The sequence below is a fragment of the Melanostigma gelatinosum genome (genome assembly GCF_949748355.1).
Source record: "Melanostigma gelatinosum genome assembly, chromosome: 3".
Lineage (NCBI taxonomy): Eukaryota > Metazoa > Chordata > Actinopteri > Perciformes > Zoarcidae > Melanostigma > Melanostigma gelatinosum.
The window spans coordinates 18454666-18515613 of NC_136636.1; the positions used below are offsets into that span (position 1 = coordinate 18454666).

Sequence of the window (60948 nt, forward strand, 5' to 3'; positions counted from 1 at the left end):
CAAATGTTTTCATCAACTGCTGACATCTCAGTTAATTACAGTGGAGCAAACATTTCGTGACAAACTGCGAGTGACGCTTTTTGATGAATGAAGATGCGCTGTGAATCAGAGCTGACTTATGCTTTGCTACAGCTTGCAGAATGGACGAGGGAGGGCGTTTCTCACCAAACTAAACTGAAAACCAAACTGAATAATACTTCGTTCTCACTTTTCCATTTCTGTCTGACTGTTTGCCTCACTTACATCCCTTCCTGCTACTCTTTTCTCTGCCTCTACAATCACATCTCTTCTGATCCCCATCTCTTTCAAACCTTCTCTCTGTCTTAAGTGTAACAAGGATCAACAGGTGTTAATGGCTGTTACATTTTCATTATTCTCATGCTTCCGCTTCCCATCACGATCTTTTCTTTTTGTCTCCTCTGCGCTCATGATGGCTGGCTGGCTCACGTGCTCACCCACTTGCTGCCTTTCCCTCTCCCGGATGTTCTCTCACTTCACTGGACCATTAGCTCTTTTTAACTCAATTGCAATCTTGTCTTCCTATGCTCCCTTGTCACACCCCCTGCATTTGCCTCTATTCCATGCTGTTAAATGCATTCAACTCCTGCTGTCAGAACAATACCACCTGCCTCTCCGTACCAGCACCTTAAAAACGAGCACACACAACCACAAACCGTATGAGAAACTGCAGTCTTCAGCGCAATGCTCTGAGATCTTTACATCCTCACATATTGTGTCACTGCTTGTTGAGTCTTTAATTAAGGAGAGTGCCAGTAAAGTTTGGTCTGCTGTAGCACAGTTACAGCTGCCTGTAAGAGATAGATGTTCATACAGCTCCTGCAGTCTCAGAACACCCTCCCTCCCCCCCCCCCCCCCCCCCACTCTCCAATCCACATCACAAAAGCCGAGCCGAGGTTGTGCAGTGATGTGTGTGTGTGTTTGTGTGGCACTGTGGAGGGAAGCCTGCTGTGAGTGTGCAGCTGGTCTGTCTGCACATGTGAGTGGGAGAGAGACCCAGATGTGAAGCTAGAGACAGGAAGGGGGGAGGGGGTTGAGGTGGGGATGGATGGAGGGGATTAGGGCGGATGTGATCAGAGAGCGCTGATCTGCCTGTCAGCAATGGTTGGCACGCACGTGCGCGCGCAGACACACACACACACACACAGACACAGATTTGCTCAGCTGTGTTGAGCACGGAGACAGCCTGATTGAACCACACACACTCTCAATGTTTAGCTGGAGGGACCTCATTTTAAAAGATGGCTGAGTGCAGGGGTATTCCAAAAGGTCCAGATCGAGAAAATCTCCTCGGGCAAAGGTCCGAAACATTACAATAATATCTAGCTCGCACTATTTACTGCCATATATATATAAATATATTCAAGAAGCCTAATAGCAGTAACAACGTCTGTGTAGTCAACAACTGTCAAATCAAATAAAGTACACATCAATTATATTTTAACAAACTGTTACTCAGTTTTCAAATTCAACTGGATGGATTATAAACACTACATAGAAATACATAAATAACTGTTCTTCTCATTTGAAGTGAAATAAGGTCTGGATTAATAAAGGATATGAATATGTGTTTGACTCCGTAAGTGTGTGTCGTTGTGTGAATGAATGGCTTCATGCATAGATGCATGCATGTACAGCACTGCAAACTTCAACGTCAATAATAAACACATAGTGGAATCAACACCTCTGTGAAAGTTTTTTACAAAAACTAAACATTCATATCTGAGCTGTTGTAGTGGATTGTATTAGATTATATAGTAGCTAACAAAGTGACCAAGGAGTTTAAACCAACAGTAAAATGACTGAGTTGCTTATTTTACTGGTGGACATCTGTAATATATGTAAACCATATGTAAAACATAATGTGCACCATTCAGTGAAATGGCTTCTGTCAAAAGCAAAATGACACTGTTTACAGTGTGGATTATATGCAAAACAGCAACATTTATAATGTTTTTGCCACTTTGGTGAAACACCACTGTCAGATTGATGTAGGCTACATGTGAAACGCAAAAAGAAAACTAAGTTACAGCAATAAACACTGCATAACTTTATGCTTGTATGACAATCACATGGTCTACACTTGTGTTTAACAAATAGGCCTACATGTTGCTGGTACAGTGCCCATCACTGAGAAATTATCATGGAGCTTCGCATCCAAGTGCATTAATGGATCAGGATATCAAATTAGCCATTTTATGAAATCCCTGTCGGGCTCCCATGTGATTCTGAGAGGGCAGCAGCCATGGGTGGCCTTTGCCTCCGAACGAATAAACAGGGCATCGCTGTCTCATTAGTCAATTTCTTCCTGGTGAAATGAATTACAGCCAAAGGCGGTTGTGTGTAATACTGGATGTTCATCATAGCAAGGAGGGAAGGTCACATTAGACAATTCACATTGGACTAAAGGGCTGTGGCCCTGCCCGCCTTCCATGCCAGTCTCTGCACCACGAGCCTCGGCCGACAATTATCTCACAGAGATTCTTTGATTTGTCTTTTTTGAAGAGCATTTAATATCATAATATTATTTATGTATTTGTATTTTTTAGCATGCATACAAATACAACATATCCCATGAGTGTTAGACACAGTCAAAACCTCGAGGAAGATGAAGTTGTTAAATGCTGTTCGGGAGAAATTTGAATTTATTAGACACCTAGCTAGCGCCAATACAGTTTAATAGAACAGTCCTGCAATACATCCTACCCTTATGTAGGTTTCATTGCTGTGGTTGTTTGTTTGGAGAGCTTCAATTCTATTGCTTTATATTGACGTGTGATTCAATATTTTGTCATATATTAATAAGGGAAGGCTAATTAAAAGAAACACCTCTCTATATGATGCAATACAATTCAGCAGCACTACATGCTACATCCCCCAAAATGACCACACAGTTGATTCAACACCTATTTAAAACAGTTTCAACGAAAACTGAACCATTTAACCTTCATGAAGGCAGGATTTATTGCTGTACTGTTGTATGACTGTTTTAGCTTTAGCTACCGGGCAGCTATGTGTACTATAATAACGGTCACAACAGGTGCTTAGTGCTTGACTGAGCTTATGTCCTACAAAACTTGTATCAATTTAGTTTTAATCAGTTTTCAAGTACAATTTAATCTGAAATTCCTAAATAGTAACCATTTAGCAAAATTTAAAAAAAAGTTTGTGAATGTTACACACACACACATACACATGAAGGTTCATCCTGAGTGTTGTGCTTCTCTTTAATTAGTTTGCAGTCTGGCTTTTGGACGTATGAGCTGCATTAGCGTTCAACGACTATACTTTCACGGCTGCTTTCAGAAAGAACATCTTGTTTATTCCACTAAGCCTCTCTGAAAACAAGTTAATTTACAACATCACATTAGATCCACTTCACCTTCATTAAAGTCAGGGCTGAATGACATTAGAGAAAAGTAGTGCAACAAAATAATGAACAATCTCACTGATTTCCAGTCAGTTATGATTATGGCTCCGCCCCTCTAAACATAAACAACAATGATCTGTGCTGGGCGGTAGTCAGCCTACTTGACACACTGGTAGTCGGGTCTTTAGCCATGCACTTGTCAGACACTGCCTTGTGACCATATCTGACTCTGTCCAGCATCGTCTTGTCTAAACCCAAATAAATACAACCGACTAAACTCCCTTTTGCTCTTTGGCGTTTGGTTCTGTCGAGGTCATTCTCACACGGTAGTAGATAGCATCAAAGCTTGAGTTGAAGTTGTGGCGTTTGTATTGTTTACTTCATCTACTCTCGTCGCATACGTCACATGCAGCGTAGGGCCCAGGTGTTTCTGACCCTTTGGTTGGTTGAATTGCGTAGCATTCATAAGAATGAACCCTCGCGTTTGAAAATTGCATTCTACTACATCGCAATGGTTTTAATTAGATTATTCGCTCAGCTTTAATTAGAGTATCTCTCTGAGTTTTAGTCCCTCTTTTTAAACTCGTAAGCCTTTGAATACTCTTTCTAGGGGAAGGAAAGGAACACATTTAGGGGAGCTGGTGACATTTTTCTCCTCTCTGCTTCCTCTCGGGCAACACGTGTCTGAGACTTGAGGCAGTTTATGAGAGATGAAAGGGCCTGTATTAATAATAAATTATGAATGGATAAATAACACATGAAAAGGAAAATCTAAGACGCTGGCACTTCCAGGTGCAGCTACTACCATTACTGTAACTGTGACGACTGGCAGATGACAACTCATAAAAGAGGATGAAAGTAATGTTATTGCCAGGAACAAACTCAGGTTAAAGTGTGTGTGTGTGTGTGCTTAAACTAACAGGGAATAAATAATAGAGCATTTTTTGAATAGTAGTTGTAGCAGTAAAGATATTGATTTGGTATTCGCAGAAAATTATAGTGTGTGAAGTCAAATACCGAAGCAGCATGTAGTATTATCGTTCTAATAATTCTAAACATGTATTTTTTATTTTGACACTGAACAAGAAGCTGTAATGGTAACAGCAAAATTAGTAACATGTTTAACATGCAACAGTCAACAAAATGAGATTTTGACATGTTCCCCTCCATCAGTCTAATCTAATCTTATCTAATATGTAGCCACTAGCCAACCTAATTGTTATAAGCAAGTAGCATTGCAGCTTTTGCAGAAACGTTTGTGTATAGATTCTGTTCTACATCGTGGAGCCTATTCATAGCTCTGTGTTTAGAATCTACTCAGCCATTGAAACGCTTTGCATGCACTTCATCCACATGTTGAAAAACTGCATCACCATGGTCATAGAAATGAATGAGACTTTTTTTTAATAGCTATTGCAATTGTCATTTTTGCAAAGTCAATCCAGAATATGCAAATATGAAATAATAGCATACTTATCGCTTATGTGTCTCGTCAAAACATGTGTTCTCTACAAGGTAAGCAGCCAAAAATAAACCAGTTAAACCATTTTGCACTTTGATCTTAATCAAGCAGATGTGAAGTGTCGTAGCTTCAGACAGCTGTATTTAAAAAAATAAAAATAAATAAGTTTTCCAAAGAAAGGGTTCAGTTTTACGAGAACAGTTGTTCTCAGAAGAAGAGAATACGTTTTAAGCATTGCATTAATCATTTCTCTCTCCCAGATCAAACTGCCCATTTTCTAATCACCCTTTGAGGCACATCTGTAATAACGGCTGTCGAGTGGAAAAGCTATTAAAGTCAATTTACAATCCTGTATCGCAGCAGCGAGAGAGAGAAAGGCACAGTCACACAGAGAAGAAGAAAAAGAGCCCCAAATGGTCCATGGATGGCATGAACAAAAGAGGTGCTGAAAGGAAATTAGTCAATGTGAAGGAGGTGTTAGAAGTAACCACCTTCTCATAGCTGATGCTGCTTTAACGCTTGCATGTACTTGGTCTCGGTAGAGAAATATCTGATGTCTTGTTGGACAAGTTTCTGAGGGAACATTTTCCTGAACCCATGTCACTTGGGTTTCACTCTTGCCCCGCCCCTTTAAGAGACCATCAGCAGGTCCTGAGGCTATTCACTCCAATGGGAGAAATGAACGATTGTGCAGATTCGGACCAATTCTTTCGCTCCAAAGGAAATATTGGACCCTATTTTCACAAGCCACATACATTTTGAACATTCTTAGACTAAAATGGCATTTTCTTTGTTCGACACACCAATATCTCTTCTCTCTTATGCTTGATATGGCTATAAATATTTAATGTTAGCAAAAGAAAATATAAATACATTAGGCCACGCCCACTTAGGAGACAGGAAGTGTCTACCGTTTCATACTATTGCCGTAACTTGTACTGTGTCATCTTTCATTAGGCAAATCATGACGCATCACATCTGTTATTTACTTGTCATACATCTTTGGTGGATCTTAACTTCTAGCAGTGCGATCAATATGAGGGAGGGTATGTGTGTGTGTGTGTGTGTGTGTGAGAGAGAGCATGAGACAGAGAGGACCTCTGCTGTGCCCTTGTTGATGTAAGTAACACTGTAGCAGTCAAAGCGGTCGAAATCCAAACCATTGGTTCCCCAGCCAGCCGGTGACACCCTGTCCCCTTTGTGTGTGTGAGTGTACCTGTGTGTGCGTGTGTGTGTGTGACATCTAACAAGGTCTTTTAATATTTAAACATCACTAATAGCTGCACTACTCTCTCATTTTCAGTTGGTTTCTAATCATTTATCTCCGAGGTTAAAATGTCATAATAATAATAATAATACCCCTGCTTCTCCCATTGTGTGTGTTTATTGATAATACATCAGCCTGAACTCTCACGACAGCAGCTTTGCATTTAGTCTGGAGACACCTGAAGTAAACCCACACTTAAAATATGAATACTAGGTTTCATGACATGTTCAAGCTTTTGTGATGTACGAACACTTTGTCAATGGACTGATTCACACAAGCAGTCAAACAAGGGTGTGGTGGAATCAGAGCAAGTAGAGACTCCTACTGATATTCTATGGAATTAGTCACGAAAATGGAGGCGACGCCGCCACAAAATGAGCTTTAGTGTCTGGAAGGCTTCCATCTGAATATTTTTTATAGTATAACTGACTTTGGCATTTATTGACTCATAATATCCAGAATGTCCAAGCCTTTTAGAAAATTAAATAAAAACAGTAACAGATAGTAGAGGTCGACATAGAGGCGATAGCGGGCGATATAATAACGATAGTTTGGAGCAGGAAAAAGCTGATAGCCCGAAAGACTCTACTACGGCACACATCACTGCAAGCCTCATTTCAACACTCTAATTCACAAGAGAAAATAACTGCAGTAATCACAGTGTTTGAAAATATTCATACTTCATTGCTACTGTTTTCATTTACCATGATCCAAAATGTACCTATTGCACAGTAAAATATCTCTATATTTTTTGAGGACATAAACTGAGCAGAGACTAATATTTCATAATCTCATGTGGTCAGAAAGATGGCAAAAAAACATCCTCCATGTCAAAGTGTAGATGCAGGAATAGGTGGCTGCTTCCTGCATTAGAGATATGAAAGTAGCTTTGGGCCACACTGCAGACTTCAAAGGAAGGATGTGCAGGGAGGAAATGAGCCAGCCGCACTGGCAGCATGAGAAACCGAGGGGCACCTGTGCATTTGCATGAATTTCTTTCTGTTCACTTTTTTTTTGCTAAATGCCACACATGCACGCAAATGTGTATGCACACTTGTTTCAATGGGTTAGTGTAGTGCGTGTACATGTGTGTGTGTGTGTATACCCTGTTGGTGAAACTATAAAATGACCCTGCTTTTACGGTACATATTTCTGAAGTCTTCATGAGCTTGAGCAACCCTCAGGAAAAAATGTATGTTTTAGTGGCACGCCAGGTAAACCTCTACGAATGTCGAAATCATTTCTATGTTGTCCATGGGCTTGAAATCAGAACGTTCCAGATGATCACATAGTGCTATAATCAACCTTAAACATTTTAAACCAGCAAAACTAACTGAAATATGAAGCGTGCTGGTGATTTAGTGGCTAAGATGGGGCGGCTGCGACTGAGGAGTTGAAGCGGGTCGTCCACTAATCGGAAGATGGGCTGTTTGATCCCCAGCTCCCAAAGACTGTCCGCATGTTGAAGTGTCCTTGAGCAAGATATTGAACCCCAAGTCACTCCCAAAGACTGTGCCTTGAGTGTGTGTAAATGATTAGACTAGAACCTGATGAGCAAGAAGCACCTTGTATGTCAGCCTCTCCAACAGGATGAAGGTTGACATGTAAAGCATGTCTATTCACACAAGTCCAGTCGGCAGGATGCGTACCAAATGACTGCAATAACATCCTCACTGTCAAAAGTATCCAATAAAACAGAAAATGCCAAAATAAATAGATGAGTAAAAATCTACTGAAACAATGCTGCCCGACAAAAGTCGAAGTCAGAAAAAAACTCATTTTGACATTAGTTAACAATCAAAAGCACATGACGTAGAGACTTCCTGATGAGGACACTAGGTACAGATGTATTAACTGAGGACATTCGTGCACATCAGGGTTAAGTGTGTTAGGGCAAGGAAAGGATATATGCTGTGTGTTTTGTGTCTTGGATAAAAAAATAAGTGCATAAAATGCCGGATATAATTGGGATATCCAAGTAGATTTGCTGTCGGCTTGCTGTGGTTGTCTCCAGCTGTCTGAACTCACCTCGCTGCGGAGAGCAGATGGATGTGAGTCAACGGAGGGCTGAGCCGTGGAGCTGGAAGTCGTTCCATGTTGCAGCCTGACACCGTCACTGCCTCCGGCACAGTCAAAGTTACTCTTCCACACCATTACCTGTTCATTCCACAATAATACACCAAAGTCAAATTACCAATAATCTAATGTACAAGGAATGAAAAAAAAGCTCTTTCACGAGTGTTGTTTCATAAACTGTAAACTAGATGATTTTATAAGCATGCAACTGGATGAAGGACTATTTAAACAGATTGTATTTGTCCTGGTACTGAATGACACGGCTAACTTGTAATGTGTTGTTTGATTAAGTCTGTTACTTGTTTCTTTTATGTGTAAAATTTGGATGCTGCTGTCTTGGCCAGGATGCCCTGAGAGAAGAGATATTAAATCCCAAGGGGCCATCTTGGATAAATAAAGGTTAAATAAAATAAAACATTAGATTAAACTGTCAATATACTCATCAATATCACTGTCAGTGGTCACATAATATAGCCAGTCAATGGAAAATATCAATTCAACATTTTAGGATCAGTTATCAGACCACATCCTCACCTGTTCATCAGAACCTCCAGAGGCAAAGTACTCTCCTGTCCCGGAGAAGGCAACACCGGTCACTGGACCCTGGAGCAGAGGCAAAGACATGGAGGTGACCATACGGTATAATCATATCATCATAGCCTTATGTTTATCACAAAGAGAAGCATCCTGAAACTATGAGCTGCAAACTGTTTATTCAAGTTGAAAAGAAAAGCAATGGTATTGTTGTTACGTAACTTTTTGCTCCAAAAAATTGAAATATACATAAAGCACGGGCAGATCTCTGCTGTAGTAATCTAGTGCAAATCTCACGAAGCGAGCTGAAACCATTGGTCAATCGAACAGAATCAATGAATCAGCTGCTAATGTGATGACTGCTTAATTATTCTTTGTTGTATGTGATCACAAACGGAATGTCTGTCGGTTTTGGACTCAAAACAATTACGAGATCAATAATACAAATAGTACAATTCATCAAATCAACAATATAAATATTTGTTAGTTGCAGCCGTAAACAAAAGAATGAAGCAATCCCTGTGAAAATTGTGTAGTCTGTGAATTTCATTCAGCTCATTCATTCATTTTCAAACCCTACATATAGTAACTTTGGAAAATATGAATAATTAAAAATGTTTCTTTTCTGCCAAGCAACATAGCTGCAGTGAAAGTGTAGTTGTTCATGTTAAATACGGGGGCAAGAAAACACGACAAAAACGAACAAAACACACACTTCTAAATATTACACACAGAGAGACGAGAAGAGAGCTGGAAAGGATTAAGCATTTCTGTTGAGGAAACCGTTCTCCTTTGTCTTTATGCTCAGTCAGAGCTGAAGCTCTTGCATGTGTGTGAGTTTGTGGAGGAGGGGGTGGGTGGGGGGGGGGTGGAGATGTGGCAGAGCAATTATAACAGGAAGCAGAGACCCAGGTGAGGTGAGGTCACACATGGTTGGAGCCAAAAAAGGATCACCTGCTGATGTCAGGACTTTGACATGACGTGTGTGTGTGTGCGTGTGTGTAGGTGTAGGTGTAGGTGTGTGTGTGTGTGTGTGTGTGTGTGTGTGTGTGTGTGTGTGTGTGTGTGTGTGTGTGTGTGTGTGTGTGTGTGTGTGTGTGTGTGTGTGTGTGTGAGAGAGAGCTTGTATGAACCTGGAGCGCAGACCGAATCCAGCTTGAAAAAGTCAGAAATCACGCTCTGGCTTTTTCTTTCTTTTCTCTAGCTCACAATTCAAAATGGGGTAAATGATGGCAGCCTGAGCCCTCTGACTGTGTTCAAAGAGAGGATGAAGGAGAGAACAAACAAAAGAAGGGGAAAGACACCGACAGGGAGGCTGCTGGGAAGAAAATGGGAGCTGTGTGTCCTGTGCCTGGCACCCAGACAGGCTGGTTTGGGTGAGGAATGGTTTCCCAGAAGCACCTGAGAGAAGCAGACAGTTGTCTCTATGGCAACGCGACAGTCTGACAGACAGCATGTTCTGCCTGTGCTCTCTGACTAATGCCTGCTGCCAGGCCGGCACATGCCATGTCCAGACACACAGACAGAGAGAGAGAGACAGAGAGAGAGAGACAGACAGACACAGGGAGAGAGAGACAGAGAGAGAGAGAGAGAGAGAGAGAGAGAGAGAGAGAGAGAGAGACAGAGCACATTCTGCCCTTTTCTGCCCCTACACACACATATTACTCTCAGTAGCATATTAAAGGTTCTATATTAAATATTCAGAGCACTAATATTGCAGCAAACAGCTATTTGCTGTGTAAAGATATACTGGAGTAATGTCTACGTTAGCAGAGAATGAAGTCACTCTCCCTCTATGTGTGTTGTAATCAGATGTTCTATGTGATTTGTTGACACAGCCAAGCGAGTAGTGCATGTTAGTGCATGTGAGCATGCTCCAGGTCACGACAGCGGCTCACGACAGCGGCTCTGCACTGCTTTCTTGCGGCGGTAATAGCCAATCACACTGTCAGGTAAACACTGTTAGCTCTGTCAGCACTGTTGTTGTTGTTTGCACTGCTAGCGCTGTTTGCTCCGTTAGCTTCTAGCCATGTTAAGAGCCGTTGAGAGGCAATAGATACGGTCAATTTTTGAGATTCTAACCACTAAAATCTGATCATAGATTATCTTTGCCATACTTACTTTCACCTGACATGTCCCACCCTATAACCAGCTTCAAGCAGGAGTACATATAAATATGTAAAAACTGAAGCATGTAATCTCTTTCAAAGCTAAAGTGTACCGGTAGTTGAGGACTTTTTACATGAAAAAGATTTGGATCATACTGTCAATTGTCAGACAGCGGAGCATAGAGAGAAATGAACCTAAATTAGGCTGATTCTACCCAGCCAGGTAAGCAGGTAACCCCTGAGGCAAGGTAAACAACACGTTTGACGGATGCAACAGAAAAAAACCCCACTCCCTCAGAGCCTCAGAGTGTTTTCACATACAGTTCACGCACATACACAGACAAGCACACATAAACACAACCTACACACCAACACCAAACAGATGGGGGTCTCTCCCATTTTCAAGCTTTGAGACTGGAGGGACCATCAACACCCTGAGAGCTCCCAGCACCAAAGGATTGGCGACGAACAACAACAGAAATGGAGACAAAGTGAAGGAGATGACAAATTTGGAGGTGTGAAGCGAGGAGGGGGGGAAAGTGCTTTTTTCATCTTGACAAAGAGAAGAGTCTTGGCAAGGGGTTGAAGAGAAGCATGAGTGAAACAGACCAAAAAAAAGAGACAGAGATGAGAGACAGGCAACCTGTACAGAGGGATAGATAAACAGACGGACCACATGTGGTATTGGCAAGCCACTGATTTCCACAACTAGCCAGCAAGCCAGTCCATCAGCTGTTCAGATACAGTCAGTGAGCCGTCCGGCCGACTAGCCCGGCCGGCCAACATGTGAGTACATGAGCGGTGGGGGCTAATAGAGGAGGACAAGGGAGGAAAATTAGGATCACAATGATGGCGGCTATACTAGAACATCGCCAGAACACACGGAGAGGAGTGTGTAAGTTAGAGAAACAGCATGGGACGGAAACAAGAGAGGAGGAGGAAGAGAAGAAGAGGAGGAGAGGATCCTGAGGAACGGAGGCAGGAACACAGTTCTGTTTCCTTCCAACAACCCTGAGATGAGTCATCATGAGTGGGCTGTGGGCTGCCCGCTCGCCTGGCAAGTACTAAAATACACCATCTACAAAAAAAAAGGCCTCACACACACTCTCACACACTTTACAGAATCCAACATGCACAAAGGAGAGGACAAACACACACACTGTCCACACCAAACACACACACACACACTGAGGAGCAGCAGAGCAGACTACAGACAAACTATCATGATCATGACTGGGTTTTAACTGCACAGTTTGATATCTGAGTATGATATCTGAACTGTGTGTGTGTGTGTGTGTGTGTGTGTGTGTGTGTGTGTGTGTGTGTCTACCTGGTGTCCGTGCAGTGTATACAGTAGCTTGCCCTCTACAAGGTCCAGTATCTTCATCGTGGAATCGCTGGACGCAGTTATGAGGAAATTACCAGCCGGGTGGAAAGACAAGCTGTTCACCACACCACTGTGGGCTGGAACACACACACAAACGTTATGACAGGACCAGAATAGACATTCTGTTACTCTGAACTAACTGCGTGTGCTTGTGTGCGATGTTCAACTGACTCTTAAATAGCATGGAATTATTCAACATTATGATTTAAATGATGATGACAATAACAATGACTTTGACGCAATTTAAAGAAATGTAACTTTTGAGAATGATCTATGTTATGAATATTAAATATCACCACAATCGAGTTAGTTAAAGTTAATCGTTTCCTTTCCCATACCCCTCGAAAATTAGATGCCACACGACAATGCCAGTAATATATCAGCACATATGCGGCGTTCAAGAGTTCAGAGTCTTGCTCAAGGGCACTTCAGCAGGCCAGATGCTTGCTGATAAGGTTGCCTGGACCCCACTGAAGTGCACTGCTGCTGTATATCACAGCGCCTCAGTTGCTGTGTAACTTGAGAATGGCTTAACATCAGGTTTAGATGAGTACGTATCAATACGACGAGTATAGCAGCCCATAGCAGCTAATCAAGACAGCCTCGGACCTGAAATGAATCGAGACAGGACAGCAAGACATTCAACGAGCCACGTGGTCCCTCTGCTGGCTGCAAGATGCTATGACATATATTATATGTTCCCATACCTCTAGCTGCAAAAGGTGTGCTGAGAGGCTGCATCAAACTATACTGGGAGCAGGGGGATGTACTATTTGGGTATGTCTTAGGTTCATACAAGGATAGTGAGGTAAACACCCTAATTAAATCAAACCAGCTCAATTAACCACCCAACAGCAAACAAAATGACTGAAATACACAACGATTCATGGGTATCCAACAGTAACCACACCACATTTTAACCACAATTCCACACTTTAGGCTGGCACAGTTGGTGATTTACATTACGTAAAGTGAAGCCCTGTGGAAAGTGGAAGACATGAGAGGAGAGGAAAAGCTTTTATCTTCATGCCCCGTCTCCTCAGACAGATGTGATTATCCATTATTAGATCTCACAACTCAAATCCATTTAAGAGAGCTGATTAGAACAATCAGACCGAGAGGCAGACTGACAAAAGGCATCAACATTGGGCTCATTGAATATGCAAAGTCTCTTGATTAACACTTTAATCGGGAGCTTTGGTGTTATTTCCATCAGTGTTTAAAGGTGAGGCTTTACTTTAGCTGGGTGGGAGTGGATGACAATACTCTGAATTTTTGCCATATAAGGTCAAGACATTTTTCTCCCAAACACAAACACTGGGCTGTCTTTTTTGAAGTGCTTTTACTGTGTTAGGGATCCAGTATATTATAAAAGTACGTAAAACTCACCTGTGTTGTAAAGCTTATATTAATATAATATCAATAAGGCATCAAAAGTGGCTAAACTGAGTGTTTTAAGCTTTTAAAAAAATGGAGTAAATGCTTCCATTAATGTTCATTAAATAAATGAATGACTTTGCATTAAAGATATGAATATACAGCGATTGAATTGAAATTGTGGTTTTGCTGTAGCAATTGACCATCATGTTCAAATGGCATCGTTATAAAGTAGACACTTCCTTTAACTGTCTTTACCTTGGTAGTGCTGCAGCATCTTATGTGATCTGATGTCCCACACCTTCACAGAGTTGTCGGTACTGGCTGCAGCGATGCATGTTCCACTGGGATGGAAGTCCACATGGTTCGCATAACTTGGGAGAAAGAAAACAAGACATTTAATGAAATTAGGCCTTTGGCCAAGCTTTAACAGTACATGCAATTAATTAATCCAGCAGGTTAACATTTGATCTAAAATATTACTTGGAAACACCCACCTGAGATGTTTGCTGCTTTTAAAATATTTCAAAACAATTCAAAAACACTTCAAACACAAGTCTGTGATGAATGAGTGGATGTTCAGTGCCTTGGTTTACAGTGATTTAGACACAATACATTGAACCTGCAGCCTTTTTCAGGTGTTGTTACTGACACAACAGTGTAAAAGTAAGCCAAAAAAAAAAATATATATATATATGTATATGCTTCGTAAATAATGCTCTAAAGCAGGGGTCTTCAACGTTTTTCAGGCCAAGGACCCCCAGCTGACAGAGAGATGGCGCAGGGACCCCCGACTATATATATTGTGTTTTATATTCAATGGGCCTAGTGCCGTGTATAAACATACCTCTTTATTGTGCATTCAATACTAAGCTATTCAAATAATACACAGGTTCATATATTCATGTTTTTATTTTAAACATGTGTAAGGTACAGTGAGTAGGGGGGGCCGTGCCACTGCCATTTATAAACACACCTTGTCAGCTGATACCAATGCCAATATCAACATTGTGTGTCAATTGCATGATAATCATGCAAACAAGCTATGCAAATTGATGTTTTCATTTTAAACGTGGACCACGGACCCCCTGTTGAAGACCTCTGCTCTAAAGTCTAAACATTCAACATTTAAAATAAAATACTTTTTTTTCGGTTTTAATTGCTCACCCAGCATGTTCACAGAACGAATGAATACACTCTCTGCTATTCTTGTCCCACAGCTTTATAGTCTTATCATCACTGGACGACACAATCAAACGATCATCTGGAGAAAATCTGCAAAAGATTTATTGAAAATTACAGATCAAAAACTGTCCATTGTCTACGTCTTCAGCTTCAGTTTTTACAAGTGACGTGTATTCATCAAAGTTGTGAAACAATGAAATGTATGGAATTTATCTATATGTACATACAACAATAGAAATAACTGCAGCAGCCAGTAATATCTAACAACTGTATGCTTGTGTGTGTGTGTGTCATACTTGGCACAGCGGACCCAGTTCATGTGCTGGTTGAGAGAGAAGAGGAACTTTTGCCTGTGGACGGTCCACACTTTGATGGTCTTGTCGTCAGAGGCTGTGACCAGATTCTGTCCATCACCAGAAAAGTTAACGCTGCGCACGGTGGCCGTGTGAGCTCTGAAAGCTGTTGACTCAGCCTTCCTGTACACACCCACAAACACCGAGACAACGTTTTAAACAAATTACCAGAAACAAGTGGGTGCTCTGAAATGTGTGCCTTCTTCTGTGTTGGCAAAAGCAGGAGATTCAGTACAACTGTCTAGTTTTGTTGTTTTTATGAGTCAGCGCCATTGTCCTTTGTGAAAGCTTTCCAGTGCAGAACAATAATAATGAGAAAGGATAGATATGTAATCAAAAACAATAAGGTTGAATACTTCCAAACTCACATGCTGGGCACCCAAAGACGAACAGTCTTGTCTCTGGAGGCAGAGGCCACCAGGTGGCCAGAGGGCGAGAACTGAACAGAAGTGACAGCGTCTTTGTGTCCATCAAAGCGATAGGCTCGCATCTGAGGTTTCATGTTCCAGATCATCACAGAGGAGTCCATCGAGCCTGTGGCTGGGAGAGGAAGGGAGCACAGGAGCGTGAACTGAGCACATTGTGTAGAAATCATACCATGCGGACAATAAAAAATGAAAACAGCAAGCAGGTGCAGCAAATGATCTGGGCACAGACAAAGAGTAAAATGAAGTAGCAGTTACCAATCTGTTTCATGTTGCAGCTCAAGTCCACACTCGTAACTTTGTCCCTGTGGCCCTTGAAATGTCTTTCTAGAGTTGGATCCGACTAGATGGAGAACAGAGAGACAGGTTGCAGCAGCCACGTATTAAAAACGTGTTTCACAGTATTTCTCAACAGCATTAGATAGTCAGGTCTAAATAAGCAACAATCAAAGTTGAATCTGTGTGGGTGGGTGACATGATTGGCAGTGGCCTGAAAACGTGAGCAAACAATCCCGTTATTGTCATCCATAGCTCAAAACCGATTACATTCTCTGCAATGTGTTTAGAGTTTGCACTGCCAAGTCTACTCTGTTTTCAATAGAGTTTGTAGGCAAGTCAAGCAGTAAAATAATGACAATCAAAACAATAAAAATGCTACTGAGAATTTAGCTCCATACATTATGTCGCCAAATGTATGAAAGTGTTTGTTCACTCAAACACAGGGCTTTTTCACTAAAGTATTTTAGCGTGTCACAGAAGGAAAAAGCAGAGCTTGAATGATGGCTGGAGCTCACTGTTAAACTGCCATGACATACTGGGACATGTGAAAAGCCTGCGTTATTGCAAATGGTATTAATACCAGTGCTTTTCATTTGATAGCAATGTGATGAAGGCCCATTACTTCCATATTTGATGTAAGATACAACTTTTTTCTTCCCGAGGGAAATTGTAATGCTTGATGAGTTTGATTGCCGCAGGAAGAAAGGCCTTCCGGTGCAGTTCTGTGGTTTGTCATATATTGCAAGGGTTCCACAACATTTTGAACTTATTGATGAAAAACAGTCCCAAAACAAAAAAATTGTGGAAACCACATATAGACGTACTACTGCCGTGGGGTGGCGCTGTTTCACGGCGTCACTTGTTTCTAGACTCCACCAACACCAACAAATTAACCCTCGTTTTGAGACTTGCTGTGAAGTTTAATTCAGTCGTCTTCACTGGTTTATTGTGATGAATTAACACGTAACGATGTCTTATTCTCTCCAATTCACATATGTTAGTTCATAAACGATGCCAAACTAGGAAGCACGGCAAACGTAATTTTTTACAACTTTACGCCCTCCGTTTGTCCTGCCAGGCAGCAGTTATCAACTGTGTGACGGCACAATAAATTAGCTATAGTAAAATTAGCTATATATCTGGTATATTGTTGCAAAAATTATACAATCTTTTTTGCAAATGTTGTACTTGATGTGTCTAAATGCCATTCAAGAATGCATGACATGTCGACATTGTAACAGGAAGTGCTGCCTGAAAAACCTCAATCAGGGCGAAACACCAAAGGGTTAAGGAGGCTCAGTTACCAGGGAGACGAGAGCTGTGGCGCTAGTCTCTGCTAACCATCAAGCTAGCGGTTAAACTCGGAGGACGACTAGAAAGGGCTCTCGTGCTGCATGTGTGTGTAAGGGGACATTGGTATCATGGCGGAGCTCCACATTATCGGCCAGATTGTTGGGGCCACTGGTTTCCCGCAGAACAGTCTATTTTGCAAATGGGGAGTCCACACGGGAGGAGCATGGCGTCTCCTGTCCGGGCTGAAGGAGGGTCAGACCCAGGTGGATGTCCCCCAAACAGGAGACACGGCGTACTGGAGTCACCCCATCGATCTGCACTACGCGACCAAGGGACTCCAGGGCTGGCCAAAGCTTCACCTCCAGGTGTGGCACCAGGACTCTTTCGGCCGCTGCGAGTTGTACGGTTACGGGTACTGCCACGTCCCGTCTAGCCCCGGACACCACCGGATAAACTGCGGGACCTGGAGGCCGCTCGGCTCCTGGCAAGAGCAGTTGGCGCAAAAGTTTGTCGGCGGAGGACCGCAGCTCCGCAGCCCGGACCTCATCTACAGCGGGGCGGACAGATACAGGCTGCACACCGAGGCCATGGGGACGGTGGAGCTGGAGCTAGGCATCGTCATGAGACACTTTGACAAATATGGCGTCGAGAGTTAACTCTGTGACATAAAACAAGACTTTGGGGAGTTGAGAGGGATTTAATATTTTATATTGGTTTTGTAGTTACGTTTTTTTACTTTTTCTAAATTGCGTTGGTGTTGTTTTTATGTTATACTAACGCTAGATATGTAAATAAATAAAATATTGTCTTAACGAAGTTGGTTCCTTGTTAATATGTCGTGATTATCCACTTTCTCCCAATGTTTGCTGAGATTAGCAGTGGTTGTTGTAGTAAATGGATGCAGATTAACCAGTTCATTCTTAATTATGGATCATATTTATCTTCATTATACATTGATACATAGAACGTTCTTAACACGTATTTAAAATGTAATACTCAAATTGTCTGGTCCAAAACAAAGAAGTCTCGGACCCCAGCAACACATCACACTACATAACTCATATTTAACTTTCTTTAATATTTGTGGATTTAAAAAAAGAAACTGACCTTGATTGATGAGAAAACCTATTGCTTATGATGCAGCCAAAGTGGGTGAATTATTACTATGATAGGCTACTAATCAACGCGTAAAATAGGAGCATCAGATGAGTTAAGTTGTGGCCAGCTATGAACATACAAGTCAGGCATGATCCAGGGTGTTATTAGAACTCAAGTGCACTATAGTTGTCAAAATATTTATGACAACTTGACTCAAGCTGCTGAATGTATTTACCAAGGTCTACAGATGCCATCTACATGGGCATGCTAAATAATGTGCTCAACATCTGTGCTCATAGTTTAGCAGGAATAGTTTATGTGCAGGTATTGGGAATGCTCCTATGTGCAGTCACCTAACACACTCTACAGAGAAGGAAGAACAAAAGCACTTCATGAACCCACGCTTTCAACATATACCATCTCCCACTTCACTGCTCTTTTCACGTTTTCATTCAATTCCCCCCATCCTACATCCCAAACTATGGGTGTTTGTCTGCTACAAAAGCAGAATTACTATCAAATCTGCAATTGCAACCTTAATATGACACCTATAAAAACTCTCAGTAGTATGATTGAACATACAGACTAGTTGAATGTCATGATTAACGTTACATGCTATGTTTATTACACTAGTGTGAAGGTGTAGGTTGCAATGAAAGCGTGGCAGACAGCACAGTAATTCACTTAAAACACAAAACTACAGACTTATCATTTGTCATAGTATTTTTTGTTGTTGTTGTTGTTGTTGCTAGAGTTGTGCTGTAGACCTGAACAGACTTGTAACGTCCTGAATATCCTGAAAAAATACATTTGCACATCTGTGACATAATTCACTTTCATTCATTGACATATTTGGACCACAAACACATTAATCACAGCGCCTCCTCTAACTCAAAACAGTGTCTGAAATAAGTTTACGAGACATTTCACCCAGGCCACATAACAACAGGGGTAACAGTACCCTCGTTTATGATCAACCTGTGTGAGAAAAAGTTCCCATATCATCTAATGTCTCTTTATCGCTTCTATCGACTTTTACTAGTATAACGTTACACAGCGACTGTGACGCTACAAATGAGAAACCAACTTCAGCCATACAGCTAGTTTAACGTACACTTACCGGTGAAGAAGTCATCTTTCCTAATCTAACGAGAACGTTAGGAGACACACGGCCGGTGGAAAGCCACCGTTGCAACCGAAATGTGACTGAAGTCTACTTCTCTGTTGCGGTGAATGAGACAAACTAAAATGTTTGGTTAGTCCAACGTTAGCTTACAACTGTATTAGCTGGTAGTTGCTGACAACAACAAAGTTCAGTTTACGCGCCGCGATTGGGCGCTGAGCCTCCGGTCAGATGCCTTAAAGGGAAAGTTGTACATTTACCGTTGATAACGTTTATGTGTAAAAGTAAAACGTCGATGTCAGAGAGATAATATTGCATAAGTATGACCAATCTGAGCAATTATGAGTTTATTATGACATTAATCCATGTAGATATTCGACTGAAAACTTTCATTTTTAATTGTAGTGACGCACCATTACCGCTAGGTGTCAGCAGTGTAGCGCCGTTAGAAATCTACCATTCAGGCTGTCGTGATTGCGTTAAGGAAGTGGAAAATGGAGTTATATCGCAAATTCATTTTTTAAGTCCTTAAATATATATGAACATTGTCTCGAATTGAAACAGAAGTTTGTTTCATGCAATAAGAGAATATGTGATGGGCTTTAGCTATCACCCAGGCTGGTATTGATACTAAATACTAATACTACATTTGTACAAGGACTGTTAAAAACACATTTGAAGCACTTCAACCCAATTTCATTCCACATTATACTTCCACACCACTAGAATATCTGAGGGAAATGTTGTAGTTTTTTACTCTATCACTGTTATCTGACAACCATTTAGTGTTATTATTTTTAACATATGATGCACATAAAGCAGTTAAAAATGTCTCGCCCTGGCCAGGCTACAACATTAAAATGCTTATGTGATAATGAGTCAACAACAATAATCTAACACTGAAAGTAGACATGCTTCATAATGTGTACTATTTTGATACTATTAGTACATGTTGCAAACTCTTCTGTGCTTTTACTTTGGCACAATTGTTAATGCAGGACTATTACTTGTAGTGGAGTATTGTAAGTAAAAATCTTTCCTCCACAACTGCTGTTAGAAAAATATATTCTGACAACAGTTCTCATGATAATAAAGCAAGACCCACTGTAAGGCCCTTATTGTGTCAGTTCATATTGTGGTGCATATTCCCATATGTATAATTGCACAAACCAGTTGGAACACATTTAAGCCTGGAGCTTTCGGGCTGCCTGGTTGGGAATAAAGCCTGGTGTAACACCTATGCGAAGGTATATCGTATTGTCACTATAGTTAACCTCGTTGAATAAAGGTCAAATCAGGTCACTTTATCTGAAGTGTAATCTTGTTTGTTTTATTAGATATGCCCGGCAATTAGATACGTCTAAATATGTCATCATTTAGAATGAAATCAGCACACTGTATGCAGGTTGAAACAGTAAGCAAAACTGCATAGTCAGACAAAAACTGATGTAAGTATTCTAGTGTGTTATTTCAAGGATAATTCCATCATTATATAGTGCACTCTGTTGACCTATTCTATCTCATAACAAGGCCTTTCATTAATCAAATCCCTTGCGGGTTGTTTCAAGTGGATGGTTGCCATGTCACATTGCCAACAATTCATACCACAAATACCTTTCATAAATTCCTTTCGTTACCTCATATGACTGTTTGTAATTATCTTGTTTTCGTATCGTTTACACACCATGTAGCCATGTTTCTGTTTTAGGATGTATTCACAAAAACTGGCTGCTTTTCACCTGGTAGCAGATGCTGTTATCAAAATGTGTTCTCAAAACCTACTGAACCTTTTCAGATGAGGCTTTTGTTAAGCTTCATTTCTCTCCTTTTTTAAAGATATTTACTTCCTTTTACGAACCATAGTGCGTGTGAGTCAAAGTCGAGCCTGTTTGTTGCACACTGAAGATGGAAATTCTTGTTCAACCCAATAGGAGCATCAATCATTTTCCAGAAGAGCTATGGAAACACATTTCACCTTCTGCCTGTTTTGACAGGCACACCCATGGGTTCATTCTCTTGTCAAGTTACAGTAATTCTAAACACGCTGCACCCTTTCTATGCACTGCAGAGTAAACCCATCAAGAACATCATCATTCTTATGTCTGATGATCGTTTCCAGTAGATGATCCGGAGAAGGAAAGAGGAAGTAAAACAGACTGATGAACAGGAATCCTTTTAACCACAGCTACATAGCTGTAAAATGAACTTTCACCTGGAGCCATGTGACCTTCTGTCGTTGTATATGTTTGTGTATATGTATATGCATATGTTTATCAAAACGCATAAAGAATACTCTGTATTGTTAGGTAAAGAGCAGAGGTGGTACCAAGTCACAATGAGGTCTCAAGTCTTTGCACTCAAGTACTACTGACTCAAGCCCCGTGTCTTAAACTTTGAGTTTCGAGTCATACAAGTCATAATGCGCTCTTCAGCAAATGTCATGCCAACAGGGTAATGATAAATTAAATTAGCAAAAATATGAAATATAGATAGATTTCAGGTAATCATCTGTGTAGGTGATCGTAGTGTTTGTCTGACCTGTGAGGGGAGACAAGTTTCAAAATGATCTGTGATACAGAGACGGTGTGCTGGTGTCATTTTAAAATGTAAGAGTCAGTTGAAATTGACCCTCTCACTACATATGATAAAACAAAATTAAAATGTGACTTAATTAAACAAATGTATTATTTGAATGTATAAAAAGTTCTTCTCTGTTGCTGGTATTTTGTGCTACTGTTTAAATCCCTACGAGGCTGAGGCATTGTGTCCGATAGTGACTTCACAACAACAACTGATCTCACTTTGAAATAATTTGTGTGAACCGTGTGCGTCATGTGAATGTCTACTGACAACAACATGTTCGGGATGAAGTATGAAACCAAAGACCAAAGAGTTTCTTGGTTGATACTCTTCCTGAATAGATTTTACATAATAAATAAACAGATTCATTTTCTGTAAGTGAGAGTGAGAATGATTATTATTCATAAAATACATAGTTATGTACAAAGTTAATAAAATGCTCAAAGAAGCTTGATGTTGGCATGGGGATATATGTAAAGCCTTCAGCAGATGCTGTTAATGAAACAAAAAAAACCGAAACTTGATGAGATATGGCCTCATAAATAATTTATTATTAAAAGCATGTTTAAATTCTTTTGGCTCTTATGTACCGGTAACTCACAATAGATTTTTGAACAATGGATTTGACTAAGAAAAATTCCAGTGTCACGCAAGGCTGACATCACAACAATGCCGAACTAGTGCTGGTCTATTTTTAGAGAAAACTGAAACAATGCTCATGAATTGCTCATGAATGAGGACATGTGTTAAACTCGTAGAGCCACTGAACAGTTTATGACTACATATACACAGAAGTTGGTATAAAAAGGTGATATTGTTATTTTATAAACATCAGTTATCATGCCAAGTATGAGAACGTGAGTCTCAAGCATTCCCCCGTGTATTTATTTTGATTCGTAATTTCTGCATGCACGTTGTTGCACTGGATTTTGGATAAAAAAGGATGTGAAGCCAGTGAAGATTCACATATGTCATGCTATTTAAACAGGATAGTATCCAATAATCAAGAGTCAACAACGCTGATTAACGTTACACAACTGAATATTGCACATATCCCTTGGCCTTGTATACACTAACCTTTTTTTTGCATGAATAAATAAGAAGAATTTGGAAATTGAACAATTTCAGTCAACTGCTAAAAACAACAACAAAACTATGACAAATTACCATAAAATAGGATTTATATTTCTCTAAAACATTTAAGCTGCACAGATTCACCATCATCCTGAATTTAAAATAAAATCCCAGTTGGACGATGATCGTTTCCAGTAGATGATCCGGAGAAGGAAAGAGGAAGTAAAACAGACTGATGAACAGGAATCCTTTTAACCACAGCTACATAGCTGTAAAATGACTGTAGGGTTGTAATTCAATAACACACCACACACGCACGCACACAAGGGGGAATCTCTTATTATCCAGGCAGAGCTTTACACACTTAAGCAGCAACAAAACATTCAAATCTCCCTGATTATCTTAAAAAGTCCAAAGTGTCTGTGCTCAGGGCCATTGTGCATTGTGTGTTTAAGGGAAGGAGGATATACTTACCTGAAAATAAATCTGGGCTTGGTCCACAGACACACCGTTCCCCTTCCAGTAAGAGGATGTTTTTCATGTTATTTCTTTTATCAGTAGGAGGATGTTTTTCATGTTATTTCTTTTATCAGTAGGAGTCTTTGAGAAATTTATGATGGCTGTTTAAACCTGCAAAGAGCTCTAATCTTGTCGCTCTTGCTGTCAACTTTCACCAGGAGCCATGTGACCTTCTGTCGTTGTATATGTTTGTCAAAACGCATAAAGAATACTCTGTATTGTTGGGTAAAGAGCAGAGGTGGTACCAAGTCACAATGAGGTCTCAAGTCTTTGCACTCAAGTACTACTGACTCAAGCCCCGTGTCTTAAACTTTGAGTTTCGAGTCATACAAGTCATAATGCGCTCTTCAGCAAATGTCATGCCAACAGGGTAATGATAAATTAAATTAGCAAAAATATGAAATATAGATAGATTTCAGGTAATCATCTGTGTAGGTGATCGTAGTGTTTGTCTGACCTGTGAGGGGAGCCAAGTTTCAAAATGATCTGTGATACAGAGACGGTGTGCTGGTGTCGTTTTAAAATGTAAGAGTCAGTTGAAATTGACCCTCTCACTACATATGATAAAACAAAATTAAAATGTGACTTAATTAAACAAATGTATTATTTGAATGTATAAAAAGTTCTTCTCTGTTGCTGGTATTTTTGTGGTACTGTTTAAATCCCTACGAGGCTGAGGCATTGTGTCCGATAGTGACTTCACAACAACAACTGATCTCACTTTGAAATAATTTGTGTGAACCGTGTGCGTCATGTGAATGTCTACTGACAACAACATGTTCGGGATGAAGTATGAAACCAAAGACCAAAGAGTTTCTTGGTTGATACTCTTCCTGAATAGATTTTACATAATAAATAAACAGATTCATTTTCTGTAAGTGAGAGTGAGAATGATTATTATTCATAAAATACATAGTTATGTACAAAGTTAATAAAATGCTCAAAGAAGCTTGATGTTGGCATGGGGATATATGTAAAGCCTTCAGCAGATGCTGTTAATGAAACAAAAAAAAACGAAACTTGATGAGATATGGCCTCATAAATAATTTATTATTAAAAGCATGTTTAAATTCTTTTGGCTCTTATGTACCGGTAACTCACAATAGATTTTTGAACAATGGATTTGACTAAGAAAAATTCCAGTGTCACGCAAGGCTGACATCACAACAATGCCGAACTAGTGCTGGTCTATTTTTATAGAAAACTGAAACAACCAGTTGCTCATGAATGAGGACATGTGTTAAACTCGTAGAGCCACTGAACAGTTTATGACTACATATACACAGAAGTTGGTATAAAAAGGTGATATTGTTATTTTATAAACATCAGTTATCATGCCAAGTATGAGAACGTGAGTCTCAAGCATTCCCCCGTGTATTTATTTTGATTCGTAATTTCTGCATGCACGTTGTTGCACTGGATTTTGGATAAAAAAGGATGTGAAGCCAGTGAAGATTCACATATGTCATGCTATTTAAACAGGATAGTATCCAATAATCAAGAGTCAACAACGCTGATTAACGTTACACAACTGAATATTGCACATATCCCTTGGCCTTGTATACACTAACCTTTTTTTTGCATGAATAAATAAGAAGAATTTGGAAATTGAACAATTTCAGTCAACTGCTAAAAACAACAACAAAACTATGACAAATTACCATAAAATAGGATTTATATTTCTCTAAAACATTTAAGCTGCACAGATTCACCATCATCCTGAATTTAAAATAAAATCCCAGTTGGACGATGATCGTTTCCAGTAGATGATCCGGAGAAGGAAAGAGGAAGTAAAACAGACTGATGAACAGGAATCCTTTTAACCACAGCTACATAGCTGTAAAATGACTGTAGGGTTGTAATTCAATAACACACCACACATGCACGCACACAAGGGGGAATCTCTTATTATCCAGGCAGAGCTTTACACACTTAAGCAGCAACAAAACATTCAAATCTCCCTGATTATCTTAAAAAGTCCAAAGTGTCTGTGCTCAGGGCCATTGTGCATTGTGTGTTTAAGGGAAGGAGGATATACTTACCTGAAAATAAATCTGGGCTTGGTCCACAGACACACCGTTCCCCTTCCAGTAAGAGGATGTTTTTCATGTTATTTCTTTTATCAGTAGGAGGATGTTTTTCATGTTATTTCTTTTATCAGTAGGAGTCTTTGAGAAATTTATGATGGCTGTTTAAACCTGCAAAGAGCTCTAATCTTGTCGCTCTTGCTGTCAACTTTCACCAGGAGCCATGTGACCTTCTGTCGTTGTATATGTTTGTCAAAACGCATAAAGAATACTCTGTATTGTTGGGTAAAGAGCAGAGGTGGTACCAAGTCACAATGAGGTCTCAAGTCTTTGCACTCAAGTACTACTGACTCAAGCCCCGTGTCTTAAACTTTGAGTTTCGAGTCATACAAGTCATAATGCGCTCTTCAGCAAATGTCATGCCAACAGGGTAATGATAAATTAAATTAGCAAAAATATGAAATATAGATAGATTTCAGGTAATCATCTGTGTAGGTGATCGTAGTGTTTGTCTGACCTGTGAGGGGAGCCAAGTTTCAAAATGATCTGTGATACAGAGACGGTGTGCTGGTGTCGTTTTAAAATGTAAGAGTCAGTTGAAATTGACCCTCTCACTACATATGATAAAACAAAATTAAAATGTGACTTAATTAAACAAATGTATTATTTGAATGTATGAAAAGTTCTTCTCTGTTGCTGGTATTTTGTGCTACTGTTTAAATCCCTACGAGGCTGAGGCATTGTGTCCGATAGTGACTTCACAACAACAACTGATCTCACTTTGAAATAATTTGTGTGAACCGTGTGCGTCATGTGAATGTCTACTGACAACAACATGTTCGGGATGAAGTATGAAACCAAAGACCAAAGAGTTTCTTGGTTGATACTCTTCCTGAATAGATTTTACATAATAAATAAACAGATTCATTTTCTGTAAGTGAGAGTGAGAATGATTATTATTCATAAAATACATAGTTATGTACAAAGTTAATAAAATGCTCAAAGAAGCTTGATGTTGGCATGGGGATATATGTAAAGCCTTCAGCAGATGCTGTTAATGAAACAAAAAAAACCGAAACTTGATGAGATATGGCCTCATAAATAATTTATTATTAAAAGCATGTTTAAATTCTTTTGGCTCTTATGTACCGGTAACTCACAATAGATTTTTGAACAATGGATTTGACTAAGAAAAATTCCAGTGTCACGCAAGGCTGACATCACAACAATGCCGAACTAGTGCTGGTCTATTTTTAGAGAAAACTGAAACAATGCTCATGAATTGCTCATGAATGAGGACATGTGTTAAACTCGTAGAGCCACTGAACAGTTTATGACTACATATACACAGAAGTTGGTATAAAAAGGTGATATTGTTATTTTATAAACATCAGTTATCATGCCAAGTATGAGAACGTGAGTCTCAAGCATTCCCCCGTGTATTTATTTTGATTCGTAATTTCTGCATGCACGTTGTTGCACTGGATTTTGGATAAAAAAGGATGTGAAGCCAGTGAAGATTCACATATGTCATGCTATTTAAACAGGATAGTATCCAATAATCAAGAGTCAACAACGCTGATTAACGTTACACAACTGAATATTGCACATATCCCTTGGCCTTGTATACACTAACCTTTTTTTTGCATGAATAAATAAGAAGAATTTGGAAATTGAACAATTTCAGTCAACTGCTAAAAACAACAACAAAACTATGACAAATTACCATAAAATAGGATTTATATTTCTCTAAAACATTTAAGCTGCACAGATTCACCATCATCCTGAATTTAAAATAAAATCCCAGTTGGACGATGATCGTTTCCAGTAGATGATCCGGAGAAGGAAAGAGGAAGTAAAACAGACTGATGAACAGGAATCCTTTTAACCACAGCTACATAGCTGTAAATTGACTGTAGGGTTGTAATTCAATAACACACCACACATGCACGCACACAAGGGGGAATCTCTTATTATCCAGGCAGAGCTTTACACACTTAAGCAGCAACAAAACATTCAAATCTCCCTGATTATCTTAAAAAGTCCAAAGTGTCTGTGCTCAGGGCCATTGTGCATTGTGTGTTTAAGGGAAGGAGGATATACTTACCTGAAAATAAATCTGGGCTTGGTCCACAGACACACCGTTCCCCTTCCAGTAAGAGGATGTTTTTCATGTTATTTCTTTTATCAGTAGGAGGATGTTTTTCATGTTATTTCTTTTATCAGTAGGAGTCTTTGAGAAATTTATGATGGCTGTTTAAACCTGCAAAGAGCTCTAATCTTGTCGCTCTTGCTGTCAACTTTCACCAGGAGCCATGTGACCTTCTGTCGTTGTATATGTTTGTCAAAACGCATAAAGAATACTCTGTATTGTTGGGTAAAGAGCAGAGGTGGTACCAAGTCACAATGAGGTCTCAAGTCTTTGCACTCAAGTACTACTGACTCAAGCCCCGTGTCTTAAACTTTGAGTTTCGAGTCATACAAGTCATAATGCGCTCTTCAGCAAATGTCATGCCAACAGGGTAATGATAAATTAAATTAGCAAAAATATGAAATATAGATAGATTTCAGGTAATCATCTGTGTAGGTGATCGTAGTGTTTGTCTGACCTGTGAGGGGAGACAAGTTTCAAAATGATCTGTGATACAGAGACGGTGTGCTGGTGTCGTTTTAAAATGTAAGAGTCAGTTGAAATTGACCCTCTCACTACATATGATAAAACAAAATTAAAATGTGACTTAATTAAACAAATGTATTATTTGAATGTATAAAAAGTTCTTCTCTGTTGCTGGTATTTTGTGGTACTGTTTAAATCCCTACGAGGCTGAGGCATTGTGTCCGATAGTGACTTCACAACAACAACTGATCTCACTTTGAAATAATTTGTGTGAACCGTGTGCGTCATGTGAATGTCTACTGACAACAACATGTTCGGGATGAAGTATGAAACCAAAGACCAAAGAGTTTCTTGGATGATACTCTTCCTGAATAGATTTTACATAATAAATAAACAGATTCATTTTCTGTAAGTGAGAGTGAGAATGATTATTATTCATAAAATACATAGTTATGTACAAAGTTAATAAAATGCTCAAAGAAGCTTGATGTTGGCATGGGGATATATGTAAAGCCTTCAGCAGATGCTGTTAATGAAACAAAAAAAACCGAAACTTGATGAGATATGGCCTCATAAATAATTTATTATTTAAAGCATGTTTAAATTCTTTTGGCTCTTATGTACCGGTAACTCACAATAGATTTTTGAACAATGGATTTGACTAAGAAAAATTCCAGTGTCACGCAAGGCTGACATCACAACTATGCCGAACTAGTGCTGGTCTATTTTTAGAGAAAACTGAAACAACCAGTTGCTCATGAATGAGGACATGTGTTAAACTCGTAGAGCCACTGAACAGTTTATGACTACATATACACAGAAGTTGGTATAAAAAGGTGATATTGTTATTTTATAAACATCAGTTATCATGCCAAGTATGAGAACGTGAGTCTCAAGCGTTCAATTCCCCCGTGTATTTATTTTGATTCGTAATTTCTGCATGCACGTTGTTGCACTGGATTTTGGATAAAAAAGGATGTGAAGCCAGTGAAGATTCACATATGTCATGCTATTTAAACAGGATAGTATCCAATAATCAAGAGTCAACAACGCTGATTAACGTTACACAACTGAATATTGCACATATCCCTTGGCCTTGTATACACTAACCTTTTTTTTTTGCATGAATAAATAAGAAGAATTTGGAAATTGAACAATTTCAGTCAAGTGCTAAAAACAACAACAAAACTATGACAAATTACCATAAAATAGGATTTATATTTCTCTAAAACATTTAAGCTGCACAGATTCACCATCATCCTGAATTTAAAATAAAATCCCAGTTGGACGGGTCCTTCGTCAGCATAAAGTACAATAATGTAAACAATACAACTCAACTTTGATTTCTTTGTGATTAGAAATGTCTGCATGTCAACGTAAAGCTAGTTGTCGGCTTTGATGGTACATGTATTTATTATTTTTATACATATTATCTTTTTTTAGTATGGGTATAAAAGAGGTCAATGGCAAATTTGGATTCTTAATTTAGTGCATGATAAAATCCAATAAATTATAATCAATTTGCAAAATACGAGTTAAGGCTCCCACATTCCCAGAGCTGGAGCTGATCAGAGTTCGTAGGTTGCACTTTTCTCTTCCTGCTGCAGGGAGGAAGAACGTAGTTGTGATGACTTGTACTTTGTGAAGGAATGGAGAATTCCCAGAGTTTCCAGCTGACATTCTTGTTTTTGTGACCGTACGCTGTGAAACAAAACAGCAAAGATAACCAACAGCTAAAGATAACTATAGCAAATTCATTAATTAACACTAAGAAAATGTAAAATTGGAAAATAAAGTGAACAATGGCAAAAAAAACAACAACAAGCATCCAACTGTTGCAATGCCATTGATTTACCAGGGTAAAGCTTCTCTGTCTTTTGATAAATGACACCCTTTACCTGCATGGCGTGGAAACAAGTTGGCAGCGTGCTTCTCACACTCAGTTATAAGGACAAAGTCATGACTGCAATCTGTGCAGCCTTCTCAGCCACATTGTTAACACAGAGAGTATAGTTCATCAAGTTTACCTCTCACACTATGACGAGTCTGTCAGGATCCAGGATCCCTGTCTGACCCGGTGTGTGTGTCCCCTGATCTCCTCTCCTCATGTGCTCTGTCATTCCCCTGTCTGTTATTGTGTGCCATGTGCTCTGTGTTTGTCCTCTGCCTCCAGACACCTCCCATGGCCGCACCCTTAATCGTGCACGGCTGAGGACACTCAAGCTGATCACCTCCTGCAGCCTGACACACCAGACTCAGGGCCCCTTAATGAGTATCCTGCCACTATATAAGCTCTGGCCCTGCAGTCTGGGAGTGTCAGGTCGTACCGTCTTTAACCGTCTTTAACCGGCTGAAACCCCGTGGCATCCTCTGCCCTCCTTGTGTCTGTGGATTACACTCCGCCGCTCTGCCCTCCTTGTGTCTGTGGATTACACTCCGCCGCTCTGCCCTCCTTGTGTTTGTGGATGCGCTCCGCCGCTCTGCTCTCGTTGTGGTCTACGGAGTACACTCTGTCGACTCCAGTATCGAGCCACGGGACTTCACGCCGTCAACTCACCAGCCCTCCAGTGTCGAGCCACGGGACTCACACCGTCGATCTGTCGCTCTACCCGCCTGGGGTTAAACGGACTACAATCGCCGTCAAGCTGCCAGGCCTCCGGTGTCGAGCCACGGGACTCACACCGTCGATCTGCCACTCGGGTGTCGGACCACGGGCTCCACACCTGCACCCACCTGTCTATAAATAAAACCTGTTGAACATTCACTTCTGTCTCCTGTGGTCTTGCTTTTGGGTCCTATCTGTGAACTCCCGTGACAGAGTCTGAGCAAAATCAAATTAAAGCAGCTACCCTATCATAGTGCTTTGGTGCGTGACAGATTTGTTTATTGAAAGTTCTCTGTCACTCGACTTACTTACTACAAATAAAGAAGAAAAAAAGAAGAATGGCGTGTTGCTTGGCCTGTAAGGAGGAAAAGGAACTGACCTCATCCAAGACTCTGTGGATGTTATCCTTTCATCAGGTTCTGGTCTCACGCACTTATACTGTAAATACAACCGTGCTCTTTCTCTCTCTCACTGAAAACGTCCAATCAAACACACGACACATTATGTCATTACTTTATTACTCATGTGTAACTGATGAAAACATGACTCTTTACAGAAACACAGATGAAATAGGCAGCTGCTGTTAGTTTACTGCTGTTCTGAATTGAGCGATTGAAATGCCTCCACTTTAAGAATGACCCACTTTGTGTTGTGAAGTACGAGCGTAGGCGGGTAGTGAAAAGCTGAACGTCTTTTTCCTGGAACTCCAAATTCCATTGAATTTTTATAGATTTTAGAGTTGGAACACTTTTTTTTCCTTTTACAATTATCTTTTGTTCGTCAAGGTCTAAATACTGTAAAGTGACAGGTGACCTGATACGACAGCCGCTGTGTCAGACAGAGTGATATTTCCCGACGCTATGTTTGTTACCTTTACACATCCTTGTTCCTGGTGTTGCTTCAGGCCGTCGTGGGCAAAGTCTAGGTTTTACTAGAGTGAAGGTTGCAACAGGCAGCACACGTACAAACAAATCTGGACGATACGGATTATCTTGACTGGAATACGACTTTGTTATCACTGTTACCATGAGAAAGAATAACAAGGACTCTTTAACATTTCCTTGACTTATGAGGATCACTATTCTACTATATAAATGTAGGGTTTCTTTTGAAAAGTAGAGAACTCAGTTCAAATACAAGAAATAGAAAGTTTCTTTCCCTTTCAGTGTTGATACTGTTTTGCACTGATCTGTAACCTTGTAGGTGTTCCAAACCAGGGTCGGGGAGAGGCCACAAAGGGAGAGGAATGTCCAGCTTGGTGAGCCTGGACATCGGCCAGACACGTCCATCAGCATGCACCAAGGCCAATGTGATCCAAAACTTCAAACTCCTCGTGCACTGCTTAAGCACTGTAAAGCAGGTCAGCTGAACATGACAACAATGTTAATTGGTTGACATGGAAGCATAAGAATCAACATAAACAGAGATTTAGGGTTCTAACACCAAATGCATAGTGATTATTAAGCTGTTCTTATAGAGAAATTAGTATAATTATACTCATACTTCCTAGGAAATGTGTGGCTCTGTTAAATTTGACATTATCAAATCTGTTTTCTTTCAAATGAATGACCCCAAAGACGACAGTGCTGTATTTGTCCTACTTCATACTGCGGATTGCTCTCAAAACAGAGTACCGGTACTTATTTTAACAAACTGGGGAGTGAGAGCGTGTGTGAGACATATATTTGTGCCTCATTCTTTCAACCATCCGGTCAGGGTGGGGATTGTTTTGGAGCCCCCAGAGTTTCATTCCTGTCTGATTTCATTGCTCCAGAAAGCCAAAGAGGAAACTTCTACAGTCATAGAAAGACTCACAGTAAACAATCAAAGCTTGTGAATATAGTTTCCTGTGAATGTAGTACCCAATGAAGACGGCAAGTAATTACTCGGTAATACTGATTTATTAAGAAGGATCAACTGTGCAATAGCAAACAGGATTAAAGATTAAAGATTAAAACAAGAAAATACAATGAGAAAAGGTTAGTTGGCATTTTTGTTACTTTCTTTTAAAACTTTGTGATAAAGCAATGAACCACATAACCATGAAAAGCCCGGTCAAAAACAAAACCCCAATATTTATATCGGCATATATTTTGTCCGAGGTTTTCAAATCATGTTACTCTTTGAGCTGTGAAACTGCCCACTGCACAATAAATCAGTTATCTATAAACACAAAAAAAACCTGCAGTATTTATCTTACTCGACCTAAATCAAACTCTGGAGGGATTTGTTTAGAAAGTCATTACACTTGTTTTTGAGATTACTTCAACGGATACAGGAAGTCTTGATTATGGTTCCCTGGGGATTCTTTTTTTTTTCTGCTGCAGAAAGAGAACAGACGTGTCTCTTGTGAACTTTTTCACCACAACTGTCGGAATTGTGTCATGCAGTGCAATAACCGCTTATCCTTGGTGGTCAACAGAGAGAGGAGTCATCTCGTCATGCAGTGCGACTCAAAGTAGCCGTTGTTAACCGTTGCTACTTAGAGGAGACAATGTGAATCTGCTAAAGTTACTGAGTTCACTTCCTTCTCATTTGTGATCCATCTTATTGGTGATTTGGTAAACCCACTGATACTCATAATTAGCCTATTCAGTTGATCTGTACATAACATTGAGAGTCTCTAATTATAAATGACGTTTTTATTGTATATTGTATGCTGAGTTATCGATGCAAAGGGACAGAATGGGCCTCCATAGTCTTTAATGCATCATATTACTCATGATAACTCTTAAACTGTGTATGTCACCATCATGAGCTCATGCGCAATGAATCAGTGAGCAATACTAAGTCTTTTGAAGTGTAGATAGATTTTTGTACTGTAAATAAATACAATGTGACAGACCTGGGCCTCCACAGATTTGAATGCGATATACAATACAATGACTGCTTCACACCCTTCACAGCAATTCATTTGTCCCAGCACAGGCCTGACACAGCCCTACGGTGCTTTCCTACGCATATGATTGCACGCAATTCATGCAGACTCATGCGCTCTTCACCTTTTAGACGAGACGACAAGACAGTGAAACAGTCACATGGTCACATTCCTGGAGGCCCCAAGGACATGCAGTTTTCTGGACCCTGATGGCAGCTGCAAGATAAAGAGCTCTGTGTCAACGACAACCAAAACATGAGAACGACAATGCAAGCTTTAAAACAGCAGCCACAGACATTTTGACAACGTCTCAGAAGTCTTTCTATGAATCACGGGAAGCAGAAATGATACCAAGTCTCAGCTTGTGCATCACTTTGTCTTTATTGGGGATTTTCTGCCTCTCTCACCAGCATGTATAGCCTTCCAAATCTTTGAACTCTATAGAGCAGAGGACCCTGACCGCAATAAAGCAAAACCTCTGTCTGTTCTGAAATGATCATGTCTCATTTCAAACTAAATGAATGTTGAAGGATGACGCTGCGATGCTAATAAGGGATGTATTGTTTTCAAAAACCCAGCTGCAACAAAGGGTGCTCCCTGAAATCACAGAGGAATGTTTGATAGTGTTTGAAATGTAATGCTGTTTTAATCAGCCATAGAGACCACAGAGACACGGGATGACAACGTTATAGACAGAGATTTCAGGAGAACAAAATATTGTGTTGTGTGTATATGTGTTGTGTGTGAGTGAGTGTTATAAGAACACATCTGCAGACTGTTTGTGGCGCCGGGTGTTTTGCTATAGGCGCCGTTATATCGATAGAGGACTAAGAGGAGCAACATGTTTCCAGGTTTGTGCAGCAGAAACTATTTGTAAATCCAAGTTTGTGTGTAGCTATAGCTATCAAACTGGTGATTGACAAAAGCGGACTAAAACTAAAGACCTGTAGATAGAGAGCAGCAGGAATGAGTCATACAACCTAGGAATGGTTGGGATTCCCTCGTCAATGGCTTTTTTGAATGGATTTTTGGTTAGACGCCTGAAGCTGAAGATATTAAATCGTGTGCAACTCTTTGTACAATTTGGCTGTGAGAACCTGATGACCCGCTTCTGTGCTGTGTGTGTGTGTGTGTGGACATAAAATGATTCATGTCCACACGAAAGACAAATGAATTAAAAGCTGAAAAAATGGGTGGAGAAACTTAATGAATGCGAGTGCTGCCATTACAGGTGATGAGGGTTCACTGAATGGTTTCATGTAGATGAAAATGAAATATTGGCTTCTACCATTCACAATCATTTCAACTCAACCCAACAATTGTCGAACAACGTGTTAGACAGCTCAATATTCTTATCCTGAAGAGTAAAGATCATCCCATTAGAAGAGTTTAGAGACTGAAGCACTGAAGCTGATCTGGTAGGTCATGGTGACGCTACATAGACATGTTGTTTTTGTTTGTTTTTGTCTTTCAATTATCACCCATTTGGGATATCAAAATGAACCTCTAAATACAACTGTAATATGTATGTATATCTTCATTTTCTATCTTCTGAAATATGTACATCTTATATTATTACAACATGAGACAATCATGCTTGTGCTTCTGCAGTGATGTAGTGAATCCCCCTCAACCTGCTCGTGTGTGTGTGTGTGTGTGTGATGACCTTGTTTGTGTGTCAAGTATAATGAGGAGTCAACTCAAAAGTGGAAGTGTCTTCATTTAGAAAAAGCAGTGGCAACATCAGTTCTGTGAAACAGCTGCAAATATTTCTCACTTCCATTTTCAGAGCAATCCGTCCTCTTGTGACACAACGGTAGCTTTTACAACACCTGACCACTGGGGAAGCAGTCAAATGAATAAACTGTCAATGCAAGATTGTGATCAGAATAATGTAGGCTCACATTTATCCAAACAAAAGAACTGCCGTGGGTTTGAGGGGTGCCGGAAATCACAAAATGTACAAATGAAGCTGTCAGCACTCACGAATAAGTGTGTCCATTTTGTATGATGTTCAGCAGCAGAAGCAACCTGAAGCGTCTCAGCCTGCCTCAGTGCTCACACTCAACCCATCAGGTTTCAGTTAGAGTACAGTTGATTAAGAGAGGAGCGATAAAAGACCGATCCAAATCATTTCAAAAGACCATAAGAACATGAGCCATCCATGACGGGCTCTGGGGCTTATGTGGATCTTGAGGACATATGCAGTTACGGTTTTGAACTATTGTGACTTGTTGAATTTTGTGAATCTGGGTCACCTCGAGTTTCACAACAACATCCCCGTCTGAATTTACAGGGATAGTGGGATAGGTCCCCCTCAGAGAGAGAGACACACACACACACACACACACACACACACACACACACACACACACACACACACACACACACACACACACACACACCATGCAGGACTCACCTAACACCTGAGCACTGAATGGTTTAGAGCCCGAATACATTTCTGATCTGCTGCTATTATGAATCATCCAGACCCTTCAGTTTATCTGGGACAGTTCTGCTTTCTTTCCCCGGAATAAAAACACGGAGGAGCAGCGTTCACTGTTCATGCACCACATATCTGGAAGAAACACACAGAAAACTCACAGGTGCGCTGTGACTTTAAAAATCAAGGCTGAAGACTTTTGTTCACCGCTGCCTTTTAATAAATAAAATAACTATGAATTTCATCCACTGTAATGTAACTTTCATTCTTGTCTTATTTATAGCTTGTTTTAATTTGTTGGTTCTTTAGTTTGTTTTAAATTGTATTTGAATGTCCTTTTGTGGTGGGTTACTTTTACAAATGGTCGCCATGTTTCTTATGTTTTAAGTTAAGCACTTTGAATACCCTTGTTGCTTTGAAGTGCTATATAAATAAACTTATCAAAATGATTTGCTGAGCCAGACCAATTGTTGTGACCCAGTTTCTCTGAGCGGCAGAAGCAGGTGACCAAATGTTACTTCAGGTGTCAGTTCACCCACTTTATCCAATGAACACAATCTGCTCATTAACCCATTTGAGATTGTGTCGTTATTATAGTCGTCAGCAGTACGACAATCTGAACACACATTATAATTACCCGTCCTGTAGGACAACTGTTGCAATACACAAAGAACCAGAAGTGCTGAATAAAATATAGTCCAAAGTGTTATATGTATGGAAGTGCATCTTCTTCTCCATTCAAGTATAAATCAAAAGAAAAAAAAGAAAAGCCACACAAACACACACTTTCTTTCCATCTCGTATTTTATTCGGAGCATATAGAACATCTGACCACAGAATATATTGAGCAATATGTGTCGGAGGACAAAGATAATATCAAAGATAATACACTCTATGACAGTGATAGGAGGAATGGGTGTTGAGTATGTATGTTCCATCTCCAGCCGGCGGTAGAGAGTAGTGTTATGCGCAGGCTGAGATGAGGTGGCTGAGGCCGGCGAAGTAAGACTTTTCACGATCGCTCATCACCTCAAAGTGCAGCGGCTGCTGGCAGAAGGTGCACTCTGCTGAAGAGTGGGGCTTCAGGTCCAGGCCCACCTCCTTCCATGTGTCCACCAGCTTCTCTGTGGAGGGAAAACAAGTCAGTGGTTAGTACAGAGAGAAAGCTAATGTCAGTTCCCACATGCATCCTGATCAAATGAGCATTTTGAGTGAAACCAATTATGCATTTAAGACAATCTGGTAACGCAAATGAGGCCAAGCATCATGTCCAACGGGGTGAATTTGCATTTTAACTGTAATACATTAACAAGATTACTGTATGCTCTTACCAACAAAGTATTTCATCATCTCGGGGGTGTGGTGAGGCGTTGGGGCGATACGCAGGAGCTCGTCTCCCCTGGCAACGGTGGGATAGTTGATGGCCTGGACGTAGATTTTGTGGCGACTCATCATGATGTCACACACCTCCGTGTTTTTCTCTGCGTCGGATACCTAAAAAAAGAACAAAGAGACACACGTGATGATTAGAATGGAGCTATATCTGAGACACACTGAGGACTACTTAGTGTGTTTTTTATTTTTAACGTGTCAAGCGTTTTAACACTAAATTACCCGGACTGGTATGATGTGGCTGGGGCAGTGCACCACCGGCAGCCCGGAATCCATCAGCATTTGTCTGAGCAGCTTGACGTTGCGCTGGTGTTTGCGTCTCAGAGTGCGGCCCTCCTCCCCTTTCAGGACCTGGATGGAGTTCTTGGCTCCGTGCAGCAGCATTGGCGGCAGAGAGGTGGTGAAGATGAAACCCGCCGCGTAGGAACGCACCGTGTCCACCAGTGCAGTGGTGCTCGCGATGTAGCCGCCCACACAGCCGAAAGCCTTGCCTGGAAGAGGACATGGCACACAGGGGGGGTTATTCGTTAGTCTAGGTCATTGCCACAGCTTTGGAGACATCATTTAGCATTCTTGAATAAAAAGTCTCAACATTATGCTCAGTGGTCTATGCGACCTCTTCCCACTGTAATCTCACAACGTAGAACACTCTGAAAGGGCAGCTGCAGCCGTACAGGGGCTGAAAAGCTCAGAGTTAGAAATAATTGTCTTCTCAGCTTGACAGCGACACACAGACGCAGGGAGTAATTCAATGAGAGCCCACAGTCTCCTAGCAACAACAGAGCTGCTCCGGCTCCTTTAAGCCCTCTGGCATATTGTGTGACACAGATGAGGCCCGAACGTCAGAATAACGACAAAACCGAGATTAAAAAAAAACAACAAAAAAAGATAGTGACACAACTCGCCATTCATTTACTGACCTAATGTCCCCGAGACGATATCGATCTTGTGCATGACCCCATCCCTGTCTCCGATGCCCCCTCCTCTGGCGCCGTACAGGCCCACAGCGTGAACCTCGTCTACGAAGGTGATGGCACCAAACTCGTGGGCCAAGTCGCACATCTCCTCCAGCGGACACACGCCACCTGTGTTACAGAAAGACAAGTTTAGCCATTTGCCAAACCACGGCCACAAAGTACCTCAACTACAGTCACGTTGTTCGACAACTTTTAAATGTTCTCGTGCGAGTATAGCCGTAATGAACATTCCTGCCAGCTTAGTGATCCCTGACATTTATACGACAATTAATGCGCAACCACATGATAAGCAAGTTTAAAAAAAGAATGAATCCCAAACTAACCATCCATGGAATGGACGGTCTCAAAGGCCACGATCTTGGGCTTTGTGGGGTCTCCCTCCTGAAGGACCTCTCGGAGATGGGCGACGTCGTTGTGGCGGAAAACAAACTTCTTAGCGCCACTGTTCCTGATACCCATGATCATTGAGGCGTGGTTGCCCGCATCAGAGTAGATCTCACAACCTGAAATAGTTCAGGAGAAAGTGAGAATGAGAGTTTGCATCACACATTTATTAATGACAAAACGTACATAAACGGTGGATTTATCGAAAAAAAAAATATATATTTTTAAAATTGTGTACCAGGTAGCAACTTGGCGAGGGTGAAGAGGGTGGAGTCATTGGCGACAAAGCAGGAGGTGAAGAGCAGTGCAGCGTTCTTCTTGTGAAGGTCAGCCAGTTCTTGTTCAAGTTCCACGTGGAACTTACTGGTCCCAGCGATGTTCCTGGTGCCTCCCGCCCCGGACCCATGCTTTTGCAAAGTTTCCCTACAAACAGAGAAAGACAGACAAAAACAACATTTGAACCTGTCCAGGTTTTTTAAGCTTTGCAGCAAAAATGTGACACATATATAAGCCAGGTGGACGCCTAAGGAAGGGTAAGACTACAAAAAATGGAAAGCTGTAAATCCTGAAGCAGAAGAGTGGCTGAGTAGTAAGTCACACCTTGTTTCAGGGTGTTACTGCTACACAGGGGATAAGTGAGCTAGTCAAGCTCAAACAAGCTGAAAAGGAAAACACTCTCTTTGGGGCCATGAGGTTCACGCGTAAACTATAGCCAACTAACACCTACACAAACAATGGACTAATAATTGAAATAAACACCTGACACATGGGCGTTGTCCCCATGTGTCAGGTGTTGATTTCAATTATTATGGGCCGTGTCTCACCTTTTGTACGTTTTTCTCTCCCTCTCCAACTTAAGTGTCCACATGAGACGTGAACAGCCAAGAAAAATATTTGTCCCATTACGTGTGAAACACATCTATACCCAATGGACTGAGTGTTTTGTTTTTCCAACACTACACACACAAACAAACAACTCCTCCAGTACTCACATAATGGACTGCACGACCCGTGGGTGGCGACTCATGCCCAGGTAGTCGTTGCTGCACCAAACGAACACATCCCTCTTTTCATCCAAAGAGCTCGTGAAGTCGTCGGCCATCGGGAACTCGTTGGCCAGACGATTCACAGTCTTGAACACACGATATGTGTGGTCACTCTTCTTCTCTTCGATCTTCCTCTCGAAAAACTCATCGTATTGGTAGCGGGACACTGCAACAGAACAGGAAGGCAACACTTGCTCAATGTGGCTTGCATTGTGACGGATGAAGCAATGCCCAACATGATGAAAGTCTACGCTCACCTTACTCAGAAACACACAGACTACAACATGCTAATTAGTAGGTAAACTACAATATGAGAGTCGCTAGCATGATAACAATGTGGGAGGATAATGTGGAGCTAAACAACTCTGCAGTTCTGTATCAGCACGTTTCCTGATAAATAGGTTGTCAGAGCACCCAAATAAAACTTACAACTGCCTGGCATGTTGTCCTGCAGCAAGTGGGAGACGCTTTTAGGTCTCTGTTTCAGGAGGTCCTTCATTAGATTCGTTTTCTCCAATCCGCTTCCCTTAATGGTGCTGGCCAGGGACGGCTTCAGCTGGGCAGGGGACACGTCTGCCAAGAAATGGTATCAACATGTGAACAAAAAGATGGGGCCCAATCAGGGCTCATCAAAAGCCTAATCGATTTCTTAACGCTTCTCACCTTTCTTGACCGTGCGGACTTCCTGAACATCCTCTTGGAACTCCATGCTGACCTGGCGGACCACACTGCTGTTCTTTTGGCCCATCTCAGCAGCCAGGAAAGGGCATTTGGAGGTCGCCGCCTGGCCTGAGGATATCATAGAGTGGCCACCCGGCAGCTTGGGCTGCCCTTCCTGTTTCGGGCCTACAGGTGGACAAAAGCGGTTTTAAAAACTTTAGATATATATCATTACTAAGCACCTTTAAACAACAACACACACCGCAATGATTCAGTCAGTCATCGCATCTACTGGTTCACTTGATATAATGTAATTACTGCATTAATTAGACAAAAAAATCTGCATTTACTCCTCCTTTGGCACCCTCACCTTCACTAGCAGACATGATGTCCTCAGTCTTCTGGTGGGAAGAGGAGGAGGAGGAGAAGAGGGCCCGAGCTATTGATGGAGCCATAGGTTTAGCGGCCAGCTCCATCATGATGGGGCAACGCTGGGCGTACACCACCATAGACTTTTTAGGCTGCTGGAAGAAGGCCTGAGGCACACGAGCCAGGAATGGACAGCGACGCACGATCACATCCATGTCAGCAGTGGTGATGATTGTCCAGAGGTCTGAAGGAGACAGTAGAAACTGAATTGAAACTTATGCTGTGGACAGTTCAGATACTCCTATGTGCTGCACAAACCTATTTAGCAAGGCATTAGCTGAAAGGCAGTACACACAAGTACACATACAAAAAACAAAGGATTTATTTTCACCACTTACACCACCTATAATTTGCATTTACCTGAAATGCAAATCAATCAATTCACACAGTTTCGGTGTAATTTACAGTAATGTACTCAATAATAAGCACACATTTAAGTTAGCGGTTTCTTCTCTCTGTGCAGGAAAGACAGCTGTTGGTAGTAAATAGTTCCCGATGAGGTCTGTGGGTTAGTAGAACTGTCATTTCATTGCTGAGGAGAGATGTTGCCGTTTTTTTTGGAGCGCAGAGCAAATGTCATTGGGCTCAAATGTTTTCACACCAAAACCAGTCGAAATGGAAAGATGTTGGTTGAAGGAGGGCAGTGAATAATCAACTTTCCGTGTCACTGCAACAGGTGTCCGATCATGGCATTAAAGAGGTTTTTTCCCATTGCGTAAAAGGGGAAAATATACGCGTCATGAGCGTTCCCGGAGTTGAAGTCAGGTCCACACATTCCTCGAGCTATCACCACTCCCAGACTTTCTCCGCCCACTTGAAGTTCGAGGGAAAATGATACGATCCGGTAAAAACGCGTATAATTAAGTGCAACTAATTTAACTTTAGAAAAGCAATAAACTACCAAAATAGCTCGTGTTGTTGATGATTTTTGATCACATTCCGTGTTTTTACAGGTCTGCACTGGTGTAACAGTGCGGACTGAATTCCGTCAGCCTCTGTAACCCGATTCCCGGTGTCCTTACTTGCACCGTATGCATTCACCAGTAAGATAACAGCATTGGCATTGACCCGAGCCTCTGGTCAAACTACTACTATTATTATTATGAGCGGGACAATTTTAGAAAACATTGAATCGTTTCCGAGTGTCCACAAGCCCTTTAAAGTGGTGTTACGTGTTGACTCCCAAGGCGTTATAACACATGAAGAGAGCTAGAGTCACGACTTGTCTGTCTATAACGTTACTATTACAATTATCAATTTCGGTTACAGCGTTCTTATAACCCGTAGCTAATGTTAGATAGACCAAGTCTTAACATTAGCCCGGGCGCTCGGGGTCCCTGCCGGTCTACAGTGATTTACGTTAGCATTACGTGCTAATATTAGCCAAGAGGCTACATCCAGAAGTCAAGATGGTGATTGGCAAATAAGAAACTTACCTCCTGAAAACTTTCCGCTTAATAGCGTAGTCCTGTTCAACGGTCGTGTAGTGGTCAGGATAACAGCAGCGGAGCCGATCTAAAGTTAGACTCTGACTAAAATGCCTGGTTTTAGGAGACAGTATAGAGAAGACAGCTTCGTTATCCTACACTGAGGACGAACGAAAAGGACGTGGTTGTGCAAGTGCTTATATGAGCTTACGCTAGGGCGGAAGTCTCGCGAGATCTAATTCGTTTACGTCAAATGTCATTCCAGTAACTCAGGTGTGTGACTCGTGCATCACACTGTCACCTCGCCAGGGTACTTTACATCTGTGGATGTTTGAAGTTATAAATACACTTGATATGATACAAATATATACTTGATATGGTTTTTACTACACACATTGTATCATTATTATTATCGACATCACTGCCAAGGACTGCAGATTCACAAAGACATTGATGCATGTCTGTTCACTTTTTGTCAACAGTGCCGTCTCAAACTGCTCCTTCCAGTGTTGTGTGTCTAACTTTTTTATTTTTTTTATTATTTTTATGATACTATATTCATACCGGTGAGGGGGAAATTTGTCTCCTCATTTGACCCATCCCTGTATATAGGGAGCAGTGGGCTGCCCATGACAGGCGCCCAGGGAAAACTAGTTCAATACACATTCACTTCATCAATTATATTCTTTTAAATAGAGAAAACAGAAGCAACATGAAAAACTTTGATACACGGAAGTGTTTTTGAATAAACATACATGACATGAATTATATATTTCAGCTCAAGATTTACATGGATTAGTTGATGTGGTGGTATTGAGCGCTTTTCTGTGCACAAGTGACCTCTGGTGTTCAAAAAGAGAACCTGGACTACGGGCTATTAAAGTCTACAGTGAACAGTTGAAGTTGTGTTGTTGATGAGACATGTTTGCTTGTGTGAGTTTGGCAGACAATAGAGGAATTAAACGTGAAGTTCACACCTACATTGTGTCTAAAACATTTCAACAACAAACGGAAGTTAAACTCAACATGCATAAACAGATTTTTATTTTCATACTTGTGGTCTACCCTTTTGATATAATTGGTGGGGGCAATACAAAACAAATATGAACAGAGACAATACCAATTGACCAATTTAAATCTCACTCCCTGAAAGAGTGTTTCCAAACTGTGTTTTTTTTTAATTCAAGAAGCAAATAACTTTGCCTGCAAACGTCATCTATAAAATGTATTTCTGTGGAATCTTAGTTTTAATGATTGCTCCTCAGCAAAGGCAGTCACGGTGTTTTGCTGCCCCCTGCTGATCAATTTAGAGGATGTAGAGGCCAATGCATAATATTATGTTCAGCAAAAAATATCCACTTGATGCATCAGGTCAGTGTTTAGAGAAAGGACACCTGCCTTGTAAACTCCTATGGGCCTGATTTGAACACAATAGGCAAAGGTTTTGCTCAAGCTGAATCTGCAATTGGGCGACTGCTCCCATCATAACTCCATCTGATCATCCACAACATGACTCAAATATCAAAACATGATCAATACTAAAGCAGCACCCCAGTCATTACTTGAAACATGTCCTGTTAATCTTCAAAAAAAGTTAGTTTTCAAAATTGTGAGAATTCAGTCTCGCTCTTCTTGGGCTGAAGACTAGTCCTGCGATGCTAAATAGCCTTTCACAGGCCGCTGAGGCAGGTAGAGGTGTGTTCAGCATCACAGACAGCTTGCACACTGCTGCGAAGGATTTCCCTAATGCTAACGCTAATGCTAACGCTAATGCTGCGCTCTCTCGGCTCCCATCAATCCTATGGTGTGGTGGCTAGCTACAGCTAACGTTAGCCAACTAGTGCTGCACAACTGTCAACACTTCCTCAGCTCACTAACTCGCTAGCGACCCACTGGTGTTGGTCTTCGTCACCACCGTCGTTTGTTGCGGGAGTAGCAGGTGCTTCCATTTCTGCTTCCATCGTGAAATCAGTCATCGTAGAGTGGAATTCTACTCATGTACCGGTAGTCGCTCGCTAGCTATAGCATATAGCATCCTGGGCATCACTGGGAATCAAAACACCGCGGCTTTGAGAGCACTTGTTTGCAATTGCGTATTAACGTGATTAACCAATGATTTAACTTGCTGCTAGGAACACTGATTCACCAAACCTGCTTGCTTGCAGTCTGTGTTCCACCACAGTCCCCGACGCTGCTCTCAGGATTCATTTGTTTCTAAAGATAGATTTGATTTTGTAGCGAGTAACGAAGGTTTCAGGGGAAATGTATCGGAGTAAAAGTATCAGTTTTCTTTGCAAAATGTAGTGAAGTAAAAGTAAAAGTAAACAGAAATATAAGTAGTAAAGTAAAGTACAGATACCCAAAAAAACCTACTTAAGTACAGTAACGAAGTATTTCTACTTCGTTACTATACACCACTGCTGACTGGCCTGCACTAGCACACGGGCAGAACTCCTCCTCAACCCCTGCACCCAGACGGACAAAGCCAAGGACAGCTAAGGAAAGTAAAACCTGCAAAATACCTCCACAACAACCAAGCCTACAACTTCAAAACAGATTTTCTCCATTGTCGCAGGATCATAAATCTCCATCTGATGACCTGGATAAGCAGCTATCTCCTCAAAGCGGGGTAAGAACTGAGAGTCAATGTGAGAAAAGGCCGCAGGCAAAGCTAGTGACTGGGCCTGAGACTCTGATTGTTGGTGACTATGCTGTAAAATATATCAGAAAACTGTGCAGCAAGAACACCAAAATACTCTGCTTTCTGAAAGATATGGTCTCTGACATGAGAGACTAATTCCTGGACATCGTGGCTGACTATCCCACAGCGAAAAACATCATCGTGCATACAGGAAGCTGTGATATTGTGAAACAACAGTCTGAAGTTCTAAAGCGAGACTTTATTGATCTGTTAAACACAGTCAGCTCTGTCAAGGCTGAGGTGTTCATCAGTGGACCTCTTCCACCAGTCAGAGGAGGAGATGAAGGATTCAGCAGGCTGTTTGCACTGAACAGATGGCTGTCAACTGCATGTGCTGACCATTCAGTACATTTTATCAACAATTTCTACCTTTTCTGGGAGCGCAGACATCTTTTTGCAGCGCATGGAATTTGCCTGAACAAGTCAGGGGTAAAACTGTTTACCTCGAACCTGTTTTTCTCCCTGCGTCACCCGTCTGTCCCTACTGTCAAGGACAAGATACAAGAGGAGTCTAAACACAAGATAACCACACAGCATCGCCATGGAGACCTTACGGGAAGGATACCCCCGCCTAATGACAGCCAAAAGGAGGAGTCTCCATCCTCATCATCAGGGACCGCCTCCGATCTCCCACTTTCCACACCCTTCCCAGACGCGGAGTCTTTACCTCCCTCCACAGCACCTACTAAATGTCCATACTTTGGACTGCAAAGTATGGACTTCCTAGACGAGGAGTCTTTACCTCCCTCCCCAGCACCTACTTCTATTTCAGGTCCATATTTTGGATCGCAATCCTCTCTCACACTCTCCCCATCCTCCCCCCACCTGGAGTTCACTGACCACATGGAAAAGCTGGTCATTGCTGGAACCAAACACACTCCTCTCCCCACTCCTCAACGGTACCACAATTGATATCTTCTGGGTCCAGTCTACAAGGCTAATGACACCAATGACTCTCTCCAGGAAAAGTCGGGGCCCTGTATGCAGCTAGCCGTTTCAATTCCTGTCCTGCAACTTAGAAATGCAAGGCAATCATTCTTCTCTGACATCATAACCAAAAACAAGAACAATACACGCGCCTTATTTGCTACTGTCGACAGGCTAACAAACCCTCCAGTGTCGGTAGCTGCTGAACTCCAATCCACCTGGGCATGCAATCAATTTGCCTCCTTTTTTACTGACAAAATTCAGAAAATTAGACAAGCAGTCAGTGCCTCCACACCAACCACAGGATATGTGTTGTCCCGATCTCTGAATAACATCCATTCAAATATCATGACACAATTTCATTCAATCGACCGTAGAAGCCTAGAAGACATTATACAACATCTGAAGTCATCCTCCTGCTGCTTGGATATTCTACCAACACACTTTTTCAAAAATATTTCAAACTGCATGACCACTGATCTTTTACAAATTGTAAACACATCCCTTCTCTCAGGTGTCTTCCCACAAGCCATAAAAACTGCAGTTATTAAACCACTCCTAAAGAAGGTTAGTTTAGACTCCGCAACGATGAAAAATTATAGGCCAATATCAAACCTCCCATTTTTGAGTAAAATAATTGAAAAAGCGGTTTTCCAACAGCTGACCAACTTCTTGACCGTAAATAACTGCTTTGATGTTTTCCAGTCAGGCTTTCGACAGCACCACAGCACTGAAACTGCTCTTGTTAAGGTTTTCAACGACATCCACTTAAACATAGACAATGGCAGAAGTTCAGTCTTAGTCTTACTAGATCTCAGTGCTGCATTCGACACGGTCGACCATGCCATACTCCTAGAAAGACTAAAAATCTGGGTGGGACTCTCTGGCACAGCACTTAACTGGTTTGAATCCTACTTGAAGGGCCGAGAATACTTTGTGTCTGTGGCTCATTACACATCGGAGCTGACTAAAATGACATGTGGTGTTCCCCAAGGTTCAATACTGGGGCCTCTTCTGTTCAACATCTACATGCTTCCACTAGCTCAGATTATGGAAAGCAACAAAGTGTGTTATCATAATTATGCAGACGACACACAAATCTACATAACTATGTCACCAGGGGACTATAATCCCATAAAAGGGCTGGGTAACTGCATTGAACAAATCAACAACTGGATGTGCCAGAATTTTCTTCAATTAAACAAAGATAAAACAGAAGTAATTGTTTTCGGTACCAAGGACGAACAATTGAAAATCACCGCTCAGCTTCAGTCACTGATGTTAAAACCCACAAACCAAGCCAGAAATCTAGGTGTAGTTATGGATTCAGATCTCAACCTGAACAGCCATATCACCTGAAGAATATATCAAGGATTAGAGGACTTATGTCTCAACAGGATTTGGAAAAACTTGTCCATGCATTTATCTTCAGCAGACTGGACTACTGTAACGGTGTGTTTACAGGTCTCTGTAAAAAGTCCGTCAGAAAGCTGCAGCTGATTCAGAACGCTGCAGCTCGAGTCCTCACTAAGACCAGGAGGGTGGACCACATCACTTCAGTTCTGATGTCTTTGCACTGGCTTCCTGTCCAACAAAGAATTGACTTTAAAATCCTGCTGTTGGTTTACAAAGCACTGAATGGTTTGGGACCAAAATACATCTCCAATCTGCTGCTACCTTATGAACCATCCCGACCCCTCAGGTCGTCTGGGACCGGTCTACTATCTGTTCCCAGAGTCAGAACTAAACATGGAGAAGCAGCGTTCAGTTTTTCTGCTCCACATATCTGGAACAAAGTCCCAGAAAGCTGCAGGTCTGCTGAGACCCTCAGCTCCTTTAAATCAAGATTGAAGACTTTTCTGTTTGCTGCTGCCTTTAATTGAACCACATTCAATTCATATATTAATACATTTCCTGCATTTCTGCATTTTACTACTGCATTTTATTTCTTGCACTGTTTTTTAATGTTTTAATGAATGTTCTTAATTGTTTTTAAATCTCCTTTTCTTTTGCCTTATGTTTTTATGCTTTTAATGGTTTTAAGCACTTTGAATTACCTTGTTGTTGAAATGTGCTGTACAAATAAACTTGCCTTGCCTTGCCTTCTGTAGTTTTACTGAGGTGTATAGAATAGAAGTTGTGAAATATTTGCTCATCTGATCACTGTCATTGCTTGTGTGTGTGTGTGTGTGTGTGTGTGTGTGTGTGTGTGTGTGTGTGTGTGTGTGTGTGTGTGTGTGTGTGTGTGTGTGTGTGTGTGTGTGGATGATGACGTGGTAAAATGGATGATCCTGTTCTTTACACAGTGGCTTCTGTTTGTATAACCCTCTTAACTGCATTTTCTATTTGTCTTCCCACTTTGTATTGTAACTGCTGCACAGTCATTTTCCTCATATGAACAGCTTCTTGCTGTCCAAGAGCAATGTCCCACACTCGACAACAAAAGTTGCTCCTGCAGATATTTTAAGTTAGAGGCCGCTCCTCACCAACCTCGACCTTCTGAAACCAGCCAGGCTAAAGAGATTGCTCTACTTCTAAAACAAGCCCAGGTTGAGAGCATAGACTGTACATAAGAAGTGGACGCAGTAGTCACGGTGGCGTCTCCCATTGGTTTGTGGATTGCTTGGAAGCCTTGAGTTTGGCACTTAGGCCGGTGCCATCTTGGTTTATCGCAACCAGAAGTGACAGGAGAGGGTGGAGCTAAGTACAACTAAGTACAGTCGACGCTGAACAGGACATGTCTATAGGCGACCAAAAAGTTTGCAATCAAAGAAGCTGTACTTAACATTCTGAACATAAATAAAGCAGCAAACAACTTTTTTCTATGCAATGATATAGTGGAGTAATATCTGCCTGATCAGAGAATGAAGTCACTCTCCCTCTATTTTACTCTAAATGGGACTAATGTACCAAATGAACATCATGCTGTAGTTTACTAAACACGACCGAATAGCTCTATGCTATGAGACAGATAAATGGAGAATGCAAACAGGTCACATTTTTCTGACTCAGAGGATTAGAAGTATGTCACACTTGTTGCCGTCTGTCGCAATCTGGCGGCTGTATTAAATATGGCGGCCTCTCTTCCCTCCCGGCCGAGCTCTACACTGTTAATGTTTATCATTGCTGCAGACATGTAAATAACTGAATCTGACGTTTGTAGTGGAAATATATGCCTTGGCGAAATACGTTCACGCCAGGATGCCGATTACAAGTATCAATGTATCAATATATGGATGTGGTGATTTATGTCATCTTACTAACACTTGTCAAGAATAACACATCACATGTGAGAGTTGCTGGATGGCACACATGCTGTATAAGGTCAAATAAAGATCAACTACCGTTACACTCAGACATCTGTCGCCATCTAATTTATGTTGTAAATGTGTCTTATAGGTTCTAGAATTACCGGTACTCAAGAAGACACAACAGGTTAGACTAGTGACTAGTAACAGGATTGGATAACGTTGGCGAGGTAGCCTCAGAATGTCTAGCACTGTAGTGCACCCACACTAATTTCAGGTGCCTTAAAAAGTAATGTTGGTTCCTGTAATTCATAAATATGTTAGTTGCTTTGGCTCTAACCGTTAACCGCCTCCTCTCCTCTCATCATGTCATCTTCAAGCACGGCCTTCACCATGGCCTGCCTCATTGCCGGCACGGGCTGGGCCATCACGTCGCTGCGGAGGTCCACCACCCGGATGACGGCCGCCCTGCCCGGTCGTTGGTTCCTGGGTTTCCCGATGTTGTGATAGCCCCGCACAGAGCTCCATCCCACCACGGCAGCTGCTGCATCTCCTGCCCTGAGCGGTTTGCTCGAGGCCACGACACCATGGTTCAAGACTTTACACAAAACTCTGCTGGAAAATATTTTCAAAGACATGATGCTCCTCTTACGGCCGGTAAGGGTTTGATGGTGGTGAACCCTTACAAACAGGATGAAAGTCAGCAGGATTTAGATGTAAAGCAGTATGGAGAAATGAGCTGCAGGGATGTAGAAGGGGGTGCGCGGCCTAAAACGTTTGGGAACCGCTGATTTAGGCGTTGGCACTGGCTGTTATAAAGTTATACCCGCTGGACATACTGTCTTTGATTTAAAACTAGCTGACTTGGACTGAACGCTGTTTTTAAATATGACATCCAGAATGGAGGTCGTAGGCTTGAGAACAGGTTGCAAATGAACCCAAATGACCAAGCATGAGAATCTGAGGGTGCTTTTCTTCACTCAACCACAAATACAGCAGACAGCTCATTCTTGCGTTCAGCAGCCGGATGCACATCCGGTCTATCTATTGCACACATTTCAGAGGATACAGCTCACCAACCACAAAGGCATAATGTGGTGGGCGAGTCTTGTATGGAGGCATGAGACAGTGAAAAAACTAAGATGCATTACTCTCATTATGTCCTGAATGTCAGTTTGACACGTGCTCTTTCCTCAATTGCCATTTTGTTTTCACTTTGTCGTGTTAAATTAAGAAATCAATCCACAGAAAATGTATTTTTGATAACCAATTAATTAATTCCCAAACATAATTGGTTCCAAATCAAATGGTTGAACAGTATTTTAGAGTTTTGGATTGGTGGTCAGATAAAACCAGCGGTTTGAAGAGACGTCACCTTAGGTAAAGGCTCGATTAACTGCTACTTGTATAAGACCCAAGTGAATTGATTGTTTTGACGCCTTTATTTTGATTATTATTATTAATTAATTAACCTGTAGGCGACAGGTTGATGGAGCCATGGGGGATGGGGTCAGGGCTGTCCCATTGTCTTTCAAAATGACAGTAGAAGTCCTTCAGGCAGTCTGCCAGGCGTAGGTCATTCATGGGGGGCTTTAGGCTTATAGTTTGTTATCTGTCCGAGACCTCTCCAGACAGAAGCAGAGTCACTTGCTGAGAGCTGATGTTGCAGTTTCTCAGAGTACTGTCGTTTAGCGTCTCTCACCGCCTTACTAAACCTGTATTTTGTCTCTTCATGTCCTTGTCCCAGTCCTAAATGCCTGATCCTTGTTTACAAACTCATCTAAACCATTCAAAGTGTCTGTTTTCCTTTCCTCACAACAGATGCTCCACAAACTAGGCCAACTCCCTTGACTACAATACAATTACATTTTCCATTAGTCCTAACTGTTTTTTTGGAACAAACTAATTCCTCTCAGATGATATTGACTCTCTCTATATGAATTGCAATCCACCACTGTGGGCCTTCTTCACTGCTTTGCGGGCAAAATGTTTATTATAGAGTTTAAACCTTCATACAAATCTTCTAACGTGCAGTCAATGACACAAAGACAGGAGGGGTAAAAACATTGCCCAGGAACAGGGGCGGAACCTCGACTGAGTGACGCAACCGTGCGCACAGACGATCTCTGCGGCGGCCGCTGGGTTCAGTCTGTGGGAGTGGAGCCGCGCGGAGTCTTGAAACAGCCATGGCGTCAGGCCTGTTTGGTGTTGTGTTGGCTTTAACGGTGGTGCTGGCCCCGTGTGTGTCCGGTGAGTTTTCATTGTTTCAACTTTAAACGGTCGTTATTTGTCTTCTTTGTCTCTCGCGTTGTTTTCATTTTGTACACGTTCTTGCAACGGTAGCTTGAAACCGGGGGCTCAACCGAGCGAATATCCGGGGCGATGTCAGCCACCGAGAGCTGGGCTGCTTGTTAAAGTTGCTGTCTGTCGTTCAAACACTGGTGTAACAATGGCACGTTGGAGTGTCGCCACTTCGTAATGGCTATTTAACCGGATCTGGTCCATCTTATATTAGGATTTGAGGGTCAGTACACCGGTAGATTTAACACGTAAAATCGACCGGTTGATATATTTTTGTTGGTGCTATTTCCTATAACGTTACCCTAGCTGCTGCTACTGCCCAATATAATATGATTATTTTACATAATATAAATATATATAATGTTCTGTCTTCCCATCAAAAATCCATTATTTACAGCAGTATTTGTGAAGATGAACAGCTTTAGCCAAACTACCCTCATTCATATAAATAAAGGTGGACCACCTGTCTAACGTACAGGTTCAACAAAGAAATGAACATTGTAACTTTCATTAATGTATAGGATTCGCTACAGAACTGTTGTATTGCATTACCAATATTCAATAGATTGGAAAGCTGTATTATCCTCATTAGCAAATGATTATGTCTATAAAATGTCAGAAAATGGTGTAAAACTGCCATTATAATTTTCACGAGGCCGAAGACAACGTATTGACATTTCCTTTTTTGTTTTGTTTGAGCAACAGTCCAAAACCAAAAGACATTCCGTTCATAGCATAATAGAGATAAACAGAAAATGCTCACATTGGAGAAGATAGAAGTAGAGAATATTTGACAATTTAGCTTGAAAAATTACCAAAACAATTAGTCAATTGGAAGAAAAAAAGCGTAAGCTAAAAGGATCTTTCCATGAATGAATTGATTAATGGAGTCATTGTCTCAGTTTTTTTGAGACTGATCTGGTCCCAGACCATCAAAACCAATATATGCACTCTGGTTTGGAGACATGCGTTTCATTACGTCACCATGATTTCTCGTTCAGTTCATCTCCACTACGGATTTGTTTTCAGTTGTATTGAGGCTAACCTTTCCTGCCCCTCTCTGCTTTCTGTCTCTCTTCTGTGTTAGCAGGGGACAGACGATGTCTGGCCTACAATGGCCAACCAGTCCAAAGTTGCTTTGGGCAAGGATTTTGCTGTGGTTCCTGCATGGCCAGAAGATGCTGTACGAACCCTTTCAGTCGGTTTTCCGAGGATGAACAAGAAGAGTGGTATTGTGTTTTATTCTGTAATAGATGATAAATGGCCTCTGACTTAAGTTTCGTTTTTTCCCCTGTGTAACTTCAGCGGAGATGTGTCGTTGCAGCCTGATATGCAATGATTATTCTGTCAAGCAACAGGAAGAGTCTTCCTGTGCACGACCACCGGCACGAAAGTAAAGTAACAGCAACACACAGACTGTTTTGCTTGATGTTTGCTTCTTTGTTTCTCTTTCAGTTTTAATCACTTCAACGATTCCTCACCATTGTCCATGATCTTTGGTATTGGAAGCGTCGTCTTAGTTTTCCTCATCTTCATCTGCTGCTGTATCTGTCCCTGCTGCTGCCTGTACAAGATGTGCCGCAAGCCAAGACGTAAGTAGCCCTTTCCCTAGCCCACCCCACTAGCAATTCAATCTAATAAGTCAATGTTCAGGGATTCACCGATCTGACCTTTTCAGTCCCGATACCGCGGCTTTGGTTGTCTGCCGATAGCGTGTACCGATCTGATACCAGTGTCTGAACGATAAGCTGTAGGCCTCACTGTCTGGGAGAGACTGGGATCGTTCTTTTAAGTGTAAGGCAACATCAGACTGGACTTGGCCAAAGACGTTGACTGCCTGGTAACCACCAGGTTACAAAAACAATCTTAAAGAGGAAGCTTTTTTTTAATGTCTAGTTCAAGATTCAATAATGTACTACCATGTCAATGAAACATTGATTGGGATTAGTCTCGGTCTGCGCTACACATCAACACTACAAGACAAATGCACGTCAGCGTAGGTGGCACGAGGTACTCACTGGTAGCAGCATTGTGCCATATTACAATATACGAGCAGACGATATAAGTTTTGTATTGTTTACTTGAAGTTCACATCCTGAGACTACCCGGTCAGGGGAACACAGGTTAACACAAATGGGTGTGAACAAGTGTTTAAGATAAAGATAAACAGAAACCTAAATGGGTGCAAAACGAAAGTGAACGTGATTGCATCAGTGCTCTGAAGTACCTTGATCTGTTAGCCGTTTAACTCCCTCCATAAGCCAAAGAACAGACGTTCCCATCTGGTTATTTTAACCACAAACAGTTTCTCTTTTGATTTAACAGACAATGTACCATAGGACGCTTTAGGACACTAAATAAATGTTAAATAATTTTGACAGTATTATGCAAATCACCCTACACTTAGTTGCACTTCGTCTTTTTAGTTAGTAATTAGTGGTATTTTCATCATTCTAAAGCTGTGAGCTGAAGTTAGGAAGTATTTCATTTAAAGGACAGAGTAACAAGTCAGTCAACACTTGAACCAGTTAGTATTGTATTCGCAGCATGTGGCCATGTGCTGCTGCTGCTTCTGCAACATGTAGCTGCATGTGTACATTTCCTGCACACAGCCAACAAGGAGCACATTGTTGAGCTTCTCATTCTAGGTACAATGCAGTGTCAGATTGTTTGGGGTTTGTTTTAATGAAGAAGCCAGACTCTTAGTTTCCAGTGTGTTGGAGTATTCACCAGAGTACTTTTGAAAACGGATCAGGGGACTCTTCTGAGGTCTGTTTGCCCACCCACCACTTGACTTTCATTACTGGAATACTCAGTCTTACTAATAGCACAGACATTGAGACACAGAACATTCCCAAAGTCACATGACACTGCCAACAGTTACAAAGAGGTACTTTTATTTGTGTTTGTCATCATTCGGCATGCTGTGCAGGGATCTTCTGTTGTGACCCGTGTTGATGACCCAGTGTAGCTGCTGTTCGGAGTTCGTGCCACACTTGAACACTACTGTCGCTCCACGAAGGAAAGTTCACGCCCTAATTTAATTTGCACTTTTTAAAACAATCTTAATTTACACTGTTTTACAAGTTCGGGCCTGTTCATTTTCAGTGCTCCAAATTGGGGCATACTGTATTTGATGAATACCGGCTGTTTAAAAACAGCTTTATAGGAATCTATGGTTTAGTCAAATGTTTATTAAAGGATACGTCTGACATTCTGTAAGTTTGTTATTGTCAACAAATCCCATGAAAAGAGTAAGTCCAAAACCAACAATGAAGTCTGTTTAGCCAGAGCCTGATGTATCTTACTCCTGTGTGATAAACACACATGCATGCACCACATGCATTGCAAGAACATGGACACTACAGTTTATTTTGAGTCAGGCACAATTATAATTGAGAACAGAAATAAAGAATATAGCCAGCCTCACTCCTTAGATCGTAATATAATTTACCCTAATTTATATTTTTTGTTGTCTCTACTGTTACCACAATAACTCTTTAAGTACCTTGTATTCCTTCATCTACCTAACTTACATTACCGTAATCAGCATCACAGACACCTTGCTTTAACTGCTGCAGTTGTCGTGTTCCCACAAGTCCACAAGGTTTTTGAGACACGACGTCACAATCATATTCAACCAGTCTTCATGTGCAAAAGCCCCCCATCATTAACTCCTCAAAAGTAAGTCGGCTTACAGTACTTGGAAACACTCCAACAGGGGTTGCAACCCAGTCTGTGTGTTGCATAGTTTCATCGACATCTCAAATCCAGATCAAAACAAAATGTAATGAATTCTCTCTTTGCTTCTGTCCATCCAATGTCCTTCATCACTAGGAGTCTGAGTATTCTCGCCGATAGACAGACAAACAGACAGTGGGCCTCATGCATGAACATTTTCATATCTGAAACCTTTCCTACAGTTTTCTATGAGGTGTGCACGTACAAATATCCCGAGTCGGACAAACTAATCTTTCTTAACTGGACAAACTTGCTCATTTCAGCTTGAGTGGGGCCACCTGTTCATAAAGAGATGCGCATCTGTGAGATTGGATCATGAGGAAAATCTGCGCCCCTAAAATTTCCAAATCAATTTTGTTTTAAGTTTCATCGACAAAAATGTTACCAAAGAGTAAAAACTACATTTTGACACTGCAGACTTTCAGGTCCTGCTGTTGGAAATTAGCAGACAAAAAGTGAACAAGTTTAGCAGTCATTGGGGGTGTAAACAATTACACAATATAAATAGTGCATCTGTTAAACAGAGCAGGGCTGTGCTGTGACAGAAATAAAGTCAAAATGGTTAAATACCTAAAAAATATATTTTAATAATCTAAATTGGCAAACTGTGATGATGATTATATGATGAACACAATATTATTTTTGCGAAACCTTGATTTGGGTTACTTATTTTATTTGTATTTTTTTATATCAAATTTTAACTCTAGATTCATTCAGATTATGGTGGTTTTTTCCCTCGTTTGTCACGAGTCATACGACACTAATTGATACCTTTTTATAAGTACAAGGAAATGTGTTCATACTGAGACAACCATATTGGAATAAAGGAAGGGGAACTCCCAAACAGATAGGAATATACATTGGGCTGAATATTTTTGATATTTTCAGGACAGACCTCTTTACACACTGTTCGCATGTGAATTTCCACACCGTATTTATTTACGGGCTTTGTGCCTTCAGAGACGGGCATCGTGCATCCTCTGTTTTCTTTCATTACAACAGGGTGTTGTTGTTTTTTTTAATCTCCTGGCTCTTTTGTCCGCCAACTCAATATTTCTGCTGCTAGATTTCTTCTTCTATTCTCTCCCCAGTGCTTCGACTGGATTTTTACGATATATTCTTGTCTTTAACTCTTGGAGGAAAGTACTTGAGTATCTACTGTGTGTATTTGTGCTGGCACTCGAGCCTGTGCAGCGTTCAAAGTGCTACACGCTCTTGCGCTGCCTGTCAGTTTGGTCTTTTCAGCCAGCGTGTTCATGTTTTGCAATGCAAAGCGAAGCTCTGGCACGGAGAGAGCGGGAGACTAAAACACAAGTGAGAATGTGGACTCCCAGACTTGGGCTGTTGCATGTCGGGATCACATTCAGGAATGTCAGAGCTCCACCCCGTGTGACTCATTGTTTCCACGACAACCACGGTGGGGAAAACTCAAGACCATCCCACGTCATTTCCAGGAAGTGGTCATGATGACACCCTGCTCTGTTAGGGGAAACGGATCATGGTGGGGGAGTGACTCACACTCACACACACACACACACACACACACACACACACACACACACACACACACACACACACAGCTATCTTCCCTCAGGGCTGCTGTTGTTTAAACACTGCTGTCTTTCAGTTTTACATACACAGAGATGGGTTTACTTACTACCAGGGTGGTGGTTTGATCCTGTATTAACATACATTTATATCAATCTAGCAAGTAACAAATCATGATGAAGTTGGTTTTCAAAAACTGTGTACGTCCCTGTATTGCTAATGCACTAACCAAATCCTGTTTAGTGTTTTTGATGTAGAACTTAGCCTTCCTAACTAGCGCCGTCATTTACTGCCTTTTGTTCAAAACAAAAAAAACGGTTAAAGAAAACATGTTTGTACTAAAATGGAAATCACACCCTGGAGTTCATGTGTGATATTCAGTATTTTTGTGACGCCAAATTAAGTATCATTCATACAATTATAGGACTTCATAGGATTTTTTTTTTTCTCCAGCTTTTCAGTTTGTTTTTTTCATTGCCTGGTTTGTGCAGTTGTATAAATGCGGAAGTGATGGTCTGCTGGTCAGTCTTTCGGCATATTTCTAATTCACACGACTGTCTCCTTTTGTATGTTCCTGTTTTTAATGTTGTAATGCCTTGCTCTTACTATTGTGTAAGTATATTTCTCAGTCTTTGTGGTGGTGGTTATGCTCTGAAATGTATTTCTGGTTGACCTTGTGCCTTATCATGTATGTGTTTTGGGCAGTTTCATGCTGCTGTTCATTTGTATGTCAGCCTCGGTGATCTCATTTACCACATTAACCAGCATAAGATCAAAAAGAGTTCAGAGCAGACTACCGGTACTTTTGTTGGTCAAAGCTACTTTTATTTCAGTACTTTATTTTGTCATTGTTCAGCATGGTTGTATTCCTCCACTGAAACTGTAATTCACCCCCTGGCTTCCTTATATTAACTGTATTTGTCATCTGCTTGCTTACAGCTGTGATAGCTACCAGCACCCACACCACAGTGGTCACCACCACTCCTCTGCAGTACCCGCAGCAGCCAACCGCAACACCGCAGCCTCAGTCCTACCAGGGGGGCCAGTATCAAGTCTACCACCCCGTACCAGTGCAGCCGGGCTACGGAGCTCAGCCAGGGCCCCAGGGCTCCGGAGCTCAGCCAGGGCCCCAGGGCTACGGAGCTCAGCCCATGCCAACACCACCCTACCATGGACAAGCAATCGCAGCAGGACCGCCACCCACATATCAGGAAGCCAGTGAGTGTGAACTTTAGAAAACTTAGCCAAATAATAACATGTCTAATTGGGATTACTGCCTGTTGTCATATCAAAGACAAATTCAAAACGTCAACAAAAACAATCATGAATATAAATTTGTATAACATGATGAACTGGATTGGACTAAAACTAACGAAAATCAAATCACTAAAATGTGACTCTTACCAGTAAACATTTTTGTCAAAAAAATGTACTTTAGCTCACCTGTAACAGTAACCACACTTACACTTACAAAGCTCATTTTCTATTTCTGACAAATACAGCAGAGTGTAAATGTGTGTTCTCATTCTTTAGATTAGTTGAATCTAAATACAAATCTAGATAAACGCAAGCTCTTCATTTCCCAACTGATGTTAGAACATTAGCACATTTGTTGTCGTTTGTATAATAGTTGTCTGTACTATACACAGATTTTAAGAGGGGTGAGTTTCTCAAATGGATCTGAAGGGAATGGAATGAAGATGACTTCTTTTTTAAAAAAATTTTATAACCTTCAACATGGGATAATGACACATTGCAGCTTTAAAAATAACACATTATACAATTTTGGTGCTTCAGAATAGCTGCAGGCGGAAGTGGAGGTGGAATAACCGCGGCTGCTGTAAAGTTGGCTCATGTCTGTATTTTGTAAAATAGGAAATGAAACATTTATGTTGACTTTGTTGTTGGACGGAGCTGAAGTTGTGGTTACTGTAAAAGCATTTTCAGCCCTTTCATCGTCGTGCCCTGTTTTCTTTCTGTCTGCAGCCGGTCCTGGCTTCCCTCCCCAGCCGGTGCCCTATAGCCAGGCTGCGTTCAGCCCCGGCCAGCCAGCGTACCCTCTGCAGCCTCCTGTCCAGCCGCAGCCCAAAGCTGCGAACCCAAACTACCTGGCCCAGCCAGCCTACAACCCGGATTATACTGGATGAGAAACCACGGTGCTACGCTCTTAGCCACTCTAAAACATGCTGCAACATTTTCGAACTTGGCAGAACTGAAGATGTGTCATTTGTCATTTTGGTGGTTGAATATGGAAATGTTATGACACATTAATAGTTGTTGTAGTGCATCTGTTCTGTCGAAGAGTCATTGTCAGTTGACGAACGATGTTCGGGGGGAAAAAGGTCTTATTTTGATCAAGTCAATTCAACAAAATAAGCCTCGCTCACAGGGAAGGTTTTTTTTTTTGTGTTCATATGCAAGGGAGAGTTCCTTGGTCCTTTCTCCTCAGCTTGTTTTCATTCATTGTTTCCGTCTTGCATCAGTTATGACCTGAAATGCTTCGGCAGCTTTGAATGAAAAACCCAAAGGTGATTTTTATTTAATTTTTTTCTGTTCAATCAACCAAACATCCACAAAAATTGCAAATGTTACAAAATGAAAAAAACAATTGTGCCTTCTCAGCCACACTATCTTTATCCAACTGGAGTGTGCATATTATTTACAGCAGTAATATCTCGTTTTCTAGTTATTCATGCAGGTGTTTCACATAGTGTTGTTACTTGTACTTGACTGTTATACACATTGACTTTAACCAGCCACATCATTTTGCAACTTTAGTTCCAAACTGCGTGTTAGTAATTCTTAAAGGTCACCTTTTTCTATTATTCAGTTATTAGCTTGTGAAATCCCTTTTCTTTCTGGAAATGATCATCTCAACAGCCTTAATTGGACTGCACCAACATAGCAGTCAGGTTAGAACAGGTGGTCTGTTGTGATTCTTTTTGTTGCCTTCCTTGCTCAGCTTTGTCACTTCTGCTTTCTGCTGACTGAAATGACTTGAAAACAGTTTTGCTCAAGTGACCTTTTTTTTTTCTTATGGCCTTGCAGACGTACAGTCACAGCTCCTATGACGAGCCAGCCCGTGACCTTTTCAGCCACCCTGCTTTTTCAGCGTCCTCTTTTTAGAATTTGGTTGCGGTCAAAGAACATAGGACCTCATCGATTCTATTTCAGTGTTTTATTACATGCAAGTATCAGGGGCACAGGTTTCAGAATGACGTTCAGTCGCATCCACGCTGTGGCTCATTTCATTTCACCAGCTGACATGAGACATGTCGGCTAATGAAAGGGGCCTCGTGTACTCTCATATCTTTGTCTTTTGCAAAGCAGTTCATTTGTGGGGAATGTGCATTTGTTTCATCCATCGACTCAGCGATTTGTCAGTGTACTTTCTTGTAGGATTGCCATTTGTGTGAAGTCTGTCTTTATAAATGTGTTCTTCCTGTGATTTCAGTCCTTTGGCCAGTGTTGTTTCTTCAAGATGACTGTAGTTGTCGTGTTTTTATTTGCGTGTGGATTATACCCATTTGTTTTCTATATGAGCGAAATACCAGCAGAGATTTATTCTTGTTCCATCTGTTTCTCATAGAAGAAGAATTGGCATTGATGCTACTTTGAAAAATATATGTACATTCATTTTATTTTGTTCAAAACCCACCACTTCTTCTGCACAGATAAATTAAATATGTATTTTGGTTTCCGCAACTTATGAATTTTCAGTATAGAAGATGAACTAAAGCTGTACAATATATTACACCTACATGTAGACCCTCAGATAACAAGAATGAACAGCCGTGCTTAGCTGCTCTGTGAGGCTGTGCTTGGAGGATTTGACCTACAATCTAGAGCAAGCATTTATATTTTTAATTTTCAATATTAACATTTGACTGAGTATAATGTGCACCATGTTCACCATCTTAGATGTAGTGTGTGCATGACCATGCTACCATCTGCTATTTAGCACTAAACACAACTGATAATAATATTGAATAATAATAATGCATTTTATTTGTAACGCACTTTTCATTGAAAAAATCTCAAGAGTGCCACAGAGCCAGTACATAGTAAA

At 41.1% G+C, this 60948-nt stretch overlaps 4 protein-coding genes across 5 annotated transcripts in view; 2 read left to right on the plus strand and 2 right to left on the minus strand.

Annotated features, from left to right (window-relative positions):
* The window catches only part of poc1a (POC1 centriolar protein A), a 32378-nt gene extending 12940 nt beyond the window's left edge, over positions 1–19438 (minus strand). Inside the window, exons 1-9 of the mRNA XM_079266496.1 lie at positions 19353–19438; positions 15821–15905; positions 15506–15677; positions 15081–15260; positions 14767–14874; positions 13858–13973; positions 12166–12299; positions 8728–8796; positions 8146–8274 (exon numbers count right to left, since the gene is read on the minus strand). Coding sequence (XP_079122622.1) covers positions 8146–8274; positions 8728–8796; positions 12166–12299; positions 13858–13973; positions 14767–14874; positions 15081–15260; positions 15506–15677; positions 15821–15905; positions 19353–19367 — 1008 coding nt within the window. The 5' untranslated portion in view covers positions 19368–19438. The remainder of the gene's footprint in view (positions 1–8145; positions 8275–8727; positions 8797–12165; positions 12300–13857; positions 13974–14766; positions 14875–15080; positions 15261–15505; positions 15678–15820; positions 15906–19352) is intronic.
* Positions 17153–17821, plus strand: b9d2 (B9 domain containing 2). Its single transcript, XM_079297126.1, has one exon. It carries the CDS (start codon positions 17263–17265, stop codon positions 17788–17790), a length of 528 nt encoding a protein of 175 aa, XP_079153252.1. The 5' UTR covers positions 17153–17262; the 3' UTR covers positions 17791–17821.
* Positions 19439–36891: 17453 nt separating the features above from the next.
* Positions 36892–42571, minus strand: alas1 (aminolevulinate, delta-, synthase 1). The gene is made up of 11 exons (XM_079297176.1): positions 42423–42571; positions 40928–41170; positions 40561–40743; positions 40327–40470; positions 39844–40063; positions 39090–39274; positions 38791–38970; positions 38411–38575; positions 37713–37981; positions 37430–37592; positions 36892–37222 (listed from the first exon to the last, which is right to left on the minus strand). The coding sequence occupies exons 2-11, from the start codon at positions 41139–41141 to the stop codon at positions 37062–37064; spliced, it is 1884 nt and encodes a 627-aa protein (XP_079153302.1). The 5' UTR covers positions 41142–41170; positions 42423–42571; the 3' UTR covers positions 36892–37061.
* Positions 42572–51421: 8850 nt separating this feature from the next.
* On the plus strand, positions 51422–60335 carry LOC306797725 (protein shisa-5-like). Of its 2 annotated transcripts, none has more exons than XM_079297120.1 (5): positions 51422–51539; positions 52681–52819; positions 53046–53182; positions 57819–58097; positions 58866–60335. In XM_079297120.1, the coding sequence occupies exons 1-5, from the start codon at positions 51476–51478 to the stop codon at positions 59024–59026; spliced, it is 780 nt and encodes a 259-aa protein (XP_079153246.1). In that variant the 5' UTR covers positions 51422–51475; the 3' UTR covers positions 59027–60335. The 2 variants fall into 2 exon arrangements, with proteins under 2 accessions (XP_079153246.1, XP_079153245.1); XM_079297119.1 differs by having other exon boundaries at positions 51451–51539; positions 52678–52819.
* Positions 60336–60948: the final 613 nt, after the last annotated feature.

Excerpts from the sequence above, each read along its gene's own strand:
- b9d2 (XM_079297126.1), top strand. The coding sequence starts at position 17,263 with ATGGCGGAGCTCCACATTATCGGCCAGATTGTTGGGGCCACTGGTTTC.
- alas1 (XM_079297176.1), bottom strand. The coding sequence starts at position 41,141 with ATGGATGTGATCGTGCGTCGCTGTCCATTCCTGGCTCGTGTGCCTCAG. Across the intron at positions 40,744-40,927 it reads CATCATGTCTGCTAGTGAAG|GCCCGAAACAGGAAGGGCAG; the intron begins GTGAGGGTGCCA and ends GTCCACCTGTAG. Across the intron at positions 38,576-38,790 it reads GACCGTCCATTCCATGGATG|GTGGCGTGTGTCCGCTGGAG; the intron begins GTTAGTTTGGGA and ends TCTGTAACACAG.
- LOC306797725 (XM_079297119.1), top strand. The coding sequence starts at position 51,476 with ATGGCGTCAGGCCTGTTTGGTGTTGTGTTGGCTTTAACGGTGGTGCTG. Across the intron at positions 51,540-52,677 it reads GCTGGCCCCGTGTGTGTCCG|CAGGGGACAGACGATGTCTG; the intron begins GTGAGTTTTCAT and ends CTTCTGTGTTAG. Across the intron at positions 58,098-58,865 it reads ACCCACATATCAGGAAGCCA|CCGGTCCTGGCTTCCCTCCC; the intron begins GTGAGTGTGAAC and ends TTCTGTCTGCAG.